The sequence below is a fragment of the Magnolia sinica genome, chromosome 10 (assembly GCF_029962835.1).
Source record: "Magnolia sinica isolate HGM2019 chromosome 10, MsV1, whole genome shotgun sequence".
In the NCBI taxonomy this organism is placed as follows: domain Eukaryota; kingdom Viridiplantae; phylum Streptophyta; class Magnoliopsida; order Magnoliales; family Magnoliaceae; genus Magnolia; species Magnolia sinica.
Window position 1 is genome coordinate 21,252,357 of NC_080582.1, and position 72,089 is coordinate 21,324,445.

Below are 72,089 nucleotides of genomic sequence, written 5' to 3' on the forward strand. Positions count from 1 at the left end.
GAATGCTGAGATTCAATCTCCTAATGAAACTATAAAAGAAACACAAATAGAAGAAATAACTCCAAGTGAACATCGTAGGAGTCAAAGATCAAGAGTAGAGAAGAGTCTTAATCCTGATCATATAAACTCTCAACGACTCTCTTTTCATCTAGTTGAAAGTGATAGAGAGAATGTCATTAGGAAAATACCTATGGTTTTAACTATAGAAGATGAACCTAAAACCTTTAGTGAAGCAATGACTTCAAGAGACTCCACTTTTTGGAAAGAGGCTATTAATGATTAAATGGATTCCATAATATCTAATCAAATATGGGAATTGGTAGATCTACCTCCAGGTTTTAAACCAATAGCTTGTAAGTGGGTATTTAAGAAAAAATATCACACAGTTGGTACAATTCAAACCTTTAAGGCAAGTTTAGTTGCTAAGGGTTTCCGACAGAAAGAACGAATTGATTATTTTGATACTTATTCACCAGTAGCTAGAATAACATCGATTATGAACTTATTCGCTCTAGCATCCATACATCATCTTCATATCCATTAAATGGACATGAAGACAGCATTCCTGAATGGTGATCTCGATGAGGTATACATGGAGCAACCAGAAGGGTTTGTTCTACTAGGCAATGAAAGAAAAGTGTATAGACTTGTTAAGTCTTTATATGGATTAAAGCAAACACCAAAACAGTGGCATGATAAATTTGATTCTAAAGTTTTGTCTTATGGTTTTGAACATAATATTGATGATAAATGCATATATTCAAAAGTATGTAATAATTATGTTGTAATCATATGCTTGTCTGTAGATGATATGTTAATAATTAGTAATAAAATGGAAGGTGTAACTGAAACCAAAAAGTTTCTCTCTTCAATTTTCAAAATGAAGGATCTTGGACAAGTGGATACCATATTAGGTATCAAAGTTAAAAAACATAGTAGAAGTTTTTTTATTATGTCAGTCTCATTATATTGAGAAAATAATAAGCAAGTTTAATCACTTGAAAATTAAAGAGGCAAAGACCCCGTTTGATCTAAGTATCAAGTTAAAATAAAATAGTGGAAGAGCAGTTACACAACTAGAGTGTGCTAGTCTTATAGGCAGTTTTATGTATGCAATGCAATGCATAAGACCAGATATAGCATAAGCTGTGAGTAAACTAATTAGGTTTACGAGTTATCCAAGTGTTGAACATTGGAAAGCAATAAGTAGAGTTCTAGGTTATCTTAAAGAAACTAAAGAACTAAGGCTATTTTACTCAGAATTTTCAACAGTATTGGAAGGATATACCGATGCAAGTTGGATATCGAGTGCAGGAGACAACAAGTCTACTACGGGGTGGATATTCACCCTATGAGGTGCAGCTGTATCTTAGGGATCCAAGAAACAAATTTGCATAACGCACTCAACTCTGGAATCTGAGTTCATAACTTTAGCCGCTACAGGCAAAGAGGCTGAGTGGTTAAGGGATCTTCTATTAGAAATCTCATTTTATGCGAAGCTTATATCGACTATTTCACTTCATTGTGATAGTGAAGCTACTCTAGCAAGAGCCTATAGCGGTACCTATAATGGGAAGTCCAGACACATAAGTTTGAGACATGACTATATAAGGCAATTGATTCAAGATGAAATCATTGCGATATCATATGTAAAGTCTAGTAATAACTTGACTGATCCTTTTACCAAACCTCTGACGAGAGAGGTAGTAAGGACAACATCTAGAGGGATGATGTTGAAACTCTTTACTTAAAGTTTCATCGGTGAAAGAAACTCAATCCAAAATTAGAAAATCTTTAAATATTGGGTTTAATGGGTAACAACAATTCACTGATAAGTGAAAAGTTTCAGCACTAAATAAAATTAAATAACCTCATCCAGGATGATAGTCTTAGCCATTATAAAAGAGGGATGAGTATTAAACTCTTAATAAAGTCTAGTCAAACAGGACAAGTGTTTTAATGGAAGCACTGAAAGGATTTCACCTATGTGAACGTAGAAGTGTTGCCGCTTCTCATGAGAGTTAGAGTTATTTTGGGATCGTTCATGAAATAAGATAAGCACATGACTATTAAAAGTGCTAAGCCAGATTATGAAGGAACACGTAATGCAGGAGCAATTATGTGTGTGGTATTTTCAGTTATATCATATAGGAATAACTAGTTCAATGCTGCGGCAACTAGAAATTTCGAAATAACTTTAAAATACTTACATTAAGGAAAGATTCAAATCGCAAGATATCTTTCTTTATGCATAATAACTGTTATTATTCTAGCAGAGTTTTCATTGTTTTAAAAAATTAGTGGGAGATTGTTGAAAATCAATGGTTTTTTGAAAAAAGAAAATTCAAAATTTCAAATTTTCAGGAATTTCCTGCCAAAACGTTTTTTTAAATTTTGAATTCAAAAGTGTGGTGTGTGTGTGCTTTGTCCCACATCGAAAATGTAAAGAAAAGTTTTGTGGTTTATATGAGAACTTATGAAGAGTATTCTTACTTGGAGTTTTAGGAGGAGGTGATACTCCGGTTGTGTGTTCTAGTGCTACGCACTAGAACACATGCACACACGCGCGGGTGCGCTTGGGCTTGGGCTCGGGCACGGGTGTGGGCGAGGGCAAGGGCGTGGGCAGTGAGGCTGTAGTGGAGCTAGATGACATACTTTACACTTCATCTCAATACACCATCTCTCCCATCAGAAACATCCAAATCTCTTTAGTGAATATTGTGAACATTTCTCTCTATCCGATCCTGCCATAATAGATCAATTGTGTTACAACTTTCCATAGTGGACCCATCGTGGTTGTTGCACGCTGGATTCAGAACAAGCTTGTCTTATCCTGAAACCAATATGCCTGTAACCCATCAACAATTGATAAGGGGGTGAATCACGCTTTAAGGACAGTGTATTTTATACGTGATTCAGCCTAGTGAAATAAATTTTCCAACATTTATTTTTTATATTTTTTCGGTGTATCCAAACATCAATTTCTAACATATGCAAAACTAGACCATGCAGAAATTGTTGCATGTGGCCTAGCCCAATAGTCATAAAACGGCTAGCCAGTAAGTCTAAATAACTAGCATGCAACAACTAGTAGTACTACATGCATAATGGTCAGAAACTGCCAACAACGGCTAATTTCTCACCAATAGCCATATAATGGTCATATTGAGTTATAACTCTGGACCAAAATGGTCAACAACCATAGCATATATAAACCGTGCTTGGGTGGTTCATTAGACCATCACCAACACTCAAACTATTCTCACGTACAACCCTACGAGAAAAGTAACAGTGTACTCTGATCAGTTAGCAAGGTTCATATAAACCTTAGTCAAAAGATTTTAAGAAACAGACTAGAGCAGTGGTCTAAATTTTCTAATATTCTTTTTGAATCTAAGATTTTTCTTTTGTTTATCTGCCAGAAAAAAACATTTGTATACACAAAGTTCCATTCATTGTTATTTATATTTGCTGAATGCAAAATCACAAACATGCCCATTGTATCCAATAAGCTATTTACCACCAACCTATCAGTATTTTGAGTTGGTTTTTAAAATAGGCAAATAACGCCTCAAGAACAACGTGATTACACGCGATTCAGCATATATTTATATCTTCGATCTCTTAAACCATTTTTATAGAAATTATAAAATCTGTAATTTGCGCTAACAGGGAGTTCGTGGACAGACTGATGAATCAAGACGCTGTAATTTCTGACCAATGGATAGACTGATGGCTAGGATCGTCTACGCGGATTGAGATTCAATCATGGACCATCTACAAACAAGACCCACCACATGGACGATCCAGATTTACCACGACCCACATTGCAAAAAGCAAACGCTTCCATCTGTGCTACAAACCTACATGTGTCTGTTTAGAGTGGACGGACTGAACGACGGAAGGAAACAGGATAAGGTCCGGTCCGGCTTTTAAAACAGTGTTTCAACGGCGAGCCACCTGTGTTCATCACCACTTTCTGATAGGCCCAGCCTGCCAGTTCAAAATCCAGACCCGGCCCGGCCCATTGCAAGGCTTCACTTCTAGCACTGATGTGAAGATATCCAGACTATCCAAAATGTGGGTCCCAATCCGGTTGGATCATATCTCTAAAAGTAACAACGATTAAGCAATCTTAACCATTGTTTCAGCGTCTATCAAATGGATGGCTAAAAGTGAAATAACGGCTCTTCCAAGTTCAAAGGGAAAATCAGAGGGATTTTGTCAGTGTAATGTTTCAGTTATGATCCGTCCTAAATTGATTCAGCGATTTACACGGTCTCGATTGCATAAAACTACCCCGTATTTATGGCTGAAGAGTGACCACCATTTCCTAAATGGTGCTAAACTCGCATAGGAGAGGCCGTTTCAGACTCGAAAGGGAACGCTCCGGCAATCGCACCAAGATAGGCTAAAGAAGCTATTCGCGGCGCACATGCCAAATTTTAACAGTTTTAATAATGTGGCCCACTAAAGAATGTGGACAATGGTGAAAATTCAAATGATTCAGAAATAAGTCCAGTAATAAAAATCTATACCATATTTTTATGACAAATGAACGGTTCAGATAATGATGACCGATGGTGAAAATTATTTATAAATATTTCTATCCTACATATTATTTTTATTTAAAGTATTTTTACTGTCTTAGGAACCTGATGAATGCCTCGATTTCTCATTCATAGGTCAATTTAGCATATAAGCCGCGAATCCTTCTTCAGTCTCTTCTCGAGCGAGTCGCCTTACCATTTCTCGAAATTCAAAAGCAGTTCCCCTTCGGCGCTTCCCTCTTGAGTTTGTTTTCCTATGTCGCGATTGAGATCCTATATGTGTCCCCCCTCCAGCGGGGACCACATATTGACATGATCCGATTATTTGAACCGTCCGTATTATAGTTAGTACAATAAATAATCTGTTACTTCGTAATTACACTTTACTAATGAACCTAACATTTGATTTATAAAGTTGAATGCAAGCCATTGGAAATTCCTTTCATTGTTTTAAATTCATCTATAGACAGTTATGGTAAAACCAATTTTCAAAGTGTATATATATTTTTAAATTGACCATGGTATCATATAATCCACATCATGGACGGTTCCGATCATTGGACCACTATTCATGTGCGCCCCAGTAAGGGGCGACATACGCTGGTGTCTGAGTCGCGACAGAGGCAAAGCCAACTCTTTCCTATCCTCTGTCTAGGTAGCGAAAACCCTCCGTCTCATTTCCCTACCCAGCATTTTCAAACTCCTCTCTCTCTCTCTCTCTCCCCATTCCGGAAATGACGACGCTCGAGAACCTCTTCATGCAGATCTTCGATCGCAGGAACTGGATCCTCGATCAGCTGAAAAACCAAACGCACTCCTACGACCAATCCCTCGCTTCCAATCTCCTCATCAACGGCATTCGACCCCCTTCTTGGCTCTGGAACCCCGCTCACAGATCCGACGCCCAAAATGCCGCCGATCTGAAAGGTACGACTCGACTCTCCTTCTATCAATTTCTGGGGTTTTTATCACCTTCTTGTTTCATTCCGTTTCATCCTAAGATCCTTTACCATTTTCCCGTTCCGACATTCTTGAACTGATGGGATCTCACGATTTCTCTCGCTGAAAAAAACTTGTGATGAAAAAAAACTACTCCTGTGGGGTTGGAATTATCAAATGTTGGGGGTGGAAATGCCATTTCCCCTATTTTCCCCAGCAATTATGGTCGTTGATGGTCTGCGCCCGGGCCCAACAATCTCAAAATGTGGGCCCAAACTAACCCCAGGATTGATGGTTGTACCTTCAGACTGTAATTTATCCGCCATAGTGACTGTTAGGATTAATGATTTAAACGCCTGACCGGACATTGACCCATTTTTGCGAGCAGTTCTGTCTAACGCTCTGCCCTGATTGGCCTCTTTTTGGCCCAGAAATCTGCTTCATTTGAAATAACAAACAAGGTGAGAATAAACTGCTAATCTGCTGTAGCCTAGTGGTTAAATTCTAAGGCCATGTTTGGTAGGCCCGTAAAAGTGAGTTGATCTTTTTAGAGATCTTGATCTCTAATACATAATGAGTTCATGTTAACAGTGATTATGTACATGATTACTGTTTACTGACATGAAATGAACTCATTTTTAGGTTTCTGCCAAACAGGGCCTAACAGTTTGGTTTGAGCTTTGGCAGACGTAGTTTCGTTGTTTTTTTTTTTTTTTTTTTTTTTGTTTTTTTTTTTTTTAATTTTAATTTTTTAACAGTTATCCCCTTAACTAGGCTATGGCACTTGATAGAGTGGAATGGTGGAGAAGGATTCATGTAGCTGATCCCAATTAGTTGGGATGTGGGTTAGATGATGATGATGATGAGTTATGAGTTATCCCCACGAGTAACTGGGTCCTAAGGTCACCAGCCCTGTTTTGGTGGCCAGTTCTGGTCCAAACGAGTTTGGTTAGAATAATTCACTGGAAAAACTTGCAACCAAATTACCCTATAGGGGTGGACATATCATCTCCCTCCCATGGGCCATGGTTGAGTTTGTGTTTTTATGGTTTAGGGCAATGTTCTGAAAATCAAAATCATGTCGCAAATTGTAACAGGGGCATATTGAATTGAATTGTAAATTGATTTTTTCCTTCCACCTTTTTAAGTAAGGAAAATTTAGAGTATAAAAAAAAGGGGGGGGCTAGTCATCATGCATCCATTTTTTATTCACACCTGTCAATAAAATAATGATTATCAAGTGCAATCCACTCAAATCATACAACTCCAATTGTTATCTTAACAAAACACCAAAACCTGTCCATTATAAACAACATTGTCAAAGACAATGACCAAGAGTCATCTGTCTCCACATTAGGAATGCAGCCCTCTTCCTTCTCATCAGAGATTGAGAGTGAAACGCAAAAAGGCGGGAAAAAAAAAATTCCTCCTCTTCCTTGTGCACCTTTCCTATCTCTTCTTCAAATCATGAGTCTCCTTGGGTCTATAGTGAATGCAGAATTTCTATGTTCAGACTATAACATGAGCATCATTAAATTATATGCATTCAATTGCTTCATTACCTATAGAACACTGTCTTTTAAACAAAGAATATATTAAATTTACCAAATAATTTTGAAGTTTCCAAGATTTCTCATCTTGTATCTTGAGGATTAGGCTCATTTTGGCAATTCCCAATATTCAGTGTCTCCAAAGCTTTGACTGTTGTTCATCTATGAATTTTCAATAGAAAGGACTGCATCCTCCCGTGTTGCCATTCAACATCATGATCCATATCCAATAAGCCTATCAAATTGATGTAGAATGTGTCACAGATACATTCCTAGCATGGTTGGACCAAAAGAGGATAACTACTCCGAATCCACGGAGCTTCTCTGGACTTCTCACAGAGACTTCTCGAATCCACGAGGAAAGAAAGCAAGAAAATAGAAATAAATTCTAATAAATTCGAAATTAATTGATGAATGAAAAAAAACGAGTTCACAACCCTTCAAATAGGGATACCTAGCAATGGGAAAGAAATCAGAATCAAACTACGACTAAAACTCCTAGAATTCGCGACTTACTATAAATAATAAACTTACTATTTATAGACGGTCGTGATGTCTACTAGTGCGCAAGGTTTTCGGCCAAAAATAGTAAGTGTCCTATTTGGCTTCACCAAGCTGTTCTCCTAATTTTTCTAAGCTCTTTTCGTGTCGGACGTAACTCCTAAAGCCCAACGGATGGAGAGTTATAATCAAACTAAAACTTACTATTTATAGTAAAAATGGAATTAAAATAGGGAAACGACCGTCGATTTGGTGGTGTTTCACAAATCCAGCTTGGGCAACCCGGCGTAGCGGGGTTGGGTGGCTAAAGTAGCTCATTCTACCCCAAAATCATATATTTTACGTCCAATAACTCATTCCGGATTGCGAGATACGCCTGATTTAAGGTCTGACGGTCCGGATCACTTTTGTCATCGACCGGGCCTTTTCTGATCCATCTTGGCCATGTAACTGCCCGCGACCCTCTCTACATCACAAATCAGGCCCTTGATTATTTTGCCTCCTTATATTGCACATTTAAATTGGAGCTTATACTATATGAACACTGGAGCATCAATTTGCCTTTACTCAATCCTTTTCCTCCTTTTTGAGAGTATCTGCATCTGCACAAACAATGAATTTATTTTCAGCATTTTAGGTGTGAAATATAGATAGACATTTAAGAACTTCAAAATGTATGATCAAGTTACAAGTACTAACTAGAAACAACAACTCGCCTGCTTTAATGTACTCCAGTTGTGTTTGCAGTTGGCGGCATCATTAAGAAACCAGATTGCCAACTTATGTGATTTTTGGCCAATGGTCACTGTAACTTTCCCACCATGTGTTGTATAGAGAATAATGAGGTCATGACATGTATAATGCGCAAAAAAATAATTAACTCAATGGAAGTATTTTACCTAGCTGCTTTGACTTCCATGTCAACTGGCAATCTCCCTTGCAAACATGCCGTATGATGTGTAAATTATGTCTATCTGCTCATTGATGGCCATTTATTTTTGGAACATGGAACCATCCTCTTGGCATGATCAATAGTCCAAACTCCCATCTTAATTTCCAAGTCCACATTGAAGTAATCATTGCTTGTCAAAGAGAAAAGAAAAGAAAAGAAAGTAATCATGGTATTGGAATGTTGGGTTTAAGAATTAAGATGTTGCATGCAAAGCTCTATGAATTTGCAAATAGCCATGCATATCAACTATATCTTAGATTGTCTGAAACCTTTTGTTTCACATCACCAAAATAGTCACTGCTCTTGCTTCCAGGCTTTTGAATATCCAATTCACATAGGCCTGATACAATATGTGATACAGGATGTATTAGTAGTATTTAGCACTGATATAGGCTCAATGCGGTCATAAAGGCCTACATTTGAAATAAATAATTTCAAATCCCCTCTTATTTTTCCTCTTCTTTTTTCCATTTAAACCATGGAGGATGCTTACAAAGACATTTTAGATTAGATCCAAAGCCATTTTAGAGATTGAAACAAAAGATTTGAGTGGGATTTGATGAATTGAAGCGAAATGGACCATTATGGGAAAAAACAGAAAAAAGGGTTTTTTCGTGTGTTCATTTTCTTGTTGTTGTATTTCAATGTAATGGGCCCTAATCTCCCAAATGGACCATTTAGTTCTCATTTGGTTTGCATTCAACAAGTTAAGCCAATGGATAACATTCTTATAAATGTAGTAATTGCCCTTTTCTATCTTTCTTTTGATAAAATCCAAAATCCAAAAACCAATTATTCTTTTACAAATAATAATTGTCCTCTCCTTTGAAATTGTATCAGCGTGGATAGCTAACTTAGCCAACATCAAATCTAAGTAGTAGGTTGCATGTGGTAGCTAAACAATTGCTTCCTTTTCTCCATCAACATAATACTTGCTTTGAACATATGCCACAACTTTTGTCAGTAAGCATTTCAACCATATTCTCTTCATCAATTTCATCTACAATTGAATAAGTAGTTCTAAGATATTTTGTAACAATAAAGGTGGCCATAACGGCCACCATTGTTACGTTTATGATACAGGATGTAATGACCGTCATGCTCTCTCTCTCTCTCTCTCTCATTGAAAGAAAACCCGAAAAACCTTTATCGGCCCCCTAATGGACTGTTATGGGGCCATTACAGCTTTTACAGGGGGGGCATAATGGGCCGTTATGGGTCATTTTTTTTTTTTCATAATGGCCGTTACGACCTTGCAACATGTAACGGCCTTTACGGCAAACCATGAGTAGTTCAAACAAGTTATCCTCATTCTTTGAGATATGCAGGAGGGACTTCTAAGAATTCTCACTCTTGCTCCGAATCATGACATTACTGTTTTTCAATGCTTCTCCCTTTGCGGTGGTTAGATTGTGTGTTGTCCTCCATGTCGTAGGAATCTTTTTGACATGGAGGCTTTGTAGTTCATCGGTTTGCTGGATCATCTCAAGCTTGTTGTTCCTTGAACTCAAGACAAGGACTCCCTGTTATGGAAAGGTCATTGATTTGGGAACTTCTATGTTTGTTCCTTCTTCAGCCTTTTAGCAGAGTTAGACAGAGGCCCTGGTCCTGCGCATCCATTTCAACATTGGTTTTACAGTGCTCACCCTGGTAGTGTTTGTTTAGTTGGCTGGTCACAAAAGAGCATTGACTATTGATAACCTCCAGCTAAGATCACTTGTTCTCCGCAATATATGTTTGCCATGCATGGCGGACACGAAGTCAATTGATCACTTGTTCATTCATTGTCCTTTTACTTGCACGATATGGGTTGGTCCTTACTGCGGCTCAGATATCTTGGGTCATGCCTCGGTTTGTTGATGTCCTCCTATGGGCATGGCATGGAGGATGTGGCAGGAAAGACAGGAAAATAGCTTGGAGGCTCCTCATCATGGCAATCTGGAAGGAGAGGAATGATCATTGTTTTAGGAATGGCGGGACCTCCATGGATAGAGTGATATGCATAATTAAAGGTCTTGTCAAGAGTTGGGCTCTCTATGTTAATGCAGCCAAAGGTGCATCTATCTCTTCCTTTTTGGGTTGTTATGATTGTGCTAGGTGTATTCTTTCCCTTCCTTGTGATAGGTTTCTTAATAAATAATTTTGTTTCCTCTCAAAAAAATCAATAGGCTTTAGAAAGATTGTTTTGCTAGGACTTCTTCTTCATTTTTTATAATTAACAACAATTTATTGGAGAAGGAGAGGGGAGGTTTATCCATTTTAAGGCAAATGGATAAGAGTCTCCAACATACAATAAAAGCAGTCACACCAAACTTCGCTAGTCATCTTCTTTAAAATTACCCACATGAGGGCCTAAATTAAATGAAATAGGACAATTAGCAAACAAGCCTTTAATTTCATTAACAGAAAAATAAAAAAACAAAAATAACAGCCACTTCTAGTGTAGCCTATTGGATCTGTCACCCAAGATAGGGACTTTTTGGATCCCTTTCTATTATGAGGTGGTTAAGGGAGCCATGTGAGATATTAACCAAGAATTGGTTATAGATTGGTTTTCCCCATCTGTCCACTTGAGTGGAACCTGGAATCGCCAAGCTGCCTTTGTTTTCTGTTCTGAATAGCACATTGCGGATTATGGGTTATTTGCAATCTAGATTGCTATTGTTCCTGACCTAAAATTGCAATGCTATACTCTTGGTGTATATTAAGTTGTAATGTATATTTATATTCAGAATGTAAATACTTATACGTTGATTTATACAATAGCATGCATATGATACAATAGTATGCATGTTGATCCATATCAATAAACTTCATGGCTCATATATAAATTACAACATCAATTCATATATGAAGTTCTTAGTTGCACGATCCTTTTAACTAGATGTCGCTTCAAATAATGAATGAGACTTATGCTTTCGCTTTATATTTGTACCTATTTATACTTTCTAACAATTTGAAACAAGTGGTTCTCTCCCACACTCAAATCTCTAGCCATTCACTTCACACTTGTATATCATTCCTAGTGTTGTCAAAATATGTGATTGTATAAGCGATTATGCCATCGCATATGCCATTTTGAATGAGTGGACCACAAATGCCATGGTGGCATATACGGTTATTGTGCCATTGGGCTTATGCTGTCGCATAGAGAAGTATGAGACTGCATAAGCCACTTTCTAATAGTTTGAAACAAGCAGTTCTCCTCTCCCACACTAAAATCTCTAGCCGTTTCGCTTCACACTTGTATATCATTTCTAGTGCTGTCAAAATATGTGATCGTATAAGCGATTATGCCATCACGTATGCCATTTTGAATGAGTGGACCGCATATGCCATGGTGGCATATACGATTATTGTGCCATTGGGCTTATGCTATTGCACACAAAAGTATGCGACCGCATAAGCCATAGTTATGTGATTATGTCATTATGTACACAATATGTGATGGCATAACCTCCCAACGGTTAGATTTTTTACCGTGGGTTTTTTTTTTTAAACTTCATTTCTCTCACTTTTTGCCTATAAATGTTTGAAATTAAAACTTTCTAAAAAAAAGGATTATGGCCCTAAAATTTTATAGCACACAAAGAACCCATTAAAGTTTCTCTTGCTTAACCCTAATTTGAATCCCATAGAGTATTTATACCCTATACATAAAAATACTCAAAATACCCTATTCGGTTGGGTCAGGTCTCCAATCTTTAAACTCTCTCTCTCCACATACACACACACACACGCACACTTTATTACTCTCATTCTCTCTGAAAATGACATCATTAAAATTTATATGTTGCTTTTTTCCCCACACTTTTTAGTATGTGCATTCATTTAAGTAGTTGTTAATTTACTTATTATAGTCTAATACTCTAATTAAATTATAAAAAATAATTCCCTAGACGTGTGGTATTTTTATATAATTTTTTCATTTTCTGTGATTTTTTTATTTTAAAAAAATTGTTTGGGGGGCTGTGCCATTGCATAAGCGCACAACCCCATTGGGTTGCACGGGATCGCTTATGCCATTGGACAACATTGATCCTTCCAAAAAATATATAGCTAACTTCTAAAGTATATAATTACTTCTAAGGTATAGAAATCACTTTTAAAGGTTTCTGAAGTATATGTGTCGCTTTGTATAGTATGTTAGTCACTTCTAAAGTATATATAAGGGGCCGTTTGACACCATGGAAATGGTGGTAAAGGCAAAAGGTAAGTGTGTTTGGAGAGTCATCTGGCGGTGGTCCATTTACCACCGTTTCACCCATTTTAAATTCCTTGGCTAGAGGCATGTTTTTACGCCGCATTACCACCCATTACCATGGATCATGTAAGAGCCAAAATGACAGTGGCCTTGGCTTCAAGAATTGATAGGCCCCACCATGAAGTTTATATGAAATCTACCTGGATCACTAAGTGTGTCCCTTGACTTCAAGAATTGGTGGGCCCCACCATGAAGTTTACATGAAACCCACTTTGATCACTAAGTGTGTCACCTCAATTTAACCACAGAACCCAAAAACCCAATCCGGTTCGTGATTCAGATGGTCCATATGAAGGGAAAAGTTGGGAGAGAGACACCCGCCCTTGATTTTTTTCAGGGCTCACCATGATGATTATATGAAATCCACTATAACCATTAGATACAAAGCTAAAATGTAGGTGTCGGCAATGTTTTAAATATTGACGATATCGGCCGATATATGCCAAGATATATCTTGTATCCCACCCATGCGATACGAAATGCACAGGTAGTGTCGATATATCCCACATGTTTGATCCAATGAGAATTTTCAATTTCTGATCCTTTTTTTTGTTGTTGAAATTATGTTAAATCAGTGTCAAATGGTTATAAATCCATTGGTTCTTCATGTTTTGTATGAAAAATCATGGAGTTGGAACTTTAATTTCAATATCCATTGGTTCTTCATGTTCTCCATTTTTTTTTTCTCTAAATTTTCCTTCAACCACCTATCAATGGGGACTAATTTCAAAGTATTTAGGAGTTTTTGATGAAATGATCATCACATACACTCTAATTTTGAAATTTGAGTGTAGGTGGTCCTATTTAGGGAAATTTTGAAAATTTCCTGATCTCCCAAATTGCTTGCAATGTTGCATTCCAAACATGAAATCAAGCATGTATGAGGGTTGATTTACTGATTAGTTAAGTCTGTGTCAATTTTCGGAAAATAAAAATTATTTTTAATAAAAAATTACTAATTTTTTTCTTCAAAAATTCGCTTCAACCAACTGTCAATTGAAACCAATTTTAAAATATGTAGGAGTGTTTGATGAAATGATCATCACATACACTCTAAATGCTATGCATTCAATTTGAATATAGTTGCATTAGTTCAGTCAAACAACGCATAGCTTAGGACCCTATACAAAGGAAACCTATGATGTTCACTTCTTTTTTCAGATGTTATGATTTAAAAATGCGTATTAAGGTCTTTTTTAACAATCCCTAAAGTTTCATTGAAAAAATCAATCATTTTCCCAATGCTTCCCCATGTTTCCCAAAAAGTGCGATAAATTATCCGATACAAATGATATATCCCATGCGATAACCAGTACGTATCTATATCCCAATGATGCAATACGTAACACAATAATGATATTTCAAACACTGGGTCTCAGGACAAAAAATCAAGCCCATCTGTGATCCAGATGGGCCACACGAATAGAAATTGTTTGGAGGGTGAGCATTACTATTTCCCTTTGTATGGCCCCACCTGAATCACCAATCAGGCTGATATTTGGGCCTTGAGACTAAAATTAAGTGATGCATCGAGTGATCGGGGTGGATTTTACATAAACATCATGGTCAGCGATGTCTGATAAAAAATTTTAAGGCCTAGATGGGTTCACTTCACGACTTCTACATGAAAATGGGTAGTAGTTGACTTCAAGAATTGGTGTGTCCCACCTTAATGTTTATATGAAATCCACCTTGATCACCAGGCGTGTAGCCCCATTTTAGCTTTAGGGCCCAAAAATCAGCCCGGTCCATGATTCAGGTGAGGCCATACGAAGGGAAACAGTTGGAAGAGGGATGCCCTATATACCATTTCCAATAGTATGGTCCATCTGAATCATGAACTAGGCTGATATTTGGGCACTATGACTAAAATTAAGTGTCACATCTAGTGATCAGGGTGGATTTTACATAAAATATCATGGTGAGCCATCTCTGACAAATTTTTAAAGCGTATATGGGTTCACGTCACGACTTTTGCATGAAAATCACTAAAGTTGACTTCAAGAATTGGTGGACCCCATCGTAATGTTTACATGAAATCCACCTTGATCACCAAGTATGTCACCCCATTTTAGCCGTAGGGCCCAAAAATTAGCCTGGTCCGTGATTTAGGCGGGCCATACGAAGGGAAACAATTGGGAGAGGGACACCCCATATACTGTTTCCAATTGTATGGTCCCCTTGAATCACAGTCTGGGATGTTTTTGGGCCCTACAACTAAAAGGGAATGACGCACCTAGTACTCAGGGTGGATTTCACATAAACATTATAGTGGATCACGTGTGAGAATTGGTAAAATGCATGTCATGTATCCAGGAAGGTGTCAAACACAAATTTTGGATTCACATGGAATCCATGTGCATATTGCCAAACACAATTGATGATTCCAATTCATATGGATTCCATGGTAATTGTAATTTGGATTCCAATTCACATGTAATCCATGTTGCCAAATGATCCCTAAGTAACTTCTAAAGTCACTTTCTAAATTATACAAGTCATTTTTAAAGTATACAAATTACTTCTTAAGTATATAAGTCACTTTCTAAAGAATATAAATCACTTTTAAAGTATATGAGTCTCTTTCTATAGTTTATGCAATGGAGTGACCCACATGGTCCTACCCTAGCATAACTCGTATTGGAGAGAGTAATGAACCACATGCCCATTCCTATACCACATACAAGAGCAACCCACAATCTAGGTGACCTAGGTCCACTCATTCAAGGTAATTGTGCATTCAGTTTTTCATTCTTTCTTTCTTTCTTTCTTTTTGGGGCATTCGTCCATTGGTTTGTCTATAATATCAACTTCTATTTTAGGAAATGTATTTTGTACTTCATTATAACTCGGAAGTTTTAATCCTGCTCCAATGGGTGCCACTACTTCCATTGAATAAAAGAGGACTTGTAACCAGATTAACCGCAAGGGCATTTGCAAGGAGAAATCTACATATGGCCAGGCAAACATTTTCTGTCCTTTTCATCCATAATTCGTTTAGAATAAATTGTTTTGGATTTCCCCAGCTCCCTATTGGTGAATGCCTTTTCTTTTTTCCTTTTCCATGCTCCATCCTTGTCCCTGCCTCCTGGGTTCTTTATCGTCAAAATAGAAATCCTTACATATAAAACAGGTCCTAATGTCAATATGTCCTTGCATATTTTATTACATCCAATATCATTATCATCATCGGCGTTATCATCATCATAGCCTTCTCCCAGCAATTATGGTATTTAAAAAAAAATAAAAATATTAGTATACAACCAGAATTTTGTTGTAAATATTATTAATGTTAACATTTCAGACTCATCTCAGTTACAGAATTCTGCCTTTGGGTTTCCATTTTTGACTTATCTGAGTCAACAAGAATCTTTCCTATTTTATAAAACAGGTCATACAAATCATCAGTTTGCCATCTTTTGCAAAGTGAAAGTTTGGACTTGGTGACTGGGACAACCAAACCAGTTGACTTGGCCAAGTTCGAACTGGACTGGTGAGTTTTTTAACACAGGGTGGAACATTATAAAAGGCATTGTCCTGATAAATAAAAAATAGATCATAAAAATTCATAGATACTAAATAGGTCGTGATATAAAATAAGGTTGTAAGGAAAACTAAATGCATGTTTGGATGCCCTCGCCCAGCACTGCAGGTCAGACCTGAATGCATCATACATTCATTTGGGGTGGAAATGTTAACAAAACCAAACCATACATCATGCACATTTCATTTTCTGAACAGCCCTAATGCTTGGCAGAACGGATTGTTTATCCATTCCACTGAAATAGCCATTCTTTCCATGATTTGACATACGTCAAAAGACACCCTTAGTTTTTTCCATGATTGTCCTTCCTATATGTGACGGTATAAGTGGTACATGTCGTGCACATTGATTTTCGTCATTAATATGTTCCTGTGTTACATATTCCATGACTGGGTCCTGTACTCTTTGACCTACATGTTGCTAAGTTTTTAACTTTGAAGTGAGGATATACTTTTTTGTTGTCTTTTCTTGTTATTCTTGACTTCAATTGTAATAAAAAGATCAGTTATCTCATTGCAGATTTGAAGAGAGAGGAGCTGATTTCAGGTCTCTTATTTCCACCTCCACGACCCCCCATTCCTCCATCCACTGGTCACTGCACTATTTACAATAAGCAAGCTGCTAAGGAAGATAATAGGCAGCTTTCTGACAGCTTGATCACAGAAACTTGTGCTTCAAATAGATGCTTTGAGGCAGAGGACAGGTCAACAGCAGTAGCTAAGATATCTCTCAATGGCAGCAAGCTTGGCCAGAAATGTAATGTCAGTGAGGTTCCTGAGCTGGACACCATTTCTGCTTCTCCCCATGTTCAGACAGATGCGAAAATTGATGAGACCTATTTTGATCTCAATCAATCGCTAGCAAGGATCCAGCGGTCCAAGTCAAGGCAAAAGGCTCTAGAGCTTCGGAATAGTGTGAAAGAAAGTTCAGAAAAGTGTTTGTCCAAGGAAAATATTACCTATGCACATACTGGCAGAGTTACAAGGTCAACAGGTACTCACCAACAGCCTACTGGTGTAATGGAATCATCGAAAGACTCCTCAGGTATCACCAACGGGTGTGGTGGAAGAGTTACCCGATCTAGATCCACTAAGCAGTTAAATTGTGTTGATGATGCATCAATTAAACCAGGAGGATGCTTAAACTGTCTTGGAGGAGATGGCCTCCAAAAGGCAGTAGATGCTGATGTAACTGTCCCGTCGGAACACGCTGTAAATAAATTAAACCTCTCATCTAATGACGTTGATGATATTGATGATCCACATTCTTGCGCTGCTGGGAGTATAGAAATGGAGATTGTTCTTGATACGCCAGATGCAGCCCATAACAACAGAGGGAGATTGGAATCTTCCATCTCAAGATCTCCTATTGACACAAACACCATTGTGGAGCCGAGGCAGCTTGTCTTTGATGACATAGAAGAATGCAGTGCATTGGAAGAAGCTAAGCAGGAGAGCTCATTGGAGATGAGAGATGTCGTGGAGTCGGTGCCTACTCAATTATCAAAGAAAGAACCAATTTCCAAAGATTTCCAGGATACAGATGGTTCCTCTGCTGCCGAGCTGCCGTCAGAAAAGGCTGTATTACAGAACAAAACCGTGGACTGCATGAAGGAAGCTTTGAAGACTTCCATTGAATGCCAAGCAGAGAGATGTGATATGCTTCAGAAACAGGAATCAGAGCATGAGTTTTGTGATGTCTCATTTACTTATATACCTTCAAATCTATCCGCTCCATCATCGACGAACAGAACATCCATCTCTAATAAAGCGTTTTGTGGAGATGCATTAACTGATTCATCCGCAGCTGGCAGTGGGATGTCAAACCGGTCCTGGTCCAAAGTCGCTCAATCCAATTCATCTCCCTCACAAATAGTTGGAAAAGGTTCACTGGAAAGTGAGCTTCGAGCAGAGAATTTCGATTTCCCTAAAGTAGTTATTGCTTCACATATAGGAAATTCTGCTGGTGAGAAATGCATTGGGGAGTTTGATGCCAGACCTCACAAGTCACTGCTAGATGATTGTGAACTTGCAGCAGCGGCAAATGATTTCCCTGGAAAATTCACAAGAGCTTGTCTCAATAGCGCTAGTGCTTTGCTTTGGTCTGGGGGACCTGACATGTTGGACGCCCAAGAACCTCAATTATATGCTGTAGCAGCGGATGCTGAAAATGTTGTTAGGCAGAAAATAACTCCAGAACCTGCTCAAAGCCCCAGGAGAGAAGTTCCGTACTTCTTAAGGAGCTCTACTAGCTGTGATAAGAATCTTCACTCTTCTAAATCAAATGGAGGACATGACATGTTGGAAGGCCAAGAACCTCAATTATATGCTGTTGCGGTGGATGCTGAAAATGGAAGTGTTTTAAGGAAGAAAGTAACTCCAAAACCTGCTCAAAGCCCCAGGCGAGAAGCTCCATACTTCTTAAGGAGCTCTACTAGCTGTGATAAGAATCTTCGTTCTTCTAAATCAAATGGAGGACCTGACATGTTGGAAGCCCTAGAACCTCAATTATATGCTGTTGCAGTGGATGCCGAAAATGGAAGTGTTTTAAGGCAGAAGGTAACACCAAAACCTGCTCAAAGCTCCAAGAGAGATGCTCCGTACTTCTTAAGGAGCTCTACTTTTTGTTCGTCTAAATCAGATGGATCTCATAGTGCAAAGCCAAGACAATCAGTAAAAAATGTCAATAATGCATGTGTGATTTCATGGCCCATGTTTAAGAGGAGGAAAACTGATGGTCAATCAAATAATTTCTTCAATACATCCCCAAGGGTTAGGGAAGTTAATCAACCTGGGCAAATTCATGAGGACAGCATCAAAAGACACTCAAAGAGCTTGGAAGTTACTTCAGAGAGAATGGCAGAGGTTCAGAATTTCTCCATATTGCATGAAGTGGAAGCTGCTTGGACAAATGCAGCCATTCACAGCTCTGGGGCAGAGATGCATCAGAGAAAGCAACACCTTATTGAAGAAGTAACCGAACCATCACAAAAGCTGCAAGTATCATGCCCAATTCTGCATGAGGTATTTTTATTATTTATTTATTTTTAATTTTGTGAGGTAAGGTAACCAGAAAATGTTACAAATTATATGGTCATCATCATACTTGTTAGCAAATGTGCAGTTTTCTGACGTCCCTAACCTAGTTCCATAAATTTGGAGCCCGTGGTTCATTGATTCATGCTGTTGATCTGATGGGCCAAACTGTGGATGGGGGATGCCAGGGAAAATGAAAATCCTCCAGACTTGAGACCAAGCAACAATAATTTTTTGTGGAAGAAAAGAGTACAATGCCCATGAAGCTAGTGTATAAGCAGACCTTACAGCAAGGCTTAACCTGGACACCTGTTCTTTCGCTAGTGGAAGATCCTATTGGCAAAGTTACTGGAAGATCCAAACATTTTGAGCTTTGGCCTTTGTCTTGTGAATGCAAACTGTTTCTGTATTTTACTTCTTAACTATCTGGATGTCTATCTGTGTGCCACGGATTGATGGGTTCGGATCTTCCAGTTTGGGGGACTTTTTGGTATCACTTATTAAATCAACAGGCTGGATAGCTGAACCTTTGGCCCACCTTATAGAATTGGGCTCATCAGCAAACTGTACATTTCCTGACCTGTAGGACCCAGTAATTCCTGAAATAGCAATGTACAATTGAAAGAACCATCCAGTCCTTTAGTCAGGGAGCATCACCTAATGATAAAATAAGAAGAATAAGAAAACATTGCACTGATAAATTTCGACATAAATTTCTTCCTTCCAGGCATATCTAACAACAATGTTATCAGAATCGTACGATTCACGATATGAATTCAATTTTTTCTTCTTTCTTTGTACCTTTTTGCGTATTAAACATGAAAAAGGCACTCTTGTATTAAAAATATCCTTATTTTTTCTTGAGAGAGAGAGAGAGAGAGAGAGAGAGAGAGAGAGAGAGAGAGAGAGAGGAAATAGGAGAGCAGGGATTTTGATATTCAAAAATCCAAAACAAAGAAATTAAGATATGTTTTTATTCACTCAATTGAATTGACTGCCATTTTTTCTAACATGATTCTACACTCAAGAAAGGTACAAAAGAACAAAATTACTAAAGGAACTCTTGTATGTATTTTAAGGTAAATTTTTTGAAAGGCAACAAAAGAAAACAAAGGAAAAAAGACAAGAATCCTTTACTATCATGATGTGTCCATATACATTTTCTCAATCAATTGATAATATCATGATGTGTTACTTTTTTGGTGCATGTTGTTGGGAAATGGACGATTGATGAGTTTTTATTCTTTTCTGATTTAATTATATATATTTTTCAGATGTTTTGATAATTTTAATAAATCAGAAAAAAATCTTAGCAATGTACTATATGATTTGTGATTTGATGCGATTCAACTCCTATTACGATTTGCAATATGATAACGGTTTTGACAACATTGTCTAACAGTTATTTTCTCAGCTAATTTGCTCATAGAAAATTTTAGTGAAGCACATTTTCTGGGTTTAATGTTGGTAAACATCTGTATGAGGAAAAATGTCTATGAGTTGAAATGTCTTCTGATTTGGACAAGTAATTGTTTTGATTCTATTAAAGCAACTAAGATGCAGGTTTGTGCTTATAATCATGATTTGCAGGATAATTTCGACTTGAAATGGAAAGATCAAAGTGCGGTGTCTTCCATGGCATTTAAACATGCAATTGTAGAGGCTTCTCTTGATTTGGGCCAGAGAAGGCAGACAGATGGAGATACTGATGGTTGCTTAAAGGATATAAGGGAAACACCAGGGCACACTAGCGTTCTTGATGAGCAACCACATACAGCAGGTGATGACCTAGATTTTCTATATTTTGGGAGTAAACTAAGACATGGAGACCCAAGATTGTCAGCTTATACTCAAGCTGCTATAGAAGAGCTGAAATCTTACCTTGGAGAACATGGCCAGGTCTCATCTTATTCAGCTAGATCCCCCTGTCATGAGGATCCACATTCAGTTGTTGCTGAAGAAAGCATGCCAGAGTTTGAGGGGTTCAGTGTTGGTGTGCTTCAAGAGAATAAGCTGTCATTAGTTGCAGGGGATGGAATTTGCTCTCATGACCAGAATATTTCAAGCATTACAAAAGAGCAGGTTGGTGTTCTTGAGCAGCTCTGCAGATCTACTGGGATGCTTACTCCACTACATCCTTCGACAAGATACAAAATACATACAACACCAGATGTTTGCCGGTCTTTACCTAAAGGACTTCTGGAGCACATGGATTTGGGGCAAGCTCTTCCCTTTTGTGGTATTGACAGCAAGGAACATAAAGGCCATGAAGATGGTGGGCTTAATGATGTTTGCTGTAACATTGATGCAGAAGTAGATGGTGCTTTTCTCGGAAGCTCCTATTCCAATTGCATGCCTTCTTCTAGTGTTCGATTTGGATGGGATGCTAGACCTCCTTTTACCCCCCCAGCTGGAAAACTTAGTCAAAGAATCATTTCAAAATCTATAGGTGGCAGTTCAGAGGAAAAACTCAGCATAAATCCAGAGCTCACTTGTTTCCGGATTGATGAAGATACCTGCATTAATGAAGAAAATGGGTATCTAGGTGAGGGAATCAGCCTGTTCCAGGAAGGAATTGACTTAAAAGAAGGAAAAACCTCAAACAGAAGAGAAGTGATTGCTGATTTAACTTCAGAAGGTTGCAACTCACCCAGTTTGGCTTCTGCAGAGAAATTTCCAGACAGATGTAGTTTAGATTCTGTGAACACAGAATTCAACTCACTTGGGACCCAAATGGCAGTCAAGAAGAAGCTTGAAAATGGTTATGGAAAGGATAGAAAAAGTAAGAATGAGGATAAGGAGAACCGAGATCCTTCAATAGTTGGAAATGGAGCGCGAAAGGCCTCTAAATTTCAGTATAACAGGAACAGTAGGCCAAAATTATCTGGGAAAGCTGCTGAGAAAAAAGAAAGCCAAACTTTCTCAGAGAAGAGCTGTAAACCTAATAATATCGTTTCTAACGTTTCATCATTTATTCCACTTGTTCAACAAAAACAAGCAGCTGCGGTTTTGACAGGTAATGCTTTTTGTTTTCCAATTTGAGAAATTACCTTTTCCTTCATGATGAGGATACAATATATCATTAGCAAATTATACTATAATGGGCCTGCTTGAAATGATTTATTATATGCACAAAAGTGAAAGCAACTATACATACTACTGAGATGGCATCAGTCTTAATGAGGTGAAAATTTCAGATGGAGCCTTCTCAGCTCAGTGAAACTAATCCTTTAATCATCATCAAATGAATTAAAAGCATTTTTTTCATGCTTGATATTTGGCTTGGGAAGGATGAGAAACTTACAAGTTACAATCCTTGGGAAATGAATTTCAGGACGATAAATCTCATAATCTTTCCGATATCTATTTTAGGAGCTTAGAGTTGATAATAAAAACTTCGTGTCGGCAGCCACCTTGACTATCACATCCTTTCATTTAAAGTCTGCCTTCACGATTACTTTAATCAGCTTGATTAATTACTGTGCTGTGTACCATATATGGTAGATCTAATCTTTTGTAGTGTAACTGTGAAGTATTTGACAAGTACAAATTTTGCAAATACTGTCATCAACTTCCATCTTTAATGGGGGCTGATGGTCCGGTTTGATTCTATGATATCTGGAATGGGTAACCTTTTCAAGCAGGTGCATATATGGTAGATCTAATCTTTAGTAGTGTAACTGTGAAGTATTTGACAAATACAAATTTTGCAAAGACAGTCATCAAATTCCATCTTTAATGGAGGCTGATGGTCCGGTTTGATTCTATGATATCTGGAATGGGTTACCTTTTCAAGCAGGTGCATCTATGAATCTTAGTTTCCACAAATCCATAAGGTCTTTGTTGTCCTGTATTGACACTGCACAGATTCATTGTTTTCCCTCTCTCTCTCTCTCTCTCTCTCTCTCTCTCTCTTTCTTCTTTTTTTTTTTTTTTTTTTGTCCTGCCTTTAGAAGCTTTTGGAAAGCATTTACTTGGATTCAAAATCTTAGAAAGTGTCATTGTGTGGTCAGAATTAGCCCCATTATTTGCTGTTATGTTAAATTCCAAAATCTTAGAAAGTGTCATGGGTCCTTACTCTTGCTCCGGTGGTAGACTCTTAGGAGTTTCAACACCTGGTCAAGGGTTTGAGTACCCATAGGTGGTGAAATTCCACTACAGCGTGAGTGTGTGGGGGTTGTGTGCGTGTGTCACAAAAAAAAAAGAAGTGAAGTACACTCCTTTCTGTTTTTTTTTTGTCCCCAAGGACCACATATGGATATGCATAGTAGCAGTGCTATTACATTAAGAAGGAAGTATATGATCCTCAATCTGAGGCTGTGTATGGTACCCTCAGGTCCTATGTTTGTACAAGTGGGACCATGGTTCAGTCTCCTGATCATCGACTCGATGGCCCCCACCGTGAATGGACCGTTGCCCAAAAAATCTCCTCCTCAATGAGATATTTTAACCCTTCAATCGATGGCCTGAAAAAAGACTGTTAAGGATAGAAATACACTAATACAGTAATGGTCCTCATTCTACTGAAAACCTATCTACTATTGGATCTAGTACTCAATTTTGGTCCTCGCCTTGGAAAGCTGAAAAACCCGATGATACATTACAGGTCCTAGGTAGAGAATCTTATAATTCCTCCACACAGTATGGGCATTCTTTTATTGAAACATAAATCATAACCATAATATTTTTTTTCACTCTGATTTTACATAATACTGATATATGTTGTATGAATTTTTTATTATTTATCTTTTATTTATTTATTTTTAACACCCACATCCACACCCACACACACTCACACACCCACCCACACCACATGGGCACTCAATCCCTGGTCTCAGTGTTGAGACAGAGTCTGTCTACCACTGAGTTTGTATGTGATTAATCATCATCTTGATATTATATAATATGGATATGTTGCATGAGATTCAACATCATCATTGTCATCATCATTGTTAATGTCGTCGTTGTTGTTGTCATCAACGGTGGCAGCAGTAGTTTCATCCCAGCTATTTGGGGTCAACACTGAATCATATTTTGCTAGTCAATCCTATCTCTAAGGCCAATTTACATTTTTATATGAAATCCAACTGTAAAATAAAGTGTGCATAAAATCTGAAGTGTGATACTTATTTCAGTTTGTAACTGAATATGATCTAATTGCACACAAACATCACAATTTTATTTTTATTGGAAATTGCATGCATATATGTAGGCATTATAGAATTGTGATATATAATTAACTGACCTCATATTCCCTGAACCAGCCCATTTTATGTGTCTCAGAGGGGCAGACTTGAAGTATTTAGAAGCCAGTGTTCTATGTAGAACTAAGTTTTAAGTTACTATGTATGGCATCCAAATTTATTTTTTTTTGTCATGAAACAATCTTGTTAATTTAAACAGATGCACATACATCAACATGTGTACTCAGCTCAGTTTCAACACAATAATGCAAACATTTGTTTCCATAGTGAAAGATATGGAATTTCTATCGTATTTCTTATTCACCTGCTTGAGTTACTTCCTTCATGTTACATGTTATCTGGCAGGGAAGAGAGACATTAGAGTGAAAGCTTTGGAGGCTGCTGAGGCTGCAAAAAATCTTGCAGAAAAAAGAGCGAACGAGCGTAAAATGAGGAAAGAGGCAGCAAATATTGAGCAAAAGAGGCATGACAATATTAAACAAATGGAATTGATGCAAAAAAAGAAAGAGGAGGAAAGGAAGAAAAAGGAAGCTGATATGGCAGCAAGGAAGAGGCAGAGGGAAGAAGAAGAAAGGAAGGAAAAGGAAAGAAAGCGAAAGTGTATTGAAGAAACACGAAAGCAGCTGAGAGAACATGAGGAGAAATTACGAGCAGAGAGAGAGGAGAAAGAGCTGCGTCGCAAAACTGCAGTACTATTCTTTCTTCCATCAAAAATAAAACTTTGAGGATCTTTTCTTTCTTTTGTAGTGTAACATTGGATGTGGCTTTATCTGCAATAGGATGAGGAGCGCAAAAGGAATCAAGAGGCAAAAAAGCAGCAGAAAACTGAAAAGGTGAGGGAACAAAAAAGGACAGAAATGGAACAAAGACCAAATAAGGTTGTGGCTGGAGATGCCAGACATGCAAGTAACAACCGAGAAGATCGTGAATCTTGTAAGGAGGCTGACCACATTGGAAAGGTCAGAGATCACTGATGACTTAAACTTGCATCTTGTTAGCCCTAGTTAGCGAGAAATGCTACTATAATGTGTGCTTCGCAGGGGTTCCATAAAGTGGGCACCAAAAATCATCATATTGTAGACTTTTGCACAGTGATCAGGACCATGGATTTGCTGGACTAACATGTGGATGCACATCTGGACTATGGTAGCCATCCAATTAGTGATTTTAAATTTATGGTAACACAAAGTTAAGCAAAAAATGAGAGCTTGTCCACATTCAGCACTCAAAACTCGCTGTGATTTGATGATCTTGTACGTTAGGATTGTCAAAGCCATGCATATTTGGGCTCTAGTGCATCATTGTGGTGGCCTGCCATATCAGTGGTTCTGGTAAATGTTGTCAAAATCCTACAATTTATGATTTACAATTTAAGTCAAATCTTAAGCAAAATGATCTGAATCCCACCCTAAATCCCTTTTCAGATGAATCTTAGGTTCTATGTTTTGCCATGCATATTTGGGCTCTAGTGCATCATTGTGGTGGCCTGCTCTAGTGCATCATTGTGGTGGCCTGCCATATCAATGGTCCTGGTAAATGTTGTCAAAATCCTACAATTTATGATTTACGATTTAAGTCAAACCTTAAGCAAAATGATCTGAATCCCACCCTAAATCCCTTTTCAGATGAATCTTAGGTTCTATGTTTTGAATCCTATGATTTACGATTCAAATTGTACTTGTTCTCTTCTGTTATAAGTTTTACTTGGTTTTCATTTTATGTTTTTAAATTGGTAGGGGCTTTAAAAATTGTTTAGAAGAGGTCAATTCTTTTATTTTGTTCTTTATGAGAGATTACGTGATGGATATTCTCTTCAACGATAAATTGTTTTGCACTTTCTTATGATTTCTTACTTCTTAATTGGTTGAATCACCAAATTGGCGTATGACTTATCTAGATGTTTTTATTGATGGTTGTGAATATTGAGCTATATATTGTGGTAATGATAGTTAAAAATCAAAATATCTTTTTTTTTTGTCGGTCTACATAATCGAATGCTGCTTTTCCCATTTGATTATATGCTCAAGAAAGGTTTAAAAAAACATACATTATTAGTGGATTCTTGTACGTTTTTTAAGGTAAATTTCTTGAATGACAAAAAATAAAGGAAGGACAAGAATCTGTAACACTGTCATGATATGGAAATATAATGGTGCATACGATTCAACTCTTATGATGTTTTGCAATATGTTAACAATTTAGACAACGTTGGTTCTGGTCCCCATTTAAATTTCCCATGTATGGTAGGGAGCACACTTCATGGAGCCTATGAACTTTGCTTCATGGTTGCATTTCTCTTTGTTATTTATTCCCTGCAAAATTTTTGGAGTCAGGTGTAGGACCAGCTTTGGGCATTGCGCTGTTAAATATGCCACAAAGATCAGTCACTAATGAGGCAATGCCGAATATTTCTTTGCCGCACTCTTCACCATATGAATTAGTTATAGAGCTACAAGGCATTGATGATTTATAACGTCCATATTAATCATTTCGAGATATAAATTGGAAAATTTCTTCATTGAATGTAAAGCTTCTTTTGGGATAATTTTGTTTTTTCCTTGTCATTATTATCGTGTGGTCTAGCTGAGTTATGGCCCTTGATAGAGTGGAATGATGGAACATGATTCATGTAGCTGGCCCCAATTAATTGGGGATAAGGCTTAGATGATGATGATCATCATCATTATTATCTTGTTGTTTTTATCATGCATTGTTGTAAATTATACAAAGCTTTGAAATCGTTGATCTCTTTTTAGGAAATAGATTGTACTTGGGGCCTGTTTAGACTGCAGGATTAAATGGTATGGAATTGCATTAGATGGACTATTATTGCACAATGATTACATGTCTAGAAATACCATGGTATTATGACCGTCCAATCCCACATTTGAGATCAAATTCTTCGCTTGGGAAATACACTGTATTAAGTGAAGCCTATGTCTGGTGGACTATGGAATTGTAATCAATGGACCGCATTTCACAACTATGCAGTCACCTTTACACATGCAACTTGAATGGCGTGTGTAAGGGCACATATGGATGGATGGCATGGATAAAATACATGCATCAATGTGGGGCCCACAGATGTAGTGGATTTCGAAATCCACTAGAAATCCTGCAGTAACTATTATTGGCTCTCAATGAGATGATACCGGGATTAACCCAATCCTTCTAGTTGTTTCCAAAAGTTGGATGTAATTTGCATGGGACCAAATGCAATTCCATACCACTTAATCTCATTCCCACCTAATACCACGCACCAAACAGGCCTTAAATTTTGGGTGATAGGTTAACATGAAAAAAGTAGTGGCTGATGCAGAAGTTTTCTCAGGGTTTTGAGTGGTCGTTAGGCTGCAAATTAGATGATCTTTTATATTGAGTTGTCAAGATTGATCTGTACATTTGTAAACTTTTTTCCAAATATCCTTGAAACTCCCCTTTTCCATGGTGTGCATATATGGTCACCTGTTAAAAGTGCATCTTGGTGTTATTCTTGGTGCTCATATATGTAGGTGTTCAACGGCTCGGACAATTTATGTAAAGCAAATGAAGATGGTGGCTCAGTTATTGAAGGAAGCAAAGAATTACAGGCATATGAAATTTCTCCATATCAAAGCTCTGATGATGAAGAGGAAGAAGAGGATGAAATAACTGAAAGGAAATTTATCCCATCATGGGCCAGGTAAATGAGAACCCCCCCCCAGAGAAAAAAAAAAGAAAAGAAGAAGCATGCCATGTTGGAATCCTGGAAGTGTTTTTAGTTGTAGACACTACATCATTTATAATAGATACTATCATCAAAATGTCGAAGTATCCTGTTCTCCAGAAAAAAGAAAAGAAGAGAATAGGAAAGCAAGAATTGTCAAATAATTGTGCTATAGATTGAGATTTTGAGTCCTGCTTTCCTAAGTCCTGACCGGTTCCAACATGGCTCATTTGCAAGAAACAGGAACTCATCCAGTGGCCAACATGCGTATGAGAAAATGGACAATCTACTAATAGTCCAAATTTGACATACATATGTTGGCCAACTGATGAGCACGGTCTATTTTTGCCATGGCTGAGGGGCCCACCTGATGAAAGGCTTCGAATGTCTCATACAGAGAGCCACATTGGGGATGGTAGGTTTCAAGATCCTACTCCACTAGCAACCAGCACAGTGCTCATTTTACTATAGGAATTAACAGTTAATGAAGTTGTAGCATTGACTTCCTGCAGGGGTAAATGTTTGGCTCAAAATTTATCTGCTCTTCAACATATAGACCCTACTGCAATTTTTCTTCATGAAAGATGTTTCAGTTTAAGTGAAGGTGATTCTCTCAACTTCAGTCAAAAACCCTTTAATTTAATCACAAATGCATGCCGCATTCTGGTGACTATGGGACTAACAAAAAACTTAATCTCCTCTCTTTGTAGTTCTTTTGCCTCGGAAGCGAAAGCCATTATAGGAAGGCATGTTGATGGTTGTAGCAGTTGTATAATGCCTCCATGATTTCTTCTCTTGGAGAGAAGAACAATGTAAAACCACTGTGGAGGATACTTTTTTGTATAGAAGGGTAATGCCCTTGTTCTATATTTGATTTTAATTCATTGCTTTGCTCCCAATCCTGTTGTTCACATAGGGTGCATTTGGACGGTGTGCTAGTGTTTGGGGTGGAGAAAAAATGGAACCTGCATTAAGCTGCTTCTGTTTTGCTACTTTTCCTGCTCGAAATCACAAGTATGATAAGAATGGGAAGGACTGTTCTGGTGCAAGGCCAGTCTGGGGATGCACTCAAACAACATTTTAGACTATTATGAACGTCAGCCAATGTCGAAAATTACAGTGTTTTCAGAAAGGGTCATTCGGCATAAGAAGCATGTTCACATATTCCTGTCAAACTAGCTCGAAATCGTCAGTGATCCAAATGCAGCTCCTGGCATGAATTTCACTAAATGGCGTTTAGCGCTGATGGCCGTTGCACTTGGTGAAAATACAGTAACTTCCAAACACCCCCAAACTCTTGAAGGCCTTTATGTGTCGGAAATTGGGCAAGCCCAAGGTGTTCAATAACAGTAATGGTGGTCGTAATGGCTACCACCATTACCGTTACATTATGGGCTGTAACATCCTTTAAAAAATAAAATAAAAAATAAAAAAATTTCTGTTTTGGTACTGTTATGGGTCTTCTTTCTTTCTTTCTGTCCTGTTACGGCCGTTTTGGCCCTGTAACGCATAAGGGCTACAACCTTACATCTATGTAACAGCCATTCTGTTGTTGTTATATGTACAAATTCTGTAAGGTTTATGTGTTTTCTATATCTTTGTAGGGGCACCCTGCAAATTAGCTATTGGGTAGAAGTATATTGGCTTGATGAAAACTGATGGATCAAGGTGATTTTCTTTGCCATGCTGCCCTCTACTACTCTCTGTACTCAATATGACACTTGTAATAATGTATATACATGTATGATAATCCCAACTGGCCAAATCAATGGCCCCATTGCAATGGAACATAGTTAAAATCCCAAAGAGAGCACAATCTAAGCCATCTCAGTTTGCGCTCTAAATTTGGACTGCTAACAATTTTATTTAATCACATTGCAATAAGAATCATATTCTCCCGGACTAGCTTCTTCACCTGCACTTGCCCAAAATGGTGTGGCAACACTCGCCTACTTCTCACTACAGCTGGGCGCCATAACAGCATGTTGCTTTTAGGGGGTGCCCTGGCCAACCCTTGCCCATTTCTCACTACACCCGGGTGCCAGTCCAATGCATTGCTTACAAGGAATACACTAGCATTAGCATGAAATGTCGCATTGTCAGGATTCATGAGAAAAGCTGGTTGCTAACCTTATGCAACCCTCCTTTATCTGGAATGGGGACAGGCAACAAGAGTGCACAACTCTCATTGGTGGGGTTAGCTCCACATTTTATCTCATATTGGGACTATTCCTAAGAAGCTTCCATTGATCTCATTCTTAATTGTAACTTTCTTGGTCTTACAAATTTATCTCGACATCCTCATATCTGAAACACTATCAGTGTTCATGCCACTTTCTAATTCCTAACGGTATACCCATATAGCATAACTGGTTGGATGGCTTCTAATTTCCTCGAGTTCCATAGACATGCGGCAATCGCACTTACTTTAGAGTCATATATCCACTATCCGCTAATTCTGTTTGAAACATCCCCATCAATTTATCATCCTTTTGAATGGTAGAGCTAAGGCAACAAAACAAATCACTTATAGGAGTTTATTAACCATCAATTTAATTAAAGCCTTGTCCATATAGTGATTTTTATTAAAGTTGCATGTACTCCTTTATGGTAATGCTAATTTTTAAGATGCTTTCTAGCCTTATTGTCCAATATCATGTGCTCTGCAAACAACATACACTTCATGTACTCCTTAGAAGTTGTTCTCACTGTTGTAATGGTATCCTTATCCACTTAATGATGTTTATGTACCCTCCGACCCCTTCTCATCACCCAGAACTTGACTTTCCCAGGAATTATATTTTATGCTTTCTTCGTTTTTACAAAAAACATGATATATTTTGCCTCCTCTTTATACTTCTCCATAATTTGTCTAAGTATAAATATAACTTCGATTGTTAATCTCCCTGTTGTGAAGTGAAATTGATTTTCTAATATCCATGCTTCCTGTCTTTTTCTTTGTTTCATCACCCTCTCTAAGAGTTTCATAGTTTGACTTGTAAGCTTGATTTCTCGATAGTTGGTGCTACTTTGTGCATCTCCTTTATTCTTATGAATAGGTATCATGATGCTTCCCCTCCACTCAAATTTTGTTGAAAAGATTAGTTAACCAAACTAATCCAATTTCACTCAGTATTTACAATGTTTCCTTTCATGGACTTTGCTAAGGCTACATTACTTAACAGAATTCTACAATAATACCTATTCGCTCCTACCCCACTGAGATGTGAAACCCCTCCTATTTTTATTCTCATTCCTGCATCTTCATTCATCAACATCTAGAAGTAGTCCCATCATCTCTTCCCAACCAATCTTTCACCAAAGCCCTCTAATCTGTATCCTTGATGCATCAAATGTGGTTTACCTCTTCTTATCATCTCCTTCAGTTGTCATTAGTTTGTGAAATTCTCCTTTTATCTCTAGTGCTTAATCTATCATACAATTCATCATGTGCTTTGTGGTTGACCTTATTGCTTCGTTTTATTTTATTTTCCTTTCTAATTTTATTTTTAAAAAAATATTTTTAAGGATCTTCATATTTGTACATATCTACTATTTATAAACCGACTTTTTTTTTTTCCTCTCTATCTCTATTCTCTACTATTCATAACAGGACCTGTTTTTTTTCACCTAACTGCCTTCCGCATGGTCTCCTACAACCACATTTTTTACACATCCCTTCTTGCCTTGCATTCCCAAGATCTTCTTTTGTCTCTTTTTTTTTAATGCTAATTCTGTCAAAACCTCCAGGTCCTTTATTTTAAGATTCCACTTTCCTATTTCTGTCATTTTGTCTTAATAACACCGACATTTCCCCTTTTCAATTCTACTATCTTATCCTTGGATAGCTGTTATGCCTGGCTCTCATTTTTCAGCTTTTAATGCACAAATATAGGACTGGTAACCTATGTTGCACGGTCAGAGGTTTACTCATCATTACTTTACAGTCCTCGCATGTTGCTCACTCCAATCTTTTAAGCATGAAAGACTACACTAAAAGAGACACCTAATGCTGTTAAAGTATTTGCTTTTGCTAAGTTAAATGCTATAGCCAACTCGAGGATCATCTCCCCCAGATCATTCTATTCTGTTAAACCATGCGCCTGATGTAACTTCTTGCATGCACCGTTATTCTTCCCTCATGTCGGTTCAAATATTCACGTACAAATACCCTTTCCTTGTTTGGCAGTCACATTAGCTTATCCAATGCCCCTTGAAGCTCTTTGAATACTTCTATCATGTCAGACCCAAGGTGCACTTCCTAGCTATGTTAATTACTTTGCATTCGAAACCAGTTTAACTGCCACATTTTTTCCCCTCTCATACACCTCCATTTTTTCATCCTTAAAGTCTTTTTCTGCAATTACCTATCCATTTGTATGTTCTCCTTCTTTGTATATAACAGTTTGCATCCATTGTTGATCCTTTTTACTCATTTCCATTTTGTTTGTCCCCTGGCCTGCTTTTCTCTATATTCACCAATAGGTGTTTTGGGAACATTGAAACTTTGGAAATGAAGACATTTTTCGTGGAAACCTTCTTCTTCTTTTTTCTTCAAGGGAAAAAAGGTAGATGTGGAAATAGTTTTTCATTTCTCGATGTTTTCATAAAAAATGTTGATGTCTTTTAAAAAATGTTTTAGATTTTTAAGGTTATAAGAGACAACTCTTGCCATTTAACCATTGACCCTTTAACAAGTACAACTCGATTAATTACTAATTTTTGTTTTTTTGAGAAAGTTTCATTCCTTTCTTTATTTTTATTTTATTTTTAATTCCCTCCATGATTGGGACATCATGCACACACGCACGCCCCCCACCCTACGTACGTACTCAAGGTGGAGGAAGGCTCCACTATCAATCTGAATCGATGACGACATCTATGGAGGACCTCTTAGCTAGGAGGCTGTGCTATGGATCATTGGAGTAGACCCGATCATCATGTGGATCCCACCATTGGATCTCATGATCGGGGCCCACTACCCTAGATGGTCTAGGATTTTGAGTTTTGGTTATTATTGCTATTAGAAACATCATAAACGATTTTGATTGCGTTGATTAGTTGTTATTTTTGTTACTTCGTCTCTAAGTCTTAGTGTGCGCATATGGCGCGGCTTTTAGGGCCTAGGGTTTTCTTATAAATAGGCAACCCCATGTAGGTTTTTTCCATTGAAGTTTATAAATAAAATTTTGCATTTTTTCTTCTCTATTTCTTTGAGTTGAAGAAGCTAATTGAGTGCAAAACTCTCCCTTCCTTGAAGGGTTAACTACCATGGTGCGAAGCCACAACTATCCTAAATCATCGACACATTCGCCATCTTCCACAGCCCTCCCATCTTCAGATTTATCCTCTCTTTTTTTCTTTTCTTTTTTTTCTTTTTTTTTTTTTTTTTTGTGCCCAAGTTCTCAACTACAACAAATTTTTAGATTCTGGCTCACCAGAGAGGCTGAAACTTTGGCGGAGCACCACACATATACCGGAAGACGGATCGTCGCGAAACTTGGTGTGAGAGTGGGCCTCTCCTTGCCAACCAAGCCCCAGCTGGCCTTTTTCAGTTTCGTGGGCCCCACACACGTTCGGCCAGATAGCCAAACAGGTGTGTCTGGGCCAGGGCTGCTGTCGTACGCGTGGAATGTCTCGGGTTTAGGTTTTCTTCTATTTCCTCTCCTCTCCCGCCTTAAATTCATAACCCTAACCCTAGGTAATCTCAATTCCAAGTTTTTTCAACTTTCTCAAACCCTAGATTTTCCCCAAATTGAAACATGGTGAATCTCTTGAATTGGGGAACAATCCTTTGTAATGATGGATGAATCTTACACTCATTTGGGCATTGTTTGGTTTATAATTTTACTTGACCCAGCCCTAAACGCGTGTAGGCTTGGACCCCCATAGATTCCCTTTGTTGAATGTTTGAACATATGTGAGACATGGAATATTGTGATTGTTTAAAATTGGTATGATCTAAAGCTTGAGATCTTGCATATCATATTTAATTTTTATGTCCTGCATCAAATTTGATATCAGAGCCTAGGTTTTTCATAAGGGAATGCATTGCATGTTTAAGGTTTAGTCTGTTCACGTCTATTTTGCATCAAGTCTCATCATATAGAGCTGTTTAGGACCCATCATTCACAACATGGACTGCTAAATTTTCTGTTGTCAGAAATTTTCCAATTTTCATAACTGAATTTTCTGCTAACAAACTATTTGGGCAGTTATGTTGCTGGAATTTTAGTAGCGTTGTGTAGTTTTCCTCATATAGAGTCCTATAGGATCATTTAGTCCCATTTAGACGCATATAGTTGCATTAAAGGGTCTTTGAGTTAAGTGAGTGGTTGTATGTCCACATGTACTGGTCGTGGTTTTGGTTTGCACCCCACGCTAAACATGAAACAATTACAAGAGTCAATGTACAACATAACCCGGTAGTTTGAGTCTTTCGGTAAGCGCTTGGAACAACATATTAACAACGCTTGGATCAGATTAATGTGTGTGTTACCCAACTAGAAACCTCCACCCGGGCAAACCCCGCCATGGGGGAAGATGCTCGATCTTAGGCAGGGGTCAGGAGGATCAACAAAGGAATGAGGGTAGTCAAAGAATACCGACGATTGGCGCGCAACATGATCTTCAATACTTACACAATGTAATGATAAGAGTTGCAAGATGATCGTGGATAGCGATAGTTGTGCCAACATGGCATCAACTGGCACTGTGAGCCGTCTGGGCTTGAAGCTTGAAGTCCATCCTTCAACCCTATAGAGTGTCTTGGGTTGACGAAACTTATATTCCAGTCTCACACCATTGTCTTGTTCCTATTTAGTTTGGATCATATAAAGACACAATTTGGTGTGATGTTATTTCTATTCAGTTTGGGACATATAAACTTAGGAAGTCTATTGATCTTGTCCCTATGTCCCTGTCCCATAGGCCATCAGAGTCTGTAAAGTCCTTAGCATATCACATTCATTCATTGTATCAAGAAATCAGGTAAAAGATCAATACAGTAATGAACATTACAAAATTTCCACAAACCAACGTAAACGATTCAAGGAATTCAATGTAAGAGACTCTGTGATGGTCCGCATTAGGCCAGAGCGGTACCCTCAAGGAGCCGTTTGTAAATTACATGCGTGTAGCGCTGGACCATTTAAAATTATAAAACGAAACGGTCTCAACGTGTATGTGGTAGATCTTTCACCTTCTATGGGAATTAGTTCCACATTAAATCTAGAGGATCTAGTTACATTTCAGGGACCACTGATACATTGTCCAGTCTTTCACTGAACCAACTTGATTCCCTAGACCTTTCCTTTGATCCATGGCCTCTTCTCGACCCATCTTCCCAGCCTCTACCTCCCACCCAGGCCTACCTTTCCTATACCCAGAGAGTAGATAGAAGATATTCTGGATTATCAGATAGTATTGACATTGGATGGCGGATTTCAAAAGTTCCTGGTCAAGTGGAAGTCACGCCCAGCTTCAGACAGTACATGGCTCACTTAGGAGGAGCTTCAAAGACTTGATCCTGACATTTTAGAGCTGTTCAGTAATTTTGTTTTGCCAGTGGCAAAACTTTCGCAGCCGGGGAGAGTTGATGGGGACATCATGCGTACACGCACGTACTCAAGGAGGAGGAAATCCCCACTATTGATCTGGATTGACGACGACATCTACGAAAGACCTCTTAGCTAGGAGGCTGTGTTATGGATCATTGGAGTGGAACCGATCATCACGTGAATTCCACCATTGGATCTCATGATCGGGGCCTATTACCCTATATGGTCTAGGATTTTGAGTTTTGGTTACTATTGCTATTAGAAACATCATGAACAGTTTTAATTGCGTTGATTAGTTGTTATTTTTTGTTATTTCGTCTCTAAGTCTTAGTGTGCGCACATAGCGCGGCTTTTGGGGTTTAGGGTTTTCCTATAAATAGGCAACCTCATGTAGGTTTTTTTTTTTTTTTTTATTGAAGTTTATGAATAAATTTATGTGTTTTTTCTTCTCTATCCCTCTGATTTGAAGAAGCTAATTGAGTGCGAAACCCTCCCTTCCTCGAAGGGCTAACTACCATGGTGCGAAGCCACAACTATTCTAAATCGTCATCATCTCCTCCACCTCACATCCACCATCTTCCATAGCCCTCCCATCTTCATATTTATCTTCTTCTTTTTTTCTTTTTTTCTTTTTGTGGCCAAGTTCTCTACTACGACAGATTTCTAGATTCCGACCCATCAAAGGGGTTGAAATTTCGGTAGAGCACCACACACATAAAGGAAGGCGGATCGTCACGAAACTTGGTGTGAGAGTGGGCCTCCCTGGCCGATGAAGCCCTAGCTGCCCTTTTTCAGTTTCGTGGGCCCCACACACGTGTGGCCAGACAACCACGCACGTGCGCCCAGGTAGGCCTGCTGTCCACACGTAAAATCCTTCTCAGGTTCTTTTCTCTCCTCTATTTCTCTCCTCTCTTACCTAAAATCTCAAACTCTAACCCTAAAAAATCTCAGATTCTAAGTATTTCTAACTTTTTGCAAACCTTAAGTTTCCCCTATTTGAAACATAGTGAATCTCTTAAATTGGGGAACAGTCCTTTGCAGGATTGGATGAATCTACACTCCATTGGGTATTGTTTAGTTTATAATTTTACTTGATCTAGTCCTAAACGTGTGTAGGCTTGGACCCTCATAGATTCCCCTTGTTGAATGTTTGATCATATGTGGGACGTGGAATTTTGTGATTGTTTAAAATTGGTATGATTTAAAGCTTGAAATCTTGCATGTCATATTTAATTTCATGTCCTGCATCACTCTCCACTCTTGTGCGTATAGTGTGAAGGCTAGTTCTCTTAGAACTGGAGACATGGCTTATTGATTCAAGTTGTCTTAACTATAATTGTGGAGTTTTGGGTTCTTTTATACTTGTGGTATTAGAGCCAGCCACAAGAAAGTGTTCTTTGTTAATTGGACGCAATGTTGTCAAATCGCATAGAATCGCATAAGCCATCAGCCTGGGTTGATCGCTTATGCGATTGTGTAATCGCATTAGCAATTACTCAGGCTGCTAGCTTCTTCTTCTTCTTCTTGTTTGTTGTTTGACAACTAGACCATCTAAAGTTAATGACAAATTTTAAAAAATAACAAAATGGTAAAAATTCTTAAAAATTAAGAAAAACTGTCTAATTGCTCGAAGTGATTGGATTGGATTTTTTTTACCTATCTCATTGTAGTTTGACTATTATACTATCTAAAGTTAAGTTATATTACATGTAATGAAACAAATCTAAACAATTAACAAGTTACACTCTGAGAGAGAGAGAGAGAGAGAGAGAGAGAGAGAGAGTATGCCATCGCATACTCAGTATGTGATGTCATAATCGCATAAGCCATTGCATACTTATGGCATACAAAAGTAAGCCATCGCAGACTCAGACTCCCCAGATTGCATATGCCATCATAGCATATGTGATACACATGGTCCAAAACGCATGTATCGCATAATTGATTATGCGATTGCATATGACAGCAACGATTGGACAAGTGCATGTGGGGATTTTGTTTCGTATACGTTTTTTTTTTTTCCATGCAAGTGCTAGTTATGTTTTTGAAAGCGTTTATTCGCGTTGAGATATGACCTCGAATAATATACCCCAAACTCAACTCTCACAGTTTAGTGAGTAGAATTATGATTACTGGAGCATCAGATGAATGTGCCTTTTCACTGCTAAGATCTATGGGGTTTGTTGGAAGACTTTTATACCCAAGGTATTCAATATGGCCACTATAATTACCATTATGATACAGGTGGTAAAGCTGTTACAACCATCTTTTTTAATGTATCAACCCTGCAACGGCCGTTGCAAGCATTCTTTCCATAATGGCCTTTATGGCTCTATAATGTTCTCACCATTTACCAATGTAACACCCACAACAGTTGTTGCATAACCATTTTTTAATACCTTAGTTATACTGAAGTGACTGATCCAACAAAGCTTGCTACACTACCACAACCACAGAAAGATCAATGGGCCTTTTATTTAATCTATCATTCAGTAGACGAATCTATTTTCAATTGTATACCACAAACAAATACAACAAAAGAAGTGTGGGATATAGGTAACACAAAAGTCAAGAGTATAAGGTTGCAAAACCCAGTACTTTTGAATCCATTCACATGAATTCTTATGAGTCTATGTCAAATCATCTTTCTCATGTTTTGTTTGTAGCTAATCAATTAAGGGTGAATAGTGCAACCCTTGATGATCTACAAATCATGGAAAAGATTATGAGATCGTTGATAGAGTGATTTGACTATGTCATGAGCATAGGATGAAGATTGGCTTAAAACAACACATAATAAGCATTACAAAGCAAAGCTTCTATCAATATAAGCAATTCTGAAGGTGGTAAAGGCTGAGCCAAGAAAGAAGTAGATCAAATTCTACCTGTATTAAAGGTGGAAACCTCCCTGCAAAAGGAAAAGGAAATAACTCCAACACATGATCATTCAAAAACAAAAGAGATGATAAATCTCACATCTGGTGTTACATTGTAAGAAATATGAGCATTACAAATCTCAGTGCAGAGTAAATTTGCCCAATGATAATAACGAACATTTAAACTATGCACAAGATGGTGTAGAAAAGCAGGCCTTACTATTAGCATGTAGTTTGTTGAAGAGGATGATTGTTTAGACTAGTGGTACTTAGACATTGGGTGTGGCAACACGTATGGGAAGAGAATTATTTTCTTAGTTAGATGAAATTGTGTGAAGAAATGAATCTTTAAACAAATTCAAAATTTCCATTATGAAAAAAGGTAAATTTCATATTTGCTTGAAGGATGGATCACTTCAATACTTCTGATGAATTTTGCATTTCAAATCTTTTATTGGAATCTGTTAAGCACGGATGGCGTTTAGAAAGGAGGCCTGAAATTAACATTCAAAATGTAGTATGTGAGAAGGGCTTATCGCAAAGGTAAAAATGACTAAAAATCACATGTTTTTTTCAATAATCAAGACAGCAATGTTACCAAAATTCAACACTATAGTCAATGTTGAAAATTGAAAATTGAATGTCATCTTCAGTTCAGCCATATGAATTTAAAAGGCATCAAGTTGTTATTTAGGAAGATGGTTACGAGTATGCAGGTGATTGAATCTCCAAGTCATCCATGTGAAGGTCGTGTAATCGGAAAGCATCACAGGGACTCTTTTCTAGTTGGAAAATTATGGGGAGCTGAGAAGCCATTAGAATTAGTGCATGCAAGTTTTTGTGGGCTGATTAAGGTTTTGTCAAGGTAGTAGGTACTTAATCACTTTTATTAGCAATTTTAGTAATAATAAAAAAAAGACCCGGTGCGTTTTCTAAAGCAACAACCATAAGCTTTTGCTGTTTTCAACCAGCTTAAAGCCCCATTCTAAAAAGCAAAGTGGTTAGTGTTGAGATTTGATATAGGTGAATAGACCTTTAAGTGGTTTCATGAGTATTGGAAAGTGTATGAGATCAATCATCAATTGAGGGATTGGTTGTCTTACATATCCCTTTGTAGTTAATTAAGCAAAGAAAGAAACTTGATAATAGTGAAAAGTGTATCTCGGTTGGCTACAATGGTGTAACTAAGGGATATAAGTTGTATCCAAAGACAGATGAGATAAAGATAAACACAAACATTATTTTTGTAGAGGAAACTTGGACATGGTTCACATGGATCATTAAAATGAAGAAACAGTTGGAAATCAGTATTGATGTTGAACCTTTATCTAGTGGTTCTTTTGCACCCACGTCATCTTCATTTCATGAAGAATCTTCATGTAGGTTTTAGAGAACTTAAAAACTCCACAACTACAGTTGCTAGGACATCTTGAATCAATGAGTCATGTATCTAATTCTAAAAGAACTAGCCTTCACGCCATAAAAAGAACATTAAAAGAAATTAAATTAAAATTACTTTATTGCTTCTCAACTCTCCTTCCACATACAAGCATCTATGTATAGAAGTATTTCTTTAGCACCTCAACTCAATTCACAAAAAGGATACCCAACTTTAACTCAAAAATATGAAACTATTCTAACATCATTCCTAATCCAATTAGGAAAATAAAACACACAATGCAACTTTCTTAAAGAAACAAATACATCAACTAATCTAGTCCTGCTTAATTACGAAAGCAAGTTTAAACTCTAAGAAAGAGTACTCCAAGCTTGATGATAGAGTAACTTTTGGATTCCTGGGATTTTCATTTCATGAAAATTTCATGTTAGTTTTCTATGTCCACGTTCTAATCTCTTCGGCCAAATACATCAAGATTGCATTTTAAGTGATACGCAAGGTAACCCTGTAGAACTGAAAGATCATTTTGCGCTTGCTTTGAAGGGGAATAACATCCAACCGTAGAGATCTCACCTACAGGTAATGACATCACCACTTGCTGTATCATCTTTCCTGCCAACATCCTCCTTTTATAGCACATTCGTGCCATTAAAACAGTAGGCCCCGTTATGAAGCTCACCAGGCACAAAAATCAGGTTGTTCCACTAATCAGATGCGCCATACTATTGGAATCAGTCGAAAACACGTGATCAGGCTCAACATAAAGGTGTGGCCCACCTAGTGAGTGGATTGGCCTGAATTTTTAGAAGAGGGGTCTTCATGGTACGGATGTTCATGGTACAGACACTTTTCCCTTGAAAAGTAAGTGGAAACAAAAGTTCATAAGAGAATTGAACCATGCGACCAGCTGTTGGTGCTCGATGCCGAAAGTGGCCCCACTTGATCCGATCAAAATAGAGGCATGAATATCAGGACGCCGATTTCCTGGGGAAGGCTTCCGCAGGAAGTTCCTGCGCAAGGATGCTGGCTGGGGCCCACCGCATTGTTTTTTAGAAATCCATGCCGTCCATCCTTTCTGCGAGAACATTTTTGGACGTGCGACCAAAAATGAGGTGTATTCAACACTCACGTGGGCCATACAAGAGGAAACAGTGAGAATTCAGTGAGCACCGTTGAAGCATTCTTATGGCTATAAAAGTTTTGTGTCGGGCTATAATTTTGGTGTTTTCACTTCTTCCCATTGGGAATGACCTTGTAAACGGTTTGGATAGCATATAAACATCGAGGTGGAGCCTAGAAAGGTTTCAACGGTAGAAATTTATTTCCCTAATTTTCCCTTCTAACCCACTTGGGTGTTGTATCCACTCGCATGTACTCAACTCGACTTGAAGGACAACTTATGCGAGCCAAGCTTCATATGACCCAAGTCGTTTTGAAAATGAGTCAAGGTCGAGCATAGTGCAGCTCAACTCGACTCAGACTCGGCCCAACTCGAGCCGAGGTCGAGCATAGTGCAGCTCAACTCGACTCAAACTGGGCCTGACTCTCTCTCTCTCTCTCTCTCTCTCTCTCTCTCTCTCTATATATATATATATATATATATATATATATATATAAAGTTAAAAATTTTAAAGTTAAAACTAAAACCTAAAAAATCCCACCTGTTGCCCGTCCCTTTCCTTTACTAAACCCACCGCAACCCGCGCCCGAGAACCCCCCCCCCCCCCCCCCCCCCTCTCTCTCTCTACACCCACAAAGGTACCTCTATCATCTATATGTAATATTTTTTATATGTAATTGAACATTTGTTTAATTTGAGGGTGGCTCAGGTGGTTGGATTGTGTCGAGTGTTGGTTGGGTGTTGGGTCGGGTGTGAGTTGGGTGCTAGGTTGGGCGCTGAGTCAGGCTGGGTTCGGTTGGGTGTTGGTTGGGTCGGGCTAGGTTGGGTGCGGGTTGAGTGCTGAGTCAGGCGGGGTTGGGTGCTAGGTTGAGTCAGGTGTGCGTTGGGTTGGGTGTTGGATGCTGGTTGGGTCGGGTTGGGTGTTAGGTACTTAGGTTCGGGATGTTGAGTGTTGAGTCGAGTGGCCACTGGGTTGGGTCAGGTTGGGTGTTGGGTAGTCGGGTTCGAGATGTTAAGTGTTGAGTCGAGTGGCCACTGGGTTGGGTCAGGTGGAGTAGATCGAATTAAATTTACATTTTCTAGAGTTGAAAGTTGAAACTGATGAATTGTAAATTTGTAATTGTGAATATGTGAATGGATATTATAAATTAGATTTTCATGATTTTTATTTTTTATTTTTCTTATAATAATATTTCTCTTACAACAAAATGGTGTACAACAATATCTTTAAATGATCCATCCACCGACATTTGAGATTATTGTTCCCAAGTCTACTCTCCAGATTCTAGAAAAATAAAAATTCAATGCAATTTGCGTGGGGTTAGATTTGTAAACAAAATAAATTAGATTATATTACAATTATCAAGTCGAGGGGAGATGCAAAATCGTGTTCCAGAACATCAGGAGAGATACGAGTTTTATTTTAGGCTCTTGTAAACTCCAACAAGAAGCCTTCCACCCCCTCCCCCACATTGAATACAACTAGCCACAAGATATACCATAACATACCTATTTTAATTAGTGAAGAATCTGAAATAGAGATAGTGAAGAGAATTAGTAGGGAAGAGGAAGAGAAGTAAGCTAGATTGAGAACTTTGGAAGAAGAGCAATTAAAAATATCATTGAAGTTAAGTAAGGAATAGACAAAGGTATCTAAATGTCAACAATGTACTCCTCGACAATATGATATCGAAGCAGGGCCGAGCTCGACTAGCATGAACCATGAAGGGTTTTCTCACTAAGTCTAACTAACTTATATTTTTATTGATGAAAAATCCATATAGATGAGCAATTAGCTGATGAGTTAGTGCAGGAACAGGAAATGTGACTGAACTGGTGCAAGACATACGTGAGACGTGGCCGTACCTATCAAAAGAGGAACTGACCGCATTTGTACCATTCCTAATTATTTAATTAGAATTTTATTTATTAGGATGATCTGATTTATATATAATGAATGATGGTATTAGTTGTAGGATTTTAAATATTTTATTGGTTTTATTTAATTGAATTGTTTTAGGTCTGTAGCAAGTACTCATTGGTAAGTTATATTTACTGATGAATGATGTCTAATTTATGTTAATTGAATATTTATGGATGTTGAGAAAGGACAGATGTTGGTGCTTAAATTATTTTGTGTGAATAATTGTGAATGGACCTAGTTAGAATATAAAAACATGAATATTACTTTTGCCTCTGAATAATCGTATAGTGGAATGAGTTAAGTACACAATGTATGAGTTACAACTCGAAACTCGGGTCTAAGGGTGCACTCTTTACTTGAATTTTATGGCGTGGCACCTAACCACTTTCCCTAGATAACGCATGAAATGCTCATATGCCCATATTTGTAAAATGAGACAAAGTGTTATTACATATTAAATAAAAGAAATAAATAATAATATAAAATAAACAAAAGCTATAAAAGAAATACTTGCAAGGCTAAGTGAGCATCCACAAATGTTGTCCGATTTAGGATAGTGCTTCTTTATGGTTGTATTAATAGCTTCTTTCAAATATTTGTACTCCAGCTCCAAGGGTACCTATTAACCTCTTCTAAATTATTTACTAATTCTATACATTCATCGACAAAGCCATTCTTTTCGGGAGTCCTAGCAACGTTTCTACACACATGGTGAGTGCTAGCTTCATTGTGTCCGTATGTTTTCATGTCCCCCCAAGTGATCGAAAAATGACTAACAAATCCTACTTCACAATAGTTATTGGCTTATATAGGGTCCACACTTTTTGCCCATAATCAGAGGGAAGTCTATCCCTATGAAGGTAAGGATGGAGCCCTTGATATTAAATTGCATGTACTAAGGTGCCTCTGCATCAGACTATTAATCACTTAACCCTGCACTTGCCACTACTTTAATGAGACATGGTCCACGCGTCTTTCAATCCTCTTAACTTTCAAGGCACTCAACCATCACACAGGTTACAGCCTCTGTGAAGAGGCTAAAATTTTTCAAAAGTTGTCAAAGAGGACAAGGAAAGGTAATGTGAGGTTAAATACTAGCATCATTCAATTTTAGAGCCGTTTTGCTAATAAACCATATGCCAGATGCAAGCAGATTAGGTGCAGCCCTTACCATGGGACTCATATGTATTTTATCCACACCATCCATCTAATTTTTCAGATAATTTTAGAGCAAGACTCTAAAAATTAAGCATATCAAATTCTTAGGTGGACCATATGATAGGAAACAGTGATGATTGACCATTTAAAACATGCCGTGAGCTTCAAAAGTTTTGGATCAAGCTAATATTTGTTTTTTTTAAAAAAAAAAAAAATTTCTTTTCTTGTTTTTATAACTTTGTCAACAGGTTGTATGACAAATAAACATTATGAACATGAAGGTGGAACTTAGAAAGTTTTAATGGTGTAGCGTTCAATCTCCATTGTTTACCGTAGCATGGTCCACGTGAGATTTGATCTGCTTCATTTTTAGGCTCTTGTCCTAAAATGATCCGAAAAAAATAGATAGACGGCATGGATAGAAAATATATACATGGAGGTGGCCCCACAGTAAGGGCCGCACCTAATCCTGTCCCGGCAGGATTGTCGGATAAACGTCGTTTTTTACCGTTGTGACATCTATTAATTGGACGGACTGGATTGGTTCTGCTGGCTCTAACGGTTCATTTTCCCCCTCGGGCACGCACCATATGGCCCACTCTCCATAGCCGTTTCAAGTCCCAAGAGATTCGCAACCGTTGAAATCTGAGAACGTGTGTGCCCATGCTTCCTTGCATGCGAGAAAATGCTGATTGCACTCGCTCGTGTACATCTGACCTCACGACTGGAAATTAGTCACACGTGTAGATGTTCCGACCAGCTTTTCACCGGTATTCAGTATCTGGATTCTGTTCATCCAAAAATCAGGATCATAGGATGATCAGATGGGCCATATTTTTACTCAGAATTTGAACCGTTGGTTACCTTCTGTTACCAAACCATATTTCACAGGTCGGGTCCACCTGATGTGCATATAGAAATGTGGTTTTTTCATATGTGTTATTGACAATGTTGGGTTCGCCTGAGGAGAAGATCTGATCTCACACACGTGTGCCTCGTAATCACGTGTAGGCGATTGCACTCGAGAGCGTGCAACTAGCATTCCTCGTTGGCTGCATTCGCATGCTACGATCCACGATTTTTAGGACGCGGTTTGGCTGGTGACCCCGACACCAGTCAGCTAAACTCTGTGTACCCCACCGTGATGTATCTGTTTTATCCACGCAATCCATCCATTTTTCAAGATCATCTGAGGGCATGAGCCCAAAAATGAGGCAAATCCAAATATCAGGTGGACCACACCACAGTAAAACAGTGTTGATTGAACACCCACCATTAAAAACTCCCTAGGGCCCACTGTAATTTTTGTTTTCCATCCAACATGTTGATAAGGTCAAGAAAACCTGGATGAAGGGAAAATATAAATATTAGCTTGATCTAAAGCTTCTGTTGTCCCGAAAATGTTTTCAACGGTGACTGTTTAACCCTTACTTTTTTCCTGTGGTGTGATCCACCTAAGATTTATATCTATATTATTTTTGGGCTAATTACATAAAATGATATTAGAAAATGGACGGACGGATAGTATACATACATCATTGTGGAGCCCACGGAGCATTTACATCAGCTAGCTGGCAGTGCTGGTGTCACTGGCCAAACCACGCACCGATTTTTCACACATCCGTCGGAAGTTCAAACCTCAGGAATTATACCATACTCTGATGAAGTACAGGCCACTACTCACATTCATCAACCCATATGTACAGGTAGAATGAATAATTTAATCCAAATAGTCTAAAGTGTAGGCCCACTGATTTTGGGGCCTGGATCGAAAAACCATTCAAATGTACGACGGTTGGAAAGAAAATATCTCCTGCAGATTTTTCATTGAGTTATTTCCAAGTTTTGGCCCATGGGATTATCCCATCACTGTCGTTCTGTGGTTTCTGGATTAAACCCAGAACACGGCTGGGACCATAATTTGGACAGTTCAGATCGACTGTATGTTTGCCACGTACATATATAGATGTGTATGCATATCATGCTAAGGTACAGTGCATGTATCAAAACTTTATCCGTTGCACGTGAATACCAGGAGTTCACGTGTCTCTACAGAGAAACTCCGTGTATCCAGTTAGGAGAAGTGTTGGATCGAACGACCGAATTACACGTGCCAGCTGTTGTAGAAAATGTTTGATTAAAAAATATTTTACTTAAAAAGTATACATAAAAGGTTTGTTAAAAATTTAGATTTTTTATGTTCGGGAAAAGTCCCGTGTTAAAAACGGCAGAAGAAGATCTTGAGTGTATAACTAGGGTGTTGAATGTTTATGGATGTTGAGAAAGAACAGATGTTGGTGCTTAAATTATTTTGTGTGAATGATTGTGAATGGATCTAGTTGGAATATAAAAAAATAAATATTACTTTTACCTCTGAATAATCGTATAGTGGAATGAGTTAAGTATACAATATATGACTTACAACTCAAAACTCGGGTCTAAGGGTGCACTCTTTACTCGAATTTTGTGGCATGGCACCCAACCACTTTCCCTGGATAACGCATGAAATGCTCATATGCCCATATTTTTAAAATGAGACAAAGTGTTATTGCATATTAAATAAAAAAATAAATAATAATATAAAATAAACAAAAGCTATAAAAGAAATACTTGCAAGGCTAAGTGAGCATCCACAAATGTTGTCCGATTTAGGATGGTGCTTCTTTATTATTGTATTAATAGCTTCTTTCAAATATTTGTATTCCAGCTCCAAGGGTACCTATTAAAATCTTCTAAATTATTTACTAATTCTATACATTCATCGACAAAGCCGTTCTTTTCGGGAGTCCTACTAGCAGCGTTTCTACACACATGGTGAGTGCTAGCTTCATTGTGTCCATATGTTTTCATGTCCCCCCAGGTGACCGAAAAATGTCTAACAAATCCTACTTCACAATAGTTATTGGCTTATATAGGGTGCACACTTGAGGCCCATAATCAAAGGAAAGTCTATCACTATGAAGGTAAGGATGGAGCCCTTGATATTAAATTGCATGTACTAAGGTTCCTTTGTATCAGACTATATATAAATCACTTAACCCTGCACTTGCCACTACTTTAATGAGACATGGTCCAGACGTTTTTCAGTCATCTTAGCTTTCAAGGCACTCAACCATCTCACAGGTTACAGCCTCCATGAAGAGGCTAAAATTTTTCAAAAGTTGTCAAAGAGGACAAGGAAAGGTCATGTGAGGTTAAATACTGGCATCATTCAATTTTGGAGCCGTTTTGCTAAAAAACCATATGCCAGATGAGAGTAGATTAGGTGTAGCCCTTACCATGGGACTCACATTGATATAAGTATTTTATCCATACCATCCATCTAATTTTTCAGATAATTTTAGAGCAAGACCCTAAAAATAAAGCGTATCAAATTCTTAGGTGGACCATATGATAGGAAACAGTGATGATTGACCATTTTAAACATCCCATGAGCTTCAAAAGTTTTGGATCAAGTTAATATTTGTTTTTTTTTTTTTTTTTTTCTTTTCTTGTTTTTATAACCTTCTCAACAGGTTGTATGACAAATAAACATTATGAAAACATGAAGGTGGAACTTAGAAAGTTTTAATGGTGTAGCGTTCAATCTCCATTGTTTACTTAAGATGGTCCACGTGAGATTTGATCTGCTTCATTTTTAGGCTCTTGTCCTAAAATGATCCGAAAAAAATAGATAGACGGCATGGATAGAAAATATATACATGGAGGTGACCCCACAGTAAGGGCCGCACCTAATCCACTCCCGGCAGGATTGTCCGATAATGGTCTTTTTTTTTTTTTTTACCGTTGTGACATTTATTAATTGGACGGACTGGATTGGTTCTGCTGGCTCTAACGGTTCATTTTTCCCCTCTTCGCACGCACCATATGGCCCACTCTCCGTAGCCGTTTCAAGTCCCAAGAGATTCGCAACCGTTGAGATCTGACAACGTATGTGCCCATGCTTCCTTGCATGGGAGAAAATGCTGATTGCACTCGCTTGTGTACATCTGACCTCACGACTGGAAATTAGTCACACGTGTAGATGTTCCGACCAGCTTTTCACCGGTATTCAGTATCTGGATTCTGTTCATCCAAAAATCAGGATCATAGGATGATCAGATGGGCCATATTTTTACCCAGAATTTGAACCGTTGGTAACCTTCTGTTACCATACCATATTTCACAGGTCGGGTACATCTGATGGTCATATAGAAATGTGGTTTTTTCTCATGTGTTATTGACAATGTTGGGTTAGCCTGAGGGGAAGATCTGATCTCACACATGTGTGCCTCATAATCACATGCAGGTGATTGAACTCAAGAGCGTGCAACTAGCATTCCTCGTTGGCTGCATTCGCATGCCACGATCCTCAATTTTTAGGACGCGGTTTGGCTGGTGACCCCGACACCAGTCAGCTAAGCTCTGTGTACCCCACCGTGATGTGTCTGTTTTATCTACACAATCCATCCATTTTTCAAGATCATCCGAAGGCATGAGCCCAAAAATGAGGCAAATCCAAATATCAGGTGGACCACACCACAGTAAAATAGTGTTGATTGAACGCCCACCATTAAAAACTCCCTGTAATTTTTGTTTTCCATCCAATGATAAGGTCAAGAAAACCTGGATGAAGGGAAAACATAAATATTAGCTTAATCTAAAGCTTCTGTTGCCCCGGAAATGTTTTCAACGGTGACTGTTCAACGCTTACTTTTTTCCTGTGGTGTCATCCACCTAAGATTTATATCTACATTATTTTTGGGCTAATTACATAAAATGATATGAGAAATGGTTGGACGGATTAGATAGAATACATACATCATTGTGGAGCCCCTGGAGCTTTTACATCAGCTAGCTGGCTGATGTTGGGGTCACTAGCCAAACCACGCACCGATTTTTCACACATACGTTGGAAGTTCAAACCTCAGGAATTATACCATACTCTGACGGACTACAGACAACTAGTCGCATTCATGGACCCATTATGTACAGGTAGAACGAATAATTCAATCCAAACAGTGTAAAGTGTAGGCCCACTGATTTTGGGGCCTGGATCGAAAAACCATTCAAATGGACGACGGTTAGAAAGAAAATATCTCCTGCAGAATTCTCATTGAGTTATTTCGAAGTTTCGGCCCATGGGATTATCCCATCACTGTGGTTTCTGGACTAAACCCAGAACACGGCTGGGACCACAATTTGGACAGTTCAGATCGACTGTATGTTTGCCACGAACATATATGGATGTGTATGCGTATCATGCTAAGGCATAGTGCATGCATCAAAACTTTATCTGTTGCACGCGAATACCAGGAGTTCACGTGTCTCTACAGAGAAACTCCGTGTACCCAGGTAGGAGAAGTGTTGGATCGAACGACCGAATTATACGTGCCAGCTGTTGTAGAAAATGTTTGATTAAAAAATATTTTATGTAAAAATTAAGTATATATAAAAGGTTTGGTAATAACTTAGATTTTTTTTATGTTCCGGGAATAGTCCTGCATTAAAAACGACGGAAGAAAATCTTGAGTCTATAACTAGGGTGGTGATTAGTCTCTTACTATTTGATCGGTGAATCCGTGGAACACGAAGTCTCACACCAGAACATATACGCATGGTTATAGGGCATGGTCATGTGAGGCAATATAGCTACGAGGCATGAGCATGTAAGGCAACGTGACTATAGAGATGCATTTTACACTGCTAACGGTGTAAATAAAAAAACAAACACCATAGTGATCATTATAAAGTCGGTCACCAAGGATATCCTTGGTAATTGGGTCATAAGCAATCACACTCACAACATGTGGAATCACATCTAGAATATTGGTCCATATGCCGCTGTCAGGTTACTTGGTTTCAAAGATTGTATGGTGGGGCATTCACCACCAATTCACCATGTCGTGTGAGCTCATTGTGATGTATGCATTTTATCAATGTTGTTTGTTGGTTTTTCCTCTCTTTTGAGATCAGCCAAATATTGAAGCATGTTCAAACGCATCACGGTGAGCTGAGATAATGACGTTCATCATCTAAACTTTTCTAAGGGCCACTGTGATGTTTATTTATCATTCAAATTGTTTATAAGGTCACATCGACCTGGAGGAAGGGAAAGTATTAAGATCAGTTTGATCCGAAACTACTGTGGCTTACAAGAAGTTTTCTTTCAAATACTAGTTTCATCCAAAAAATTAATGGCCCATGAGAAGCTTTGAGCAATAGGTGTTCAATTCCTGTGTTCTTATGATGGGTCCACTTAAACTTTGGATATGCTTCAATTTCGATCTCATGTCTTAAAATAAGCCCTAAAAAATGGATGGACCACATGGATAAAGCACATACATCACAGTAGGCACGCACCACAAGGTTGTAAAGGTTGGTGAGCGCCTAGCATGCTAGCCTCATCAAGTCCGGCCATTATGTCACCATGCATGTCTCTATGTACTTCCACAAGTCTCAACACGTGGTATTAGATAAGACCTTGAAAGCATATTGAATCTGAAGACAAGGTATCTACGATAGCTAACATAAAGTTCAATCTAGAGAACTATCGAAGGGTGAAGATAAAGGCATTCTAGTTCAACAAGGATTGGAAGATGCACTCGTTGGAAAGCGATGACTGGAAACTATGAGAAAAGAAGAGTGAAACAAGTTAGATCAAAAGGCCAATATCTCAATCTAATTGTGTTTAACATATGAAGTCGTTTACAATGTTATAAGAGAGAAGACTATGGCAGATACATGAGAGAAGTTAGAAAACATATATGCAAAGTAGTCTCTTGAGAATCGTTTGTATATAAAGCTACAGTTGTTCCATCTGAAGATGACTGAGGGGGCTGACGTTGAGACCCATATCAGTAACTTCAATTGGCTTATTTACAAGTTGTTGGATGTGGATGATGCAACGAAGGATGAAGATCAAGTATGTATTTTATTGAATTCTCTTACAGAATTGTATGAGTCATTTAAAGACTCTTTGTGCATCAATAGGACCACCATTAACGTTGAGACCGTTATCTCAGCCCTTTAATCGAAGGCGATGAGAAAGAAAAGTGATGATATGGGTGCTTCTGTAGGTGCACTAGTTACGAGGGAGAGAAATTCTGAGTGGGATAATGAATCTTCACGATCAAGATACAAATCCAATGGCAAGGGTAAAGGCAAGCTGAAGTGTTGGAATTGTGGCATGACAACGCATACGAAGAAGGATTGTCAGAATCCTAAGTCAAGAAAGGAGAAATCAGATAGTTCTTCCGGATAGGCTAAGATTGTAAAATCTAGTGAGAAGGCGAGTAGTAGTGACATGTTAACCGCATCAAAATCTGGGTATTTTAGCGATGAATTGATTTTGGATATGAGGGGTTCATATCATATGACCCCTCATAGGAGTTAGTTCACCAGTTACAATGAGTACAATGGTGGCCAAGTGTTTATGAGAAATGACAATGCCTGTAACGTGGTTGGTGTTGGATCGGTGTACATCAAGATGTTTGATGGCATAGAGTGTATCTTGACTGATGTGAGACACGCTCCTAATTTAAGGAAGAGTATAATATCTCTAGGTGCACTTGAGACACTTGGGTGCAAATTCACCAGGTTCGATCGTATCCTTAAAGTTTCAAAGGGAGCACTCATGGTCATGAAAACACAGAGGAATCATAACCTTTACAGGTTGATCGGGAGATGCTCCCGCAAGTCCTCCATTTTTGTTCGGCTTGTTTAAGAGATCGACGTCTCTTGCGGCTAAGCTCGTTTTGCTTATTCGGCATAGTGGTCAATTTCTTCGACCCTATGGCTCCCATTAGGGGAGCTTGTCGCAACTTGAATGTGTTCCCAACTGTGGGAAATTATTGGAATTGAAAGGACTCCCAGTCGAAGGAGGCTGAAAAGCTGGAAAGTGACCCCCTTGTTAGGTATTTCCACTGCCTGGTGGTTGTAGATGACTTGACAATGACCTCCGTTGTAGGCATTTGCCAATGCTGGTCCTAGGCTTTCGGTTGGGAAAGTTGTTGCTGCTTGAAATTGAATCACGGCTACAGGATGTACTGAAAATTGACTGGAGATCTTGGTTGCATGATCTTTTAGAAATTGACTTGAAACCCTGGCTGCGAGGTTAGCTGGAAATTGATTGAGAATCCCGGTTGCGGGATTGTTTTGACTCCCGATTGCAGGAGGTTATCGAAAAAAGTGCCCTATGGTCGAGGGTTGTGTTGATTGGTGTCGGTAATCCTGTGCAAATTTCGACGATTGTGCCTAGTTTGAACTGAAGGTTAGAAGGAACCTTGAAGCTGGTTGTTGTGGTTGTTGAGATGGGCCAGCTTGGTTGCTGACTATGGTGGCTTTAGCATGCATGAATTATAGGAACATCTCCTACATTACTTTGACTACTTGCGCCAATTCTTGGATGATTGGCATGACTTCTACCTGCTACAGTTATGCAGGTTGAGCTTTTGTGAGATCGAGTGTGTGGAAGGGTTGGATTTCTTCCTCATGGTTGGCCATGGTTGTTTACGATCTGGTTCGAATGATATTGCGAAAGGAGAGTTTTTTCGAGAGCACCTGGCTCACAAAGGCATAATGTTTTTGAGTTTTTTAAATTTTTTGAGGTTTTTTTAGATTAATGCTGATACAAATGCTTAAGAACTACTGACCCTCAAGGACTGAAAAGATCATGTTTTTATAGTCGAGTCTCAACTGGTGTGGCTAACACATCCATCTTGGAGTCATCATTTTGTGGATGCTGGGATCCTCGGCCGAAATCGACTCGAGGCCACTTTCTCCACGGGTTATCTCTTTCGAGGGCTTTGCACTGTGATTGGTTGATTATGTTTGACTAGAATCGCCACTAGACAATGTCTTCATCTTTATAGTCAGCTAGACCCTATAAAAACAGTAGGATAGAGATTCAAAGATTTCCTACCCTAAGATGACTCTTTGGTTCTGCAATCAGAGATTCTGAGTAAGGGACTGCAGTTATATAGAGGGAAGGTGTTAGGCACCCACTCTGCCCATACAGATGTACAATCTCTATACTTCACAAGATCTGTCTGTTCTTGAGGATTAAGATTCAGTTCTTGTATATGAATGTGCAATGCTCGTGACAAAATGTGAAGTAATTGACGAGTTTTCTGTTGGGCAGGATCTGATTAAATCAGTAAGCCTCAGAGCATATTTTTGAGCCAGTTTGGTGCAAAGTATGTTGAGTGATGAGATGAATATTGCACTATGAAAATGTTATGGCTAGATGCAGCTTGATTAAAAACGGTTGGGTCGATGATAGTGTCAAAAGGATCGTATTGAGTGGCTTGGATTGAACTTAGGCCGACTCAAGAGGCTAGTGTTAGGGCTAAACCTAGGCTAGACTCTCTCTCTCTCTCTCTCTCTCTCTCTCTCCCCCCCCCCCCCCCTTGGTGGGATGGATGCTTGATTGTGGATGGGTAAGGATTGTTATGGATTGGTAAGGGATGATGTGGGATGCTTCCTGAATGCTTCCCGAATGATTGAAATGTGAAGGGAATGAGGTATTATAGCTCTCTAGCCTAGTTTTCTAGTAATTCTTGTAAGGCTTGAGGTTAAAAAGGGTTTGGATGGTTGAGATTTGAGATTACCATGTGGCAAGATCTCATGTGTCGGTTTGGATAGAATAAGGTATAATCTTGGCTTAAGGGAGGGGCATCAAAGTAATTGCCATGATTTGCACATGCTTGAAATAGGCAGGGAGGACAACAACACATGAGTGGGTAGCTGGCCAAAGTACGACCAGTGCCCCGTGGCGAGCGGGACCCTATGTGCCAGTCGTCCTTCCTTTATTATTTAGCTTTGAAGGGAGGTTCCTCCTGTACATGTGGACATATTTGGTCCTCCGAAGCCACCTTGTTGTCTCCCATTTCCTTCGAATTGGGCTTTGGAATGGACTTGTGCCAAAATGGGTTTATAGACTTGGTTTGACGAGGTGAGTTGACTGGATATGCTATGTAGGTTGACTAAGTAAGTTGACTCAGCAGGTCGACTCGAGGGTTTACTATATGGGTTAGGTTTTTCCTAAAGTTTGGGTTTGGGATTTAGTTTTAGGGTTAGTTTCTTGGGTTCTAGGGTTTGAATTAGGGTTCAGATCAGGGTTTAGGGTTTGGATTCGGGTTTAGCTTAGGATTCGAGGTATGGATTGAGGTTTGGCTTGGGGTTAAGAATATAGATTAGGGACGTATGTATCAAGGTTTGGATTTGGGTTAAGGGTATGAATTGGGGTTTATGTTCAATCAACCTTATAGGCTCGAGGTGGGGTGTCTACAAGAGGCCTTTGACACTCTTAGATTTCTACACAAGCTAGAAGTGGGACAAGAGGAAGAAGCACTAGAGATGAGAAAAACCTCTCTTTTATTGGATATTCTTCACTTGTCGTGTTATAATGAAGACCCCTTACATGTATATATAGGCCCTTAGGGTCCTTTCTGCACATTTCTTTACATTTAATGAGATTCCACCTGCCCCAACTACCTATGTCATTTTCTATACGAATTTAAACCATGAAGTTTCTAGATGGCTCTCTTGAAACTTCTATTCTTATACTATTAGTTTACCACACTATAATAATTTTATAAAAATTATATGTTTATTTCTCAATACCCCCCTTAAACATATATCATTTTCTTCCATCAACCATTTCATGCATAATTATTAACTTGTTAAAGATGTTGTCTTTGAGGGATTTCATGAAAATGTCAACAACTTGATATTGTGACTTGACAAATAGAAGCACAATCTCCTTGTTCTTCACATGCTCTTGCATGAGGTGGAAGCGATTGTTGATATGCGTACTACTCTCATAGTATACGGGATTCTTTGATAAAGCAATGGATGACTTATTATCGACGAAGATCTTCGTAGGCTCCTTTTGATGCATTTGAATATCTTTAAGTAGATTCCTTGGATTGCATGGCATATTCATGATGATGGAACTACATATTCGGCTTCATGTGTCGAAAGAGTGACAATCGATTGCTTCTTTGATTGCCATATAAAAACAATATCTCCCATATAAAATACAAAACTTGATGTGCTTTTTCTATCATCCACGTCTCATCCACAATCACTGTCTGAATAACCTTCAAGTCGAAAGTCTTAAGATGATGAATAAAGTAAACTATAACTCATCATACCTTTTACGTATCGAAAAATCCTCTTAACCGCTTTAAAGTGAGAGGATTTTAGTTCTTTCATGTACCGGCTCACTAGCCCAACTCCATATAAAATGTTCAGTCTTGTACACGTCAAGTATCGAAGACTTTCAATTAGGCTCTTGACGAGTGCAGAATCCACATTTCTTCTTCATCATACTTTGTCAGTTTGAGACCACATTCCACATGTGTATGTATGTAACACCCCATACTTTTCAGTACTCAGGTGTTATCATTTACATCAAATTTAGCACAGGCACATGTGAGAAAACATATAATCTGTAACTAACGCATCGCTTGATTGCATACAAATTATCCATCTTAACCTTCTAATTTGAGATCAATTTGCCCTTGATTAACCCTTGACTTCCCAACATAGGATTACATCGTCAACGATTATTCAACCCATGGTATAAATCTAGTCGTTGAGGCATGTAATATCGCACCTAAGCACCTTGAGATCAGCCTATAAATTCAATCATGTTGTTAAAAGTCTTCAGTCCACTGCTTGATCGGTCGAGTGGACCGCTCGACCAGTCGAGGGTCCACTCGACCGGTCGAGGCCTGCTCGACTCAAAGTCGAGCGAGCTCGATTTTTTTGGTGTCCGTGATGCTCAACCAGTCGAGGGTCAAGCTCGACCGGTCGAGCGGGTTGCTCGACCAGTCGAGGCCCTCCTTCGACTAGTCGAGGTTACATAGATCCTACGCGGACTGCGTAAATTCGAGGCGATTTCCGGACTTTTCCAAACTAGATGCGTAAGTGAAGTTTCCTAAACTATAAATAAGGATCCCTAGGGCTATTCTAAGGTATTCTAAAGCTTTCTAAAAGTTTTCTAAGAGTTCTTAAAAGGGTTTTAGGGTTATCAAAGGGTGTAGCAAGGGTGAGATTCGAGGTTGTTCGAATCGGATCCAGATTTATGTGATTCCGCAGCACAAATCCCTAAGAAGTGGTATCAGAGCAATCATTGGGGCATAGATCTAAATCTGCAGGATTAGTAATAATGGAAAATGACAAGTTTGATATTGAGAAGTACTCAGGCAAAAATAATTTTGAGTTATGAAAGGTTAAGATGATTAGCCTGTTAACCAAGCAAGGTGAGATTAAGGCTCTTGAGGAGCGAAAATCTACCATGAAAGATGATGAATGGGAAAACCTTGATAGTAATGCTTTAGCTTCTATCCGTTTATGTCTCACAGATGAGGTTCTCTATAATATTTTGAGGGAGAAAACTACGGCTAGTTTGTGGGTGAAGTTAGAGAACATCTATACAAAGAAGTCCTCTGAAAATCGCCTACACTTGAAGCTATAGTGTTATACCTTCAAGATGGCAGAGAGTAGAGATCTAGAAGCTCATATCAGCAACTTTAATAATCTGATATGCAAATTGTTGGATATGGAGGAAATGGTCAAAGATGAGGAACAGGCATGTATATTATTGAATTCTCTTCCTGCATCTATGAGTCTTTCAGGGACACGATATGCACCGCAAATAAAACCCTAAGTGTTGACACCGTTATCTCAGCCCTTCAAGGGAAGGTTATGAGAAAGCTAAATGGCGACATGAGGGCATCTTTTGATGCACTGATTACGAGGAGCAGATTCTAAGCGAGGTACAGGGTCTTCAAGACCTAGATCCAAATCCAAGGGCAAGGGCAAAGGAAAATTAAAGTATTGGAATTGTGGGTTATCTGGACACATGAAGAATGATTGTAGAAATCCTAAAACGAAGAAAGAAAATTCAGCGGCATTTTTCAAGGAGGTTAATGTGGTCACATCTAATGAAAAATCAAGTGGTGGTGAAGTTTTGTCTATTTCCATGATTAGTCACTTACACGACAATCATAAAGACGAGTGGATACTTGACACAGGAGCATCTTATCACACGACTCCTCATTGGAGTTGGTTTACCAGTTATAAGGAATGCGATGATGGACAAGTTTTTATGGGCAATGACAATGCCTGTAATGTTGTGGCTATTGGTACGGTGAGCATCAAGATATTTGATGGGATGGAGCGTACCTTGACTAACATCAGGCACATTCCTGATATGAAGAAAAGTCTGATTTCTCTCGGTGCACTCGAGGTTATAGGGTGCAAGTTCACCGATATTGATGGTGTCCTTAAAGTTTCTAAAGGGGCACTCGTGGTTATGAGAGCTCAGAAGCATGGAAACCTTTATAGGTTGATTGGGAGCACTTCAGCAGGTGGAGCGGCAGCAACTATTGTAGACTTCACATCTCTACATATGTGGCATGCTCGTCTAGGCCACATGAGCGAGCGGCGCATGAAGGTACTTTCTGATCGATGTTTGATTCCAGCTTTTAAAAATTTTGATTTAGATTTATGCGAGCATTATATATATGGTAAACAATCTAGATTGTCTTTTAAATCTGAAAAACCTATTTGTAAGGGAGTGCTTGATTATGTGCACTCAGACGTATGGGGGCCATCGCTAAAAGTTTCCATTTGGGGGTCGTTATGGTTTGTTTCATTTATTAACAACTACTCCGGAAAAGTTTGGGTTTACTTCATGAAACGTAAATTTGAAGTTTTTACCATATTCAAACAATTGAAGGCAATGGTGAAAAAATAGTCAGGATGGAAAATAAAGGTTTTAAGGACTAACAATGGTGGAGAATTTACTTCCACTGAGTTTAATGAGTATTGAAAGGCTGAAGGGATCATCAGGCACAACACAGTGCACCACACGCCGAGTAAAACGGTGTGGCTGAGTGAATGAATTGGACTCTCCTGGAGAGGGCCAAATGCATGTTAAGTAATACTGCATTGGGCAAGGACCTATGGACAGAGGCCGTTAACACGACTTGTTGTTTGGTGAACCGATCTCCTTCAATGGAAATTGAATGTAAAATCCCAGAGGAAGTATGGAGTGGTTAGAAAATCGACTACTCAGATCTACGCATATTTGGTTGCGAAGCTTACTCTCATGTACCATTAGTTGAGAGAGATAAGCTAGACCATAGATCTAAAAAGTACATCTTTGTTAGCTATTGTATTAGTGTAAAAGGTTACAGGATATTTGACAAGGTCATACGCAGGGTCATCACTAGCCGTGACGTCAGATTCGATGAAAGCTCCCTATTTCACAAGAATGATCAAGAGGAGCAAGAGGAACCAGAAAGGGTAATCATAGACGTCTAGATTGATAAAGATGATACTCAGGCAGAGACAAATGCGAAGACAAAGGTACAAGATCAGGTAGAGCAACCACCTGTGAGAAGGAATCCACTGCATAATCGCAGGTTACCAACAAGATACAGGGACGACTCTAATATTGCATATGCCCTCATTACAGATGAGGGGGGCCCGTCTACTATTCAGGAGACTCTTGATGAGCCTGATGCAGAAAAGTGGAAGGCGGCTATAGACGATGAGATGAACTCGTTGCACAAAAATCACACATGGGAGCTGGTAGAGCTTCCAATGGGCCGAAAAGCGATCGGATGCAAGTGGTTACTCAAAAGAAAGCAGGATAGATACAAAGTAAGGTTGATAGCGAAGGGTTATGCTCAGAGAGAAGGAATTGACTTCACAGAGATATTCGCGTCAGTAGTTAAGCAGGTGTCTATCAGATTTGTGTTGGCATTTGTTGCTCAACACGATCTGGAGTTGGAACAGATGGATGTGAAGACTGCATTCCTGCACGGGGAATTAGAAGAGTAGATCTACATGAAGTAACTAAAGGGCTACGAAGTTAAAGGGGTAGAGAAAAAGGTTTATATGTTAATGAGGTCGTTGTACGGCCTGAAACAGTCGCCTAAGCAGTGGTATAAAAAATTTGATTCTTTCATGGTGAGTCAGAAATTTACTCGGAGTGAATACAATCACTGTGTCTATTACAAGACACTGAGTGATGGAAAATTCATCATCCTCGTACTATATGTTGATGATATATTGATCGCCTGTCATGATATGTCTGAAATTAATGTACTGAAGAGTCAGTTATCAGAGACATTCGAGATGAAAGATCTGTGGGTTACAAAGAGGGTTCTCGGCATAGATATTCATAGAGATAGAAAGAAGAGCAAGCTTTAGTTATCACAGACAATACCTTGAAAAGGTGTTGATCAAGTATGGGATGGACCAAGCAAAGTTGGTGAGTGTTCCCCATGCGGCTCACTTCAAGCTTTCCTTGGAACAATGTCCTAAATCAAATGAGGAAAAGCAAGTTATGTCTCATGTGCCTTATTCGAATGTTATTGGCAGTTTAATATATGTCATGCTCTATATAAGACCAGATATTTCATAGGCAGTAGGTGTTGTGAGCAGATACATGTCAAATCCTCGCAAGCAACATTGAGAAGCGGTGAAATGGCTACTTCGATACATTCGAGGTACGAAAGACTACGTCTTAACTTTTGAGAAAATAAGGACAAAGTTAGTAGGGTATGTGGATTCCAATTACGCAGGTAGTGTGGATTCTAGAAAGTTTACTTCAGGATACTCGTTTGTACTAGTGGGTGGAGCAATCAGTTGGATGTTAAAGCTTCAGTCCATGGTGGCTCTTTCCACGACCGAAGCAGAATATATAGCAGTGACAGAAGCGTTTAAAGAAGGTGTTTGGCTCAAGGGCATGATAAATCAGTTGGGACTTCAGTAGGAGGTCATGCCGATTAACTGTGATAGTGAGAGCGCTATCAATTTGGCTAAAAATTCTGTTTATCACTCACGTACTAAACATATTGATGTTCGTCACCACTTTATCTGACAAGTGCTTGAGGAAGGAGGCATAATACTGGAGAAGATTCACACTAGCATAAATCCAATAGACATGCTCACCAAAGTCATTCCTACAAAGAAGTTCAAGTTTTGTACAACTTCTCTGTGCATGGCGATGACGTAAAAGAAGGACGGAGTGTGCACGAGAAGTGTTGATTGAAGCTATGATTTGATGCAGAGATAAAAGAAGATGTCTATAAGCTACACGGTTGAAGATTGAATAATTTGTGGAGATTGTTGTCAGAAGTCTTCAGTTCGCTGCTCGACCAGTCGAGTGGACTACTGGACCAGTCGAGGGTCCACTCGACCGGTCGAGGCCTGCTCGACTCAAAGTCTAGTGAGCTCGATTTTTTTGGTGTCCATGATGCTCGACCAGTCGAGGGTCAGGCTCAACCGGTCGAGCGGGCTGCTTGACCAGTCGAGGCCCTCCTTCAACTAGTCGAGGTTACACAAATCCTGTGCAGACTGCGTAAATTTGAGGCGGTTTACGGACTAGGTGTGTAAGTGGAGTTTCCTAAACTATAAATAGGGGTCCCTAAGGCTATTTTAAGGTATTATAAAGCTTTCTAAAAGTTTTTTAAGGGTTCCTTAAAGGGTTTTAGGGTTATCAAAGGGTGTAGCAAGGGTGAGATTCGAGGCTGTTCGAATCGGATCTAGATCTATGTGATTCCACAACACAAATCCCCAACAAATCATGCATTAATCTAACTAACAAGAATACTTTTCATCCATCGATAAGACCATCCATTCGTTGATTTTCAAAATAGACCATTATGTCATTGGAAAAATCTATTTTTAAGGTTTCAACCACTTTGATAACCGTCCAATTAGTTCTCAACTTCCCCAGGGCAACCCACCACTTAATTTCAATAATCGGAACATCAAATTTTCAAATCCAACTGTTAATTTAAAATAAAATAAAATAAGTGTAATATATATATGTGTGTGTGTGTGGAAAAGGTTCTATGCGGTCGAGCTCATGGGAACTTCCCATGAGGTCGAGCTATGTGGGCCCCACCATGATGTGTGTCGAACATCTAACCCATCAGTGAGATGCACCATTCCATGGTGAGCCTAGGGCCCACACAACTCGACCTCATGGGAAGTTCCCATGAGCTGGACCGCATAGAACCTTTTCCATATATATATATAGGGAGAAGGAAGAGGAGAAATCAGAGTGAGAGAGAGAGAGAGAGAGAGAGAGAGAGAGAGAGAGTTGTCATTTGAGTCTCTGGGTCGCTAACTCGTTGACTTGTTATTTTGAGTCAAGCCTAGTTGGCTTCAGCCATGGCTGGCCTGTTCGAAGTGAATCTTAAGGGAGAGAAGAAGAAATGGAAAGAAGGAGAAGAAAAGATGAGGAAGGAGGAGAATCGAGTCAGTCGACTCTAACCAAGTCGACCCACTGAGTCCTGAACCTAGCTAGGCTTGAGTTCGAGTCAATTTGGAACCACTGGTGATAGCTGTAACTAGTTAGAAAAGCTATCTGACTTGTTCGAATGGAGTTTACACCGAGATCAATTGAGGCAAACCAAGTTCTACTGAGTTCGGGTCTGAGTTGAGTCATCGAGTCGAACTACCAAGTCGACCAATGTGAATTAACTTTTTCTTTCCCAAATTAGATTGTTTTGATTTACCATTAATTGTTATTACTATAATTATTATGATTATTAAAACATAATTAGCTATTGGTAGACTATTTATGTTAATATTAGTTATTATAAATAAAATTACAATGATTAGATATTAGTATTTTATTTATCATTTGAAAAGATTATTATTAATAATAGATTATACTATTTATTACCATCTTAATGATTATTATTACCATGTTAGCTAATATTACTTATATCGTTAATGTCAATAATTATTTTGTAATGACCCATGTTATTAACATTGTGAGTAATTATACATCAATTATAGTTCAATTCCTAAAAATCTAGGCCTAGACCAAAACTCTAGGATGAAACCCTAAATCTAAGTAATCCAAAACCTAGGTTATGATATTAACCATAGATAATGTGTAAACTTGGATCTAACCGTACAATTTTGCAATTCATGTTAGGATTCAATCCTAAAGTGTAGGCGCGTATTCCAACAAACATTGAAAAGGCTTGAGAGGTGAAGATTACCCTTCAAGCTTTTCTACACTATGATAGTTAGCTTCATTCATTTATTTTATTAATTACTTAATATAGTATTCAGTGGAAATGATGATAAATGTTAATTTCTATTTGATTAATTCTTAATAAATGACTGATGATTGGATTTAAATTCACGTAGTTGAACATGTTATGGATCTCAAATATCTTTATTCTAGTTTAAAATGAACCATTTATATGTGTAAGTACTATCGATATTGTACGTGGCTTGTTTTGCTGCTTGTAATCCCTTGATGGAATTTTTTGAGGTCCTCGAACTAGTGGCCATTTATGTGATGGATTAAATAAAATTATGTGGTGAACCTACCATCTTATGGATTATTTATGCCTATTTGGCTTTTAGGATAATCCATTTTTGTCACATCCTTGGATAGACTATTTGCCTTATGTGGCTTTGATGGACTAGTTGTCATATGTGGCTTTGATGGACCATTTTTGTATAACCTTGCGATAGTAAGTTCCACTTGTTGAACTATGATTGGTCAGTAGTTGAAGAGATTACTATTAAACATCCTAGTTGTTGAAGTATCATGAGTCGGGGATGGTGGTATGGGACACTATAACGCGTATGGGACTTTAGCCATGTAGTCTCATTCCTCTTGCATCTTTGCACCTTGCTCCTTAGATAGCTTGAAGTGGTTGGATAATGGAGTGCTAACCGGCTTAGCACCTCCCATATTGAAGCGATCAAGTACCTTGGCTATGTACTCTGCCTGTAACAAAAATAGTTTCATGTTTTCCCTGTCACGCTTTATTCTCATGCCTAGGATTTGTTTTGTAGCTCCTAAATCCTTCATGGCAAATTCTCTAGACAGTTGTCTTTTGAAATCTGAGATGTCCTTTATGCTTGAACCGGCCACAAGCATATCATCAACGTACAGAAGAAGGATGATGTATGACGTATCAAACTTCTTCAAATATCAACAATGGTCAGCATGACATCTCCTATAACCGTTTCCCAACATGAAACTATCGAATTTCTTGTACCACTGCCTCGGAGCCTGCTTCAGGCCATATAGACTCTTCTTCAGTCTGCACACTTTGTTCTCCTTTCCTGGTGCCACGTATCCTATCGGCTGATGCATATATATCTCTTCTTCAAGGTCCCCATAAAGAAAGATTGTCTTAACATCTAGCTACTCTAGATGTAAGTCCTCTGTAGCCACTATACTCAAGACCATACGAATCGTAGACATTTTCACCACAGGTGAAAATATTTCAGTGAAATCGATACCTACCTTTTGTTGAAACTTTTTCACAGCCAGTCTAGCCTTGTACCGTTTCGAACCATCATGCTCCTCCTTCAATCTGTAAACTCACTTATTATGAAGAGTTTTCTTACCCATAGGTAGGGTGACTAACTCCCGTGTACGATTGGACTCAAGAGAGTCCATCTCCTCATCCATGGCCTGCTCCTATTTAACCCGTGTGTCTGTCTTTAATACCTCTTCAAAACATTCTGGTTCACCATTATCTATCAGCAGCAGATAATGTAAGGAGGGTGAGTATCGGACCGTGGGTCTCCTCTCCCAAGTAGACCTCCTCACAACCGGTGTATGCGGCTGCCTCATAATGTTCTTGTGCATGATCATCCTGTGGCACTGTAACACCCGTGTCCTGTAACTCTTTCATCTCTACGAATTCTTTCTCCTCGGCCTTATTTTCCTACACACTGTCCTTATGCATCACTTTTTCTTATTTTCTGCATCCCAAAACCTGTAGCCAAAATCATGTTGCCCGTAGCCTATAAACGTGCACCTCCTGGACTTCACATCCAGCTTGTTTCTGTGCTCTGCATCAATGTGAACATATGAAGTGCAACCGAACACTTTAAGATGTGCAAGGTTCACTTCTTTTCCAGTCCACGTTTCTTCTGGTAGCCCACCATCCAAGGTGCTGAGGAACTTCTATTGATAAGATATGCGGCAGTATTCACAGTATCTGCTCGAAAGGTCTTGGGCAACCCTGCATGTAGCCTCATGCTCCTGGCGCGCTCAAGGATGGTCCTGTTAATGCTCTCAGCCACACCATTCTGTTGTAGTGTCCTTGAAATCTTTTTTTGATGTTTGATTCCATTTGCTGCACAATACTCCTCAAATCTCTTATCACAGTACTCTCCCCCATTATCAGATCTGAGACATTTTACTGTTCTACCTGTCTCATTTTCTACCATAACTTTCCACTTCTTAAATACGTCAAATACATCAGATTTTTGCTTTAAGAAATAGACCCATAGTTTTCTACTAGCATCATCAATAAAGAAAATAAAATAACGTGAGCCACCAAAAAATGATACCTATGTTGGTCCCCACACATCAGTGTGTACAAGCTCCAACAGATGCGTCTTTGGAGTGCGTCCTGTCTTCTTGAAACTTACCCTCTTCTGCTTGCCATATACGCAGTCCTCGCAGAATTTCAAGTCAATAGACTTTAGCCTTGGTAGCTTCCCTTTTGACAATAGCACTTTCATCCTTTTCTCACTCATATGTCCCAACCTCTGATGTCATAACTGCCCATTCACTCTAGCTGATGCGACTGAGAGTGAACAATACGATCCTGAAGTCACATATAAAGTACCTTCCTTTTTGCCTCGAGATATCACCAAGGCACCTTTTGTGATCTTCCAGGAATCACTAGTGAATGTCGTCACATAACCGGTATCGGCTAATTACCCCACTGAGATCAAGTTACGTTTCAAACTCGGTACATGTCTGACATCCTTTAATTTCAAAACCATTCCGTCTTTCTGATTGACATGAACGTCTCCCTTTCCAACAATACTGCACGGCTCATCATCACCCAGGTAGACTCTCCCAAAGTCACCTGACACATAATCACATAGAACTTCCTTACATGAAGTGGCATGAAATGAAGCACCCGAGTCTATAACTCAAGACTCATTCCTCGCATCAAGAGACAAGATTAACGCCTCTGTGTCACTCTCCTCAGATAGATTCACTGAATCCTTCCCGCCTTGAGAGTTTCCTTCTTGCTTCTTGAGCGCCCTACAATCATGTTTCATGTACCCCTTCTTGCCGCAATGCCAACACCTTTCGGTCCCTTGGACTTCTTCCTTGACTTAGAATGCACATGTTTATTGCCTCCTTTGTTCAGCGATCTTCTTCTTCCTTCAACATTTAGAGCATTCCCTGAATCCCCTGAAACTCCTAATGCCTTTCTTCTAAATTCTTCGCTGAGAATTAGACCAGCCACATCATCAAATTTCAGCTTTGTCGACCCTGAAGAATTGCTCACAGCAATCACCAAACCATCCCTTCTGTCTGGCAAACTGGATAAGATCAATAATGTTCTAACCTCATCCTCAAAAACAATGCCAATGGATTCCAACTGACTCGTGACTATATTGAACTCGTTTAGATGTTCAGCCACGCTCCCACCATCTGACATCTTCATGTTGAATAGTTGTTTCATACGATGAACCTTGTTGGATGCTAAGGACTTTTCATACATGGTGGCTAGGGCTTCCATTAATTCTTTTGTAGTTTTCACCTTGGATATGTTGAAGGCGACGCTCTTAGACAAAGAGAGTCGGATCGTTCCTAAAGCCTTCCTATCCAGTAAAAATCATTCATCATCTGTCATCTTTTCTGGTTTCTTCTCTTTTCCTCCTAGAGGAATATAGAGGTCCTTCTGATACAGATAATCTTCCATCTGCATCTTCCAGAAGGCAAAGTTTGAACCATCAAACTTCTCAATTCTAGTTTTTCCTTCTTTCGTCATCGCTCCCAATAGAACTAAACCAATAGCTCTGATACCAGTTGTTGGGCAGCACGCCAACAACGTAGTGAGCCTAGATCCAATCTCAGGCCTCACCCACAAATGATAAACAAGAAGAAATACAAACTAGAAATAGATCAAAGCATTCAAAACAAACCACAAGACAAGATATACGTGGAAAAATCCCAAACTAGGGTAAAAAACCACGGATGCAAACTTCCACTATGAGGAACGAAGATTACAAAGCAATGTACTAACCTCTCCCTTGGAAGCACATAGAAAACTCTTTGCCCACACCTTAGAATAATTTTTCCTTACTTTTTCTCTATAAAAAACCCTAGGAACCCTTGTTTATAGTTTTGGAAACTCCCCTTTCCGCATCTCAGTTGTGAAAGGACTTGCGACATGAAATCTGCGCAAAATCACGGAACGAATCTGCATAACCTCGACTGGTCATGCAGCCTGCATGACCGGTCGAGATGACCCCACAACCGGTCGTGAATGGGCCACGACCGGTCGAACACCTCGGGATCAAAAACAGTGCTCACTGGACTTTGAGTCGAGCCGGACCCTACAACCGGTCGAGCATGGCTCTCGACCGGTTGAGGACGGTCCCAGATGTGGCTCCACATCTTAACACCAACTTCCCTGTCTCGAGTTGGGTAATCCCTTCCATGGCTGCTACTGCTGAGAATGCCCAACAACATCCTATTTGGTAACACCAGATAGCAAGTTAGCTGACACTAGTTAACAATGTCATATTCCTTTTTAGAACAAAGTTGCAGTAATAATCCAAGAAAATCAGCTAAATTCCTTTCTTTCTCCAATCCATACTAGATGGAACAGTCACGTTCTCATACATGAACGACGTGTCTCTCAATTCTGTTGTTTGAGTGGGCATAAATCTGTTACGTCTGGCCTTGAACTCCACGTTGGTTTGGTCTGCAAATTCATTTACACTTAGCTTGTAAGATCGGTCCCCAGCATTGTTGAAGGATTCTATGAATTCCACATTGTCCTTGAATATCTTGAAACGTAGCTCTTTCTCAGATGCATCCTTGTATGTGCGACCATATCGAGACATCCATTGCTCGTGCCTGTCTGACATGGACACTTCCTGTAGAGTGCGGCCCATGGCTTGAGAAGCCCACACTCCCAAGATGAACAAGGCCATGAAGAAAGATTTGGTTGAGGAAGCCATGGTGTTAGCTGAGGAGTGTGTGGATGATATGATGATGTGGTGCATACACTTGCTCTAAGTTCAGTTTATATACGGGATATTGGGCCCCACATGATTCACTAATCTGCATTGCTTTATTGTTACTGTGGTGAAGATGGAGACTTGATGTACGTGCCCGATCAAATGCATTGATTCAGACGGTTAAAAGGACATTTTTTAACCTAGCTAACCCATCTTATACTTGAATTTCATGCACGTTGCGCTTCTCTGTACTAACATTCTATGTTTCTAGCATACTCTGACAGCGGTATTTTTTTATTAATATTACAAGTGGTTTAAGAGAAATGTTCACATGCAACTTGGTGCGCGAGCTTTCACGTACAATGCTTTTGGTGACCCACAGCCTACATTGATGCAGGGTCACACCATCAACTACCAATTAATTTGGTGGTGTAACCTGCCTGATGAGTAGACCATCCTGTTTTTTTGGCTCCTGGTGATCTATACTTGAGTGGTAAGGTCGTTTGACATACATTTGTATGCCATCCTCAAGCTTCTAGAGAAATTAGTGATTTTGACATCACTTTTCCTAATACATCCACCTTTTATATTAAATATTAATAATTTATATGGTATCAGAGTATAAAATAATTGTTTGAAATTTGGAAACAAGCAAATACTACACCCATAATGCTCACAGTCCTGCGATAGTGGCAATTGAAATCTTATGGTTGAAAACTTTATGGGATCCATCATGATATTTATTTGCCATCCAGATTGTTTAAGAAGAGAAAACATAAGTATCATCTTAATCTAAAACTTCTGTGCCCCCAGGAAATTTTCAACAGTAAACTTAAAATTCCCACTGATTCTTGTGGTTCTCACTTAAGCCTTCCATCTGCCTCCTTTTTGGGCTCATGCCATAAAATGATATGTCCAAATAGATGGACAGTGCAGATAAAATATATATATCAGAGTGGGTCAATATATATATCAGTGGGTCCCACAGACGTCTTGACATGACCCTCTCCATCTCTAGCTATGCCCTAGTGGAGGTCTTACCCAATCCATGCCCTTGATAGCGCCATTGATAGTATATGTAAACAAAGGAGAACGTATACGAAAAGATTGCTATAACAAAAGGAAGCCTGTCCCTGTAGCCATCCACACCATTACATTTGCCCCGGCACGTAGGCTCTCTCTCTCTCTCTCTCTCTCTCTCTCTCTCTCTCTCTCTCTCTCTCTATCTTTGTACAATGGCTTCCATGATGACCTCTTCTCGAACTGGTGAAGAATAAGAAAACCCAAACAAATATCTGTAACATTCTTAATACACACCCTCATCAAATAAGAAAAAGGGAAGATGAGATTGTTATTTAGTGTTTATAGTAATTGTGGCTCAAATGTTCCAAAATAGGTTGTTGTTGGGCATTCTGAGCCGTTGCAGCCACATAAGGAATTACACAACTTAAAATGGATAAGTTGATTTTTGACGCAGGGAAGGACGTGTAGAGGTTGAGCATCCTCTTCCTTAAGGATAACTACTCCGAATTTATGGAGTTTCTTTCGACTCCCCACAGAGATGCCTCGAATACACGAGGAAAAATAAAAATTAATTCTAAAAAAATTCAAAATACCTTTATTGATGATGAAAAACAAGTTTACAACTCTTTAAATATGGTTACGAACCCTAGGGAGAAGTTTCAAAATCATACTATAACTAAAACTCCTAGAAATCGTGACTTACTATAAATATTAAACTTACTATTTATAGACGGTCGTGATTCCTACTAGTGCACATGGTTTTCGGCCAAAACTAGTGTCTTATTTAGCCGAACCATGGTGTTCCCCTAACTATTCTAGGTACTTTTGATGTTGAGCAGGACTCCTAAAGCCCAACGGAAGAAGAGTTATACTCAAACTAGAACTTACTATAAATAGTAAAATTGAAATTAAAATAGGAATTCAACCGTCTATCTGAGGGTATTTTGCAAATTCGGCGTGTGCCTGGATAAAGTAGCTCGTAAAAAAAGGAAACACCGACGGCTAAAAACCGTCGGTCTTGACCTTCCCCGACGGCTTTTAGCCGTCGGAAAAGGGCATGCGTTGCTCGCCAACGGTTTAAAGCCGTCGGCGTTTCCACAGCTAACACAACCCATTCGCCGACGAGTTTTAGCTGTCGGCGTTTCTCATTTAGTATTTTTTTTTTTTTTTTTTTTTTTTAAATGCATATGAATTGCCTAATCAGTGCATACATCCAAAATTAGCTTAACACCCATTTCATAAACATGTTTTCCAAAGCCCCAAACCAACTAACCTAGTAGAAAAGGTTAGTCAAAACAAAAGAAAATAAAGAAATCAGATCTATACCATCCAAATCCCTAGCATATAAAATCTGTATTTCCATAAATTTAAAAAAAAAAGTTGATTGTATATATTATACCCAATCCCAGGACATGATGGATCATGACAACTCCATCTAAAAGCAATCTTCGAAAGAATGTTGATACAACAATTAAATCTATGCTAACAAAAAATATACATCCCAAATCTTACAAATCATATGAGGTATCTTTCAAACTATAAGCTAATTCTCACTTTCCTTTCTTAGTGAAGTTAACGATTACATCTAAACTATCGTATAAACCAAAGTTTGATGAAGAAATAAACTTTGGACAGTTTGGATGCATTTTAAATACAACAAACCAATGATAGATAACATAAATGATTAGCAAACAGTGAAAAAAAAAAAAAAAACCATAGGGAAATGATGGCAAGGATCACCCTATTGAGGTGGATCCATTTTCAGCTAGAGACAAAATATTTTAAGTTACTAATTCCCTACATTATAAACTTCCTTGAGAAACACAATATTTCTAAAAGAAACAACAAAAGAAGACGAAATGGAACTCTTGTTGAAAATTAAACAAGCAAAAACTTCATTAAAGAATCAGAAGACCTGAAAGATGATTGAATAATAAGTAATTAACCTAGCGTTACCTTAACATTCTTCAACTCGAACTCTGGATTATGAGCCAAGTACAAGTTCCCAGAAGTCTCACATGGCCCACTTGTTCCAGGCAACCTTGTCAAAGAGAGCACTTAGATAAGAAGGTGAACCAATCATCTACCTTTAACATCTATTGGAATTAAATTTCCACAAATATTTTTCATTTTAGGCATTTTTGAAAGAGTAAAAATTTCCAAGTTTGAAAGAAAAGAAAAGAACTTACAAAATCATATATGGCACGTCGGATAACTCATTCTGGTTTGCGAGATACATCCGTTTTAGGTTATGACGGTCCGGATCACCTCCGTCTCCCATCAGGCCTTTTCTGGTCCACCTTGGCCATGAAATTATCCCCGACCCGCTCTACGTCACGATGGGACCGAATTCATGGGGCAGTCGATGGGTTGAAGAAGGATACATATGGATGGAATGAGATACTGATGCTAGAAAAGGCCTGCATTGCCATGGAGGCTTCTTACCCAACAGCATAGGAGATAATCCATCATCCTTGACGATTACAACCTTTCAGCTTATAAATGCTCTGTTCTATCATGCGATGTTCTCTAGCTAGAAAATGTTCAGACTTCTCTAATATGTAATTACATTGCAATGTATGATCTTATTACCTCAATCCAACCATCTGGCTTCAGATTAGATCTCTTATATATCTTCTAACTTGGTTCAACCATCTGACCACGGGAGGCACGATATGGACGGTAAAGATCCATTCCCGAGATCACGTGGGACACAGTGACACATTGCCAGTTTCAAGGATGTCAACAAACATAACGACCATTCTTATAAGGTTGTGTTTGGATTTACAAATGAATCAAATTACAAATTTTCAGCTCAATCTTAACCAGGAAACAAATTTCATAGCATTTAGTAGTCTGCCAAGACGATAGTCCTCACATTGTACGGCAACTAACCTATTGGCTGCTGAAAAAGTGAGCCACTGATCAGGTATAGCCAGCAGAATGCTAAATTGTCCACCAACCAGGCCTTTCCCAAGAACATGCCAGCTATGCAGGTCATCCGCACCATGGAAACAGTAGGCCTCACCATCAAGATCAAAAGGAGAATCAGGCTCGTCCTTTCATGAGGTGAGCTACACCGTTTGAATCAGTAGACAACCGATGGTCTGAATCAACATTTAAGCAAGATCCACCCAGTGAGCAGCCGGCCTTTTTTTATTATTATTTTTATTATTTGCCAGGCGATCTACATGGTGGGCCTGCCCATTGCATGGTACAAGATGTCCTGCAAAGCTGGAATTTTTTGTTTCGATTTGAGGCAGGGGAGGACGTGAGGTCGAGCACCATCTTCCTCAGGAGGATAACTATCCCGAATCCACGGAACTTCTCTGGACTCCTCACAAAGACTTCTCAGATCCACGAGGAAAGAAAGCAGGAAATAGAAATAAATTCTAATAAATTCGAATTTGATTAATGAATGAATAAAAACGAGTTCACAACCCTCTAAATAGGGGTACCAAGCAATGGGAAAGAAATCAGAATCAAACTACAACTAAATCTCGTAGAATTCGCGACTAACTATAAATAGTAAACTTACTATTTATAGACGGTCGTAATGTCTACTAGTGCGCAAGGTTTTCGGCCAAAAATAGTAAGTGTCCTATTTGGCTTCACCAAACCGTTCTCCTAATTATTCTAAGCTCTTTTCACATTGGGCGCAACTCCTAAAGTCCGACGGATGAAGAGTTATAATCAAACTAAAACTTACTATTTATAATAAAAATGAAATTAAAACAGGGAAACGACCGTCGATCCAGGGGTTTTCTGCAATTCCGGACTACATAACCCG

At 38.8% G+C, this 72,089-nt stretch overlaps 2 protein-coding genes across 3 annotated transcripts; one reads left to right on the forward strand and one right to left on the reverse strand.

The window, feature by feature from the left end:
* Positions 1 to 5,228: 5,228 nt before the first annotated feature.
* On the forward strand, positions 5,229 to 30,143 carry LOC131258144 (uncharacterized). 2 transcript variants are annotated; one of them, XR_009177897.1, is made up of 9 exons: positions 5,229 to 5,477; positions 16,820 to 19,323; positions 20,926 to 22,351; positions 24,885 to 25,228; positions 25,319 to 25,498; positions 28,052 to 28,221; positions 28,758 to 28,849; positions 28,956 to 29,095; positions 29,850 to 30,143. XR_009177897.1 is itself a non-coding variant. In XM_058259252.1 (8 exons), exons 1-8 carry the CDS (start codon positions 5,285 to 5,287, stop codon positions 28,985 to 28,987), a joined length of 4,941 nt encoding a protein of 1,646 aa, XP_058115235.1. In that variant the 5' UTR covers positions 5,229 to 5,284; the 3' UTR covers positions 28,988 to 29,280. The 2 variants fall into 2 exon arrangements, 1 of the variants encoding a protein (XP_058115235.1); XM_058259252.1 differs by lacking the exon at positions 29,850 to 30,143 and having other exon boundaries at positions 28,956 to 29,280.
* A 36,737-nt stretch (positions 30,144 to 66,880) lies between these two features.
* On the reverse strand, positions 66,881 to 67,276 carry LOC131217422 (senescence-specific cysteine protease SAG39-like). The gene has a single exon (XM_058212344.1). It carries the CDS (start codon positions 67,274 to 67,276, stop codon positions 66,881 to 66,883), a length of 396 nt encoding a protein of 131 aa, XP_058068327.1.
* Positions 67,277 to 72,089: the final 4,813 nt, after the last annotated feature.

Coding starts and splice junctions, on each gene's coding strand:
- LOC131258144 (XM_058259252.1), top strand. CDS start 5,285: ATGACGACGCTCGAGAACCTCTTCATGCAGATCTTCGATCGCAGGAAC. Junction 19,324..20,925: donor CATGCCCAATTCTGCATGAG/GTATTTTTATTA, acceptor CATGATTTGCAG/GATAATTTCGACTTGAAATG. Junction 25,499..28,051: donor AGGCTGACCACATTGGAAAG/GTCAGAGATCAC, acceptor TCATATATGTAG/GTGTTCAACGGCTCGGACAA.
- LOC131217422 (XM_058212344.1), bottom strand. CDS start 67,276: ATGGCTTCCTCAACCAAATCTTTCTTCATGGCCTTGTTCATCTTGGGA.